Raw genomic sequence first — 72089 nt, forward strand, 5'->3', positions numbered from 1 at the left:
TGAGCTCTTCAAAGATCAAGAGCATCAACTCTTTTCGCAGGAGCAGCATTTCACTTTTCTATATGCCTATATCATACAACCCGAATTTACAATCCCATCTAAGAACTATTCAAACATGAATTAATGAGTAAGCTGAAAATTACGTTTGCAGAGAACCTGCAAAAGCACTATCTGAATCCTCTTCAATATATTTACTCTTCTTTCCTTTGCACTAACCAAAAAACCAAAAAGCATAAAATGAATATGGGCAGCAGATGTAGCTCGTCATTTCAGCGACAGAAATGGGACCAGGATAATGCTGGTAAAAATTGCTTTCCTTGAGATGCAAGAGAAAGAGGTAAAGATGCTTTTTCACTACTCATTTTTCTCCATTTATTTTCCTGTTACAGTGCAGTTCTCAGACCATGTTACTGGCTTTATTTCATAGAGGTAAAATGGCCAAAAAAAAAAAAAAAATCTTTATTATACTTCCCTATCTCTTAAACAAATTTGGTTCAAGGTACTTTGCTGTCAGGTTCCTGTTTCGTCTAGGTGTAATTCATGCGATTGCTACTGAAAGCCCATTAAGAAAGAAGCCGTGCCTGTCACCGGGCAAAGGAGGATGTAAAAGCCCTTCATTGTTCCTGCTCTGAAGAAAAACAATTTGCCACAGCCAGACCCCCCTCCCAGCAGTGCCAAGTGCGCCGTAATTTATTACCTCTGGATGTCTGATTCCAAGTGAAGGAAACTGAAATGTCATACCTTCATTCATAACACCGTCTCATGGAATTATTTTTTCCGGATTCCTGGGAAGTTGAAATATTTGAGAAGAATATCAGGAACTGTTGTTTTAGCCTGTTTGGTGAGTAGATAATTGCCTTCCAACTCTATTCTTTCAGGAAATGATGTGAGTGTTGCATTGTTCCTAGACGGGGGCAGTAATGTTTTTTAACAAGACACATACATACATATTTTTAAAAGAAACAAAACACAACAAAAACATGCAGTCTAAGCCACTGTGCTGAACCAGACTTTTTGAATCTGGTGTAGATAAGAGGCTGGCCCAGACAACGTGTCCACATTTCACATAACTAAGAGCATTCTTTAGAAGGGATGTAAGCAACACTTTTTGTTGAAGAAAAAATAAAAAGAAATCTGAGACAAAACCCTTTATGATGTGGGAGTAAAAAGCTCATTATGTTAAGTGATATCAAACATGACCAGAAAAGACCCTAGGGAGAAATTACACTTTTTTTATTGGATTCTGTGGGACAAACTAGCCTGGGAACTTGAAAGCACAGGGAAGGTGCACGTGGAAATCACATCATATATGAAGAATAATTTCTTACCGTGTGAAAATTATTTGGAAATAGTTTTCAGCTAAAGTTTCTCTTTATGGCAGCCATTTCAAAGGGAGCATACTGAGGCAATGACCTACAGTAGCACTAATACAAAAGCTGCTGGATAACCTCCTTGCAGAGGTATGTGGTCTTAGTCCAGTTCCGTGTCGACAGGCAAAATATAGTCAGCACTGAAACTCCTAACAACAGAGGCTCAGTTTGAGCCTCTTACTTTATTTTGACTGAAGATAATGGCAAAAATTCAACTCAGTTTTTGAATTTAAATTTCATTTTTGACAAAAGTAAAATTGGGCCTGGAAAGAGTGTAAAGAGGGAAGTACTATTTCTTCTCCAGGACAGGCTGCAAAGGACAAAGGGACAGCATACAGAAACTCTGCTATGACTTTTCATGCTCCAGTTTGACCACCACACACTTCTCTAGGACTTGCATCCTCTAAAAACGGACACACTGAAGAAAGATTTTGCATTTTGTGATCCTGTGGTGATGGTGACTGCCACCTCAGTGACAAATACCAACCACCATCATACAACAACACAATGTAGTGGGCTGCATCATCCATTTCCTCCCTACTTCAACATCTGGCTAAGAAACAAAAAGTCAATAATTAAACAGCTTTATTACACAAAATTCTATCTGTTCATGGATGTTTTAAAGGAAATTGCATTTTCTGTACCACCTGCAAGTCACAGCTGCAAGAACATTTCAAAACACAATACATCCTGGTCACCCCACATATACATACGTACACCCCACAAGTATATATATATGGACACACCCCACAAATAGATACGTTTTGGGTTTTTCTACAACCAGAAATGGCAGCCTGTGTTTGGGCCCACTTCTCCTGGATACATGGATATGCAAAAAGCCTTACACAAAATAAGAGAAAGGTACCGTCCTACCCCAGGTATCTCTGCAGCATTTGTATTCTGCACTCGAGGTGTCCCAGACAATGAATTCAACCCATTCGCTTAATACAATGAGCGCGCCTCAACTTGCTCAGGACACAAATATCAAAGTCCTACTACCTCCGAGTGCTTCTTGATTCCAGAAAACTTTTCCACTGTTGCGATGTATTGCGGGCTGCTTATTCTGAAAGAATTTTTGAACCATTTAGACTTTTATAGTTTAAAGGATAATTCCTCCTTAGGATTCCAAACGCTAATTAGTTGTTTGAAACCAAACTGCTAACTAGGTGTACTACTGTAATTCTACTTTACAGTTTTTAACATTGTTTAGTAAATATTTTCTAAATTATGCTCAATTTTCTTTCAAATCAGTACATTGGAGGGATGCACAGTATTTCCTATTTATGTAATTCAGCTTAGAAGCTTTCTAGGTGATACAGTAAATATTGGAACAGATTTAGAGCCATCTGGAGAGGGGATTTTCAGGAACCGGAATTTATTTAATGAGGGCTAAAAACATCTGGAAAGGACAAACTTGGGTCCACTCATAAAGGACTTCCTATGACCTCAAGCAATCCGGAACTAAATTTCCCGAAGCTAAAGCTACTGAAAAGCGCTGTGCATATTCTAGAACACGTTACAGCAAGAGGCATTTTTGCATATCCTAGTTTGGTAGAGCACTGGCTAGGTACCACCCCACAAGCTTTGCAAAGCAAGCTTGCAAATTTATTTTACAATTAACTCAAAGACAACTAAAAATGCTTATCCAGGTCCTGCAGTGTTTGCTGTGGCAAGAACAAAGGTTACTTCTCTCCAGATTACAGAATATAGGGACCATCCGTCATGAAACGCTGGATAAATTTATAGATTATGTCCATCTCAAAATGTTAGTAATGAGTAACAAGCGAAAGCCATAAACAGTGCTTTGGTTCTCACTAAATTCCATTACATCAAGTTAAATGCAATGTCTCTTAAAAAAGCAATGATACTCAGTTGCAGGTCTCCTTGTATCCACCCAGTGAGTCATTAGTGGAGAAGACTGAGGAAATGTAAGGTTTTATTTTAAATTACAGTTTTAAAATACAGTATTATCCATCCTTCAGTGCAATTGTCTGGAAAGTTCATATTGAAAGGGTCAGTTTTTTCTTCACCATCTATAAAATGACGTTAAATGAAAATCTGAACCACCCAGGTTCTGATTTGGCCCAGATAAATCATCTAGGAAGGCAATCTGAAACCTAGGTGGATAGCTCTACTAGATTCCTAGTTAGGAAGCACAAATCTGAGCCTCGGCTTTTCAAAGCTACAGCTTTAAGCCCTAGCAGGACTTCTGCAAGCCCTTCTTCTTTCTAATGCTCACCGTTGTCTTGACTAAATTTGTTCCTGCTTTGCTCATTGCTCTATATAAAACTGCAACGGTACTGCACACAATATTATACACTCTTCAGAACTCAAGGTACATATATGTGGAGTAATGTATTTCTAAAAGATTTTTTCAACCCTTATAAAACTCCCTTTGTTAATTGCTCCAAAACTGATTTAAGCGTTTTTGACTTCTCCCTTCTCTTTTAAATGTCTATGTTATTTGGAATTTCTGAATAATCTTATGACTAAACTATTTATGAAAGTTGTTATTCATTAAAATCCTACTACAGCAGCTGCACTCCCCTCTTCCTGCAGATTCTGCTATATCTTGACACACAGACCGTAAGCTAGACCAAAAGCACGGAGCATACTGCATCTTTACTACTTTGACAAGTTCATGTAATTATAAACAATTATAATAGTTGGCCTGCTTCAAAGTGCGTGGTATGATAATTTTGTTCACAAATTTTTTTGCAGAAGTCCCCATTTCTTTATTATGGCACAGTCTCTATCAATAAGCATAAACTTTTGCCTCCAACCTTCAGAAAACCTGATCCACTAAACTGAACCGCAGTGTAAGACTGCAGCTCTTGAAGGTTTTAATCTCTGACATTGAGTCTAACTTCAGATTACAATAAATCTTAGTTAGAACGCATAGGTATTGCAGACAACATTGTTCAGATCAGCACACCTTACATAAATAATTTTAAGAGTGACCTGGTGTAAGCTTTTTTGAGGACTAATGGGGCAAAATGCTGCTGATAAGTAGTGTCATTTTTTATTTAAAAGCATGTGATTTCATCGACAAAATGTCTTGTACTTACACAAAATACTGTATTATAACTGAACATAAGCATTTACCTTCTATAGCTCATATAAAAACAGGCTTTCTAACTTCTTCACAGGCTTGCACTGACACCTACTGGGCAATTTTTGTAAATCTCAAAATCCAGAGCCTTGAGACAGGAAGCTTTTCAACTCAGGAGTGAACTATATGTGATTCGGGTCATTGGCTGATTACACCATTGTCCTGGTTTCAGCTGGGACAGAGTTAACTTTCTTTTTAGTAGCTGGTACAGTGCTGTGTTTTGGATTTAGTGAGAGAATGATGTTGATAACACGCTGATGTTTTAGTTGTTGCTAAGTAGCACTTATCCTAAGCTAAGGACTTTTCAGTTTCCCATGCTCTGCCAGCAAGCAGGTGTGCAAGAAGCTGGGAGGGAGCATAGCCGGGCAGCTGACCTGAACTAGCCAAAGGGATATTCCACACCATGGAACGTCATGCCCAGTATATAAACTGGGGGGAGTTGGTTGGGAGGGGCGGATTGCTACTCGGGCACTGGTCAGTAGGTGGTGAGCAATTGCATTGTGCATCACTTGTCTCTTCTTGGGTGTTATTTCTCCTTTTTTTTTTTTGTTATATTCCTTTTCATTACAACTATTATTATATTTCATATTTTATCTCAATTATTAAACTGTTCTTATCTCAGCCTACGAGTTTTACTTGTTTTCAATTCTCCTCCCCATCCCATCAGGGCGGGGCAGGGGAAGGAGTGAGTGAGTGGCTGCATGGTGCTAATTGCTGGCTGGGGTTAAACCACTACAGCCATGTATTTGCTATTCAATTTGACTATTGAAAAAAACTCCACAGTTTTTGAGGAAAGATTTAACAAGCCATAACTTAAAATATCAGAGAAGACGCAATGTTCCAGCTGTAATTATGGAATTTTTCTATAAAAAGTATTACCTAGTGTTAGCACAGAAAGAAGCAGAGTAAGAGCAAATAAATCAGCTTTCTCCCTCCTTCCTAACGTTAAAAAAAATGTGATAGGCCTTAGATATAAAACATTCCAAGGAGAACAGCACATAGGTTCATTGTTAAAACAAGGCACTTAAAAAGAAAATAAACTCTTAAGTATTTCTTCAGTTCCTCAGTTTGTTACTACTCCTAAATACAGCAGCAGCAGATTTATATAGCAGTTCCAAGGAAGATACCACTTTCTTGCTACATACTCATTAGAGCAGAAAGACTAAGAAAATATTCCAGTGATTACATGACATCCAAACCCATGTCCAGTTACAAAGAAGAACAGTTAAACCTACAGTTCAGTATAATAAACAGCGCTAATATAGTTAAGCAAAAAGTTATATGCATAGTCTGGTACAAAGATGGATTGCAAGACTCCCCTGCCATACTAGAAGTTAACTTAAGTGTTGAGGACCCTTTCCAGCTCCTATTGGAATTCAATACAAACTTCTACCGATGTCCTGGTTTCAGCTGGGATAGAGTTAATTTTCTGGATTTAACAGTGATTAAATAAATTCTCAAGATTTTTAAAACTATGAAATTCAGTCATGTAAATATTGCAAGTATAAGGTAAAACACTTCCTTCATGCACCAATGACATAAAAACAAGTTTTAAACTATTCATTTTTCTATTTCTCCCAAATGGTAGAGACTATCGAATAACAAGAATTTGAATCTTACAAAGAAAGTCCCACTGTGCAGAACAATTGTGTCCAGACAGACCATAGTCCCACCTTGCTAAAAAACTGCTGAAGATAGGAATCTTTTTTTATCCGTCAGATGTGTTCTGTTTTGAGGTAATATTAGACTCATCAGGTTTGGGGTTTTTTGCCTTGTTTGTTGGGGTTTTTTTTAAGCATTTGGACAGAAAAAATAGGTTTTCCTGTAAATGTTGGCAAGTTGCTTCAAAGACAATTAAGCATTTCCAAGCACCTCAAAACCTACAGCATGTCATATAAAAAAAGTGAAAGTTACTGAATAAAATAATTCAGCAATGGATAGTTTTCAGGTAGTCCCCACAATGAATAAGAGTGGGCCAACAGGCAGATATAGACTATGACGAAAAGTGTTTTCAAATGATCTTCAGCATAAAAATACCTATATCATTCTAAAAGAGGAACACATTTTCAGTGTTAGTATTTAGACACTTTTCAAAGAATCAGGAGGACACATCCCAGAAGATTTTAGAAACACCGCTTTATTTTCCAGTGAATAGTCAACTTGCAACACTTGTATCATTGCTTAAGAGCCCTCAAATTGACAAAATACTAAAATCTACAGCTCCAGTGCACAGTTAATTAGGTATCTAAATCTTAATAAAAATTATCAGTGCAAAAATAAAAATGAATTCAGTATGCAGTTAAATGCATTTTGTTATAAAGGTATTTGGGCACATACACATCAAATAATCTGGTAAGAGAGAAGCCACTTTCAGCCTGTGCTCAAAACAATCAAAACTATTCCACACCCAATTCTAAAGACAGGCAAGAACTAACTTTTTCTTTTTAAATGAAAGTCTGAGCTTAGTTACAACATTCATCATGGGTACATAAGCTGAAAAATATTACAGAGGTCACCTTCTATTCAAACAGGGGTTGTTCTAAAAGAGGCTTTCCTATTTTTCATGCGTGGGATACTTTTGAGGCATCTACGTTTTTTCCATCCACAACAGAGAATTAACAACATTCCAGCGTGCCCCAGTGTCGGCAAGTCCTCTTTTCAGTCCAGATACACGATGATGATTGATGAAGCTGTTGGGCCTACAGTAGCGGGCAGAGCAGCTTGGCAGGAATTCAGTGTTATTGAAAGAAATCTCAAATACTTATTCCATCTCCTCTACTAACTTTAATCACACTATCAACATGCTGCCAGGAACAGAGCCTTGACACCAAGCCATAAACTTACACAAGCAACCATTGTTGGCATATTACTGTTGCAATACAGGTAAAGGGTAAATTCTGTTTATTTTTACCTGTTTCCATTCTATATTGGACACCAGCTAAATTATGGAAAGATATTTCCTGTACTAACAGTTAGCTTGCAGCAAATTTCATTAAGGTACTACGTCTCATTTTGCTTGGTTAATGAACTGATGAAGTTAACTTCTTCAGTTACACTGCTGTTAACTGCAAGTTTTAAATAAAAAAAAGCAATACAGGAGTTTCACATACCCCGTAAGAGTAACAGTTAGTAAGAAACCAGATCAGTACTACAGGTGTTTTACCACTAATCTGCTCATTTGTTATGCTGATAAAGAAACAAAAATCTTTCCTCAATTGCTTTATACAGTTCTGTCAAGCTTATCCTAAGTAAAACAACAGCATGTCAAATATTTAAGGTAAATACTGTACTAGCTACAAAGCTAATACAAAGACCGATATGCTTCTCATGATTACTTCTGAGCTTGTTTTGGCTTTGCTTGGAACAGTAAAGCTTAAAAAGAGAGGCCTGAGACATTTACAGGGAGGGAAAAGAAATTGTTGTCCAAGCTCACTTAGCCATTTTTATGTTAGCAAAACCCATTTAAATCTCAACTCTACTTCATAATACTGAACATACAACCCAAAAGTTGGAATTACAACTGGATTTAAAACTCTGTTGAGATCTTCCATTGCTAAAGCTTCAAAGTAAAATATTCCGTAAAAGAAGTTGGTTTTCCTGAAATCTATGAATGGGATTTACGGTTTTCCCAGTGAATTCTCCGCTAACTATGGCTGGAACCTATTACATCTACTTTTTGGAAAAGGGCTGTGGCTGCACACTGGGATAGTTAATGTTACATTACTCTCTGTTTTCCCAAATGATACAAAACTCACTGCAGATGGGAGAGAAGTCCAGTTTGCAACTCCCTGAGCTGATGCAGTCACACAATGTAATTTCCAGTTCCACCTTCCAACAAATGAAGAAATACTGACATTCCACCTGCCCTGAACAAAACAAGCATAGATAGGCACTTAAGTTGAAAGTATGCAAACCTTTTTTTCCCATACCAAACCTTTAGAGAAAATTCTCCCTTTTTCTTATGCGTTTCAGCTTTCCAAAAGAATCTCAATTTAAGTCAGAAGCAACTGAGTATTGGCACAAACACAGCATTATCAAAAAAGAAAGGTCTTAAAAAGAAACATATTTGGCCAGTTCCTTCTCCATCTCAGAATACTGCTCTTTGAGGCGCTCCACAGCTTTTCTGTGCTCTTCGTCCACCTCTGCTTGTTTGTTTTGTTGTTCTTTCATGAATTCCTCCCAGTGGGCTATGCGCTTCTCTTCACGAGCCATCAGCTTGTCCGCCTGAAGCTGAGAGGAGGAAAATGTGAAGTTTTAACAATCGCTTCCATATTAAAACAGAAGGTTTAATGAGAGCTACATAATGTTAAAGTATCAGAGAAACTGGACTTCTATAAAGTGAAACTAGCAAGAAAACATATGAAAAGGTGAAACAAAAAGAAAACATTTATTTTTATAAAGTATAGTCAATCCAAAACAAATGGTAAAATGTCTACGATACTATTAATGTGATAGTATTAGCGACAATAGCTTTTCTATGCTACAGTCTGGTGAAAAATAATTAAATAAATAAATGGAAAGACACTTCAAAGTTACTAGCTCGCCTAGTTCACTTCTGTTAGTTTCTAAAGATCATACTTGTTGCATTATTTGCTCCTCTGATTACTGAAAATGTTAGAAGTACTGTAAGCAGCTGATATAAATCTGTATTCTCTCACAAAGATTTTCTTTTAAAATGAACTTCTTATTTTGGGAACATAGTATTCAGTGTTTTTAGCCCCTTAGTTATGGGGGGGCAAAACCCCCAACCAGCAAATGGACACTGCTTCCCCCCCCCCCCCCTTCTTCTTTTCTTGTGTTCACACAGAAAGAAGCTGCCTACTGACACAAACAGACTCAGGGAGTCCACTGTTCTGAAAGTAACCAAAAGAGAAATAATTTAAATAAAATGCAGCTAATTTTTGATTAAGTGGTCTTAAAGAACCGACAATCTGCATCTAGTACAGCAAGTACGGGCAGGCCTATGTTACATATGATACAGACTAAAAATGCACTGGAAGCATTATCATGTCTGAGTTATGAGGAAAACACTAGGCCTACTATATTTCATATTTGTGAGTGCTAGATAAAATTTTAGAGAGTTATGGACATCTTATTTAGGCACATATGCATTACTAGAGATTAAAGGATCCACTTCAACACTCAGGACAACATTTGACATTTTATGTCAAATATGTGTAAATAGAATGTTTCTATGTTTCACAACAAATTATGATGGTTAATAAAACTCCTATAAGTTATATGTCAGCCAATCCTTCAACATATTGCTCCTCTTTTCTTGACATTTGTTACTTTCCTGTTGAATGTCTCATTTGTTGAAACAAAGTATTTTCTGCATTCTTGAATACATTTTTAAAACTAGAAACAAACCACATTTCTATTTTACCACAATGCTTTGGTTCAGCATAGACATCAGACACTAGTCCTGATGAAAAGCCTCTAATACAAAAAGGAAAGAGTGAAATAGAATATAGCAACATAGATATTCAATGTTTTGAAACTGGCAGTTAATGTTTCTGCTTTAGCCAGCTAGCTCTCACTGTGATTAATGTCTTCCTTTATAAATAAGTTATTTTTCCCCTCATATTTTCATACTGCTTGGCTTCTGGTAAGTCTTGATTCCTTTCACTCTCTTATCTTGAAAAAAAAGAAAACCCAAATAAAAAGAAAAATCCAGCTATCTAGAGAGATCAGACACACATCCAATTTGCATGTCAAAATGAGATGTACTTCTGTGGATTGCTTGCACACAGTATTAACACTCTGGCCTCCTTATATTATAGATGCTGAAGTCACAATAAATCTAGGCAGTTGTTCTTACATTTGCTCCATCTTCCAGCAAAAGAGAGGATTCATCCTTTTTTTTTTTTCCCCTCCTCTTTACTATATCAGCAATGACTATTTTCTATGTACAGTACTTCTGTGCAGGAATAAATACTATCATACAGCTTTAACAGACATCTGGCATTTTTGTCAACTAAAGGCAACGGGAACCCATTTATGTATTCTTCAACACTCTCTATGCGTTGTTCTTCAAGATCACATATGGTGGGTTAAACACACTATTTTTGCCATGCAGCATTTTATATACATTGTAACAACATTATGCCAAGATCCATTTTGTTTGCCACAGATGCAGTACCGGCTACTAACAAAATACACCAGTGTATACTACTATTTTGACTAGTACACTACCTCATATTCAACAGGTTTTGAAACTGTCCGTGCACCACACACTTTTTGACAGGATTACAAAGCACCGACCCAAACCATGCTTCAGCTAGACTAACCCATGCTCCTCACAACATGAATAGTTTGCAAGGAACACGAAACTCGCGTTGCTATTTTCTGTTTTCATTTTCCACTGCAACATTTCTATCCAAGGATATAAAATGATTTACCTGGTAAAACAACCTAAGACATTTCTAGAACATGAGATAGCGAAATTTAGTTTATCAAAAATCTGTGGTCTAACTCCTTTCTTCTCCCAAAAAACCTCTTGCCTTCCCCTGCTCAATCAGTCTTCAGCTTGTTCTGGCACAAGAGAAGTGAGATTGTGAAATAAAGGGGTATTAGCAGCCAGGCTATGTATACGTATATTGCCTAATCTATGCCTAAATAAAAATTTAAACAGTTGAGTACTGAGAAGCAATTGCTGTAAGTGCTTATTCTTTAAATATATAAATGCAAGCAGCCTTCTACTGAAATAGTAACTAATTTTATAGAGTAAGATTTATGTTGGAAATAAAGTAACTCCATATAATTGCAATTTACAACTTTAACAAAGCAAAAAGTTGCAGATATGAATAAACACTTTAGAAAATAGAAAAATAAAATTAAGATATGCTAGAGCAAGCAAGAAAGAATGACAAGAAATACCAAGACACTAAGGACTTGACTACTGTTTCACTCTCCCACCCTGGTAATGATTTGGAAAACCCCACTGTAGAAGCTCATTGCACACCTTGGGCACTGCAGCTCTCCCTCCTAGAAAACAAATTCAAACCCAACTGTTCTCAGCAGCACCTCTAGATCATTAACACTTACAGCTGCTGAGTGGATACGTTTGTGCATGCGAGACAGTCATAATCTTGAAACCAATATTCCTATTCCTACCAGACGAATAACTGTGTGAACAGCAAAGATACCAAAGTGTGATTCTTAATGGATGCATGCCTTAGGATACAGATCTTTCAACCAAAGCATATCTTGCAGTGTAAATCTGCTTCTTATTAGAAGTTAAATCCACGCAGGAGAGACCTATGAATGCTATAGCTGTGGGATAAGCATCAACGGGCACTTATATCTTGTTAGGCATCACAGAACAATATGAGGGAGAAATACTGACCAAAGACAGGTTCCTCCTATGCCCACATCCAACTGCAAGACCCAAGCTGCAACAGGCACCGTCCCTGGAGCTAAGGTACTAAAAGGCTTCCCTCATCCAAGCCTTCTCCGCTCTCTCATAATAGCTGCTACTGTAGTACAGCCTTTTGCTTAGCAGAACATCATTAACAGTCTCTTGAGGACCCAGGCTCCCAAGCAGGACATTGACAGCTAGTGCTCCAGCCACAAAAAGATTCAGTTTCTCAGCACAGAAAGATGACTTTCACACTGTAGCTCTGCAAGTACCCTTCAGGTGTGCCCTATATTCTGCTTTCTTACCACGATGCTCTCCACTCCTACCACATCCTCTTCATATCCAGTGCTATTAACTTCACTGCTTCATTCAACTGACCCTAACACACAGCAGGAAAAAACTAATGAAATCAAGACACTATGCAAAAAATCTTGTGCCCTAACTGTAGTTGTAGCTGTAGCACAGCAAGAAAGCATAGAGGTCCATATAGGTAGATGAATAATCTCTCTTGTTAAATATGCTGTTGGCAGTCATGAAAAATCTTTAAAATACAAAGTTTTTCAAGATGTATAGACCTCTTGGCATGGATTTGTATTGGTTAAGTCAAAAGTCACTCTCAAAAAGCAAACAGTTTCCAAAAGTCAGCATAATTACGTGTATTAGTGATGTGTAGAGACAATATTGAGTGTATTTTATACTATTAATTCATAATTTCCAAATGTATAGATTTGCAAAAAGTTTGTTTTCCAGAAAACAATACATGTAGAATTTGACAGTGTGCCTGGCAAATTAATTTGCAGGGTGATTTCATAAAGGTGAGGAAAATAACATCTTCATTTTAAGATTACAGAACTTCAGGTTATTTTCCATCAATTTGTTATTTAGGAAGCTTTCCAATGTCGTATTACATTTCTCACTCCTCAAAGTGTGACTACTTAAAACTGAAGAAATAACCTCAATCAATTTAAATATTAATACAAATCGGTGCTGCCATCTTAAGCATCAGGATCCCTATTTATGAAGCATTAATTCATTGCACATTTAAACTCATGCTGAGTAGAAAAGAGCATCTGAACATCATTTAAGAGGAGCAATCTTTGAAATACATACCTTCTCTCGCTAAATATGAAATGAAAATTAAAACAAAAAGTTAAGGCTCTAGGTATCTCCTACAGCTTGCTGACACAAGTATGACAACAGTAAGAAGAATGATCAATCTCCAGAGATCTGTATCACCTCAGTGATGCTGATATACACAAAACTCCAATAATTCTTTTGAAAGTTTTTTAAGTTATCATGACTACAATAACTGTTAGTAATTCACACTCCAGCTTTTGCATGTTCTCAGAAATTTTGGATTCTGGAAATGTTTAACAGCATTCTGAGCAATCTCAAACATGTTACCATGTCCCAGTGGTTTAGGTTTTAAAAAAAAAAAAAAACAACAAAATTCACTCCTAAGAGAATAAATATATTCTAATGAATTATGGGTCCTCCAAAATTGTAATCTGTACATACAAGGTAAAAAAGCTGGCCATATGCAGAGTAGTCCATGTTTTGAGATGTTAGAGATATATGATAAAATATCTTTTTACTTAAAAAATCTAATTCACATATCCCAACTCACAAGACAGTCTTGGTATTACAGAGCTACAGAATATTCTGGGATCAATCTCTACCGTTTCCCTAACCTGATGTATTCCCTGGGCAAGCGAAAAGAGAGAACTGAAAACCTTTTGCTTATTGCATCGACCCTGATGATGGAGACCTATTTCCAGTTCCTTACACATTGAATAATTAAGTTCTAGATAACTAATGCCAATAACTATCTTGAATATTAAAACAGTTTATTATTCTTACATGCTTTTTTAGTTAGCTGTTTCAAAGGAATACAGAACTGATACACACCGTTTATCTGCTTGGTTATTGTGTAGATTGAAAAGAGTAACACTGTCATTTCTATATATACATACATATATTTATAAATCTAAATTCATCAAGTCAATGACTCATGCCAAATATCTTAACTTCCAAATCAAACAATAATCCAAAGACCTTCAGTAACTGGGCCCCCGTAGGTGACGTATGACATATCAAGAGACTAAGAACTTGAAATTGCCTTTGCATATTGATGGTCAGTTAGGAAGCACTTCAGTCTTATCACAGAATATGAAAATATAACATGCATTCTGAATAAATACATATTCATATTTCAGAAAGGTAGAAGACTGTTTTTTTCTGAAGTCCAGAAAGCACTTGCAGTAGTAATAAATAACTTCTGATCTGCTAAAATTAGTATTTTTTACTGTCATGAAGAAGGAAATAATGCCTGCATGTTTGAAAATGCAGGTACAGTTGCATGAGAAAGTAATCACTTTTTCTCCTTTAAAAAAAAAAAATTGGAAGAATAGTAATTCAGTGTTAATTTTCGTTATTTTTAAACTTGTAACTTTGCAAGACCAACCCAACTAAGTAAAAGATAAATTGAAATAAATTCTGGCCCATGCACAGTCAGCAAAACACTTGAAATAAAGATTTACAGAACTCCCAAATTGCTGAAAACTTCTAATTACAAATTTTGGATTGCTGGTAATGATTAAAAAAACAGAAACAAGACACCTTGGTTTTTAGATTTCATTCTCTTGTTTCCAGGGCTGCCAACTGGAGAAACTGTAACTTGTAAACTAACAAAATACCACAAAGAACAGCACATACAAACATGAAAATCAGTATACTTTCATAGAACAACTTTTCAGTGTATAGCCTAATTTTAATTCCTACCTTTTGTCATTTCAAATGACTGCTACAACAAAGAAACAAGTCTGTAAAATAACTATAGTCTAAACTCACAAGTAAAAACCCAAACAAACAGAAAGAACACAAGCCCCTTCAGTCAGACTTAATTATAAATTAGAGAACAGCATGTAATAAACCCAACACAGCCACCTCAGAAAACATGCAAGTTTCCACTGTTCTCCTCATCCAGTCAAGAAGTGTCTACAAAGTTGTTTCGGCATTTAATTGTACAAATATACCAGTGCATGATAACAAGACAGAAGCCAATATTATGATACCACATTCAGGCTTCAGAATAACACATTTTGTTCTTAGGTAAAACCTCATGACCTTTGTGACATGGGAAAATTGCCGTATGAACTAAAGCATGTAGACAGATGTACCTGAGCCAAGAGGAAGCCTTAGGTAATTCATGATATTGTATCATATCAGTACAGTATTTAGCCAGGAACCAAAAAAAAAGTATCTCAAGAATTAGCTATAAATGGTAATGTTTTAAGCATTAGACAATCCAACATTTCCTGCCGTGCTGTAGATTTCTATTTGAACCAAAAGATTGTTTAACTGTCAGCAACAGTACATTACACTTTAGGCTTTTACTATCTGTGTTACTGACTGGCACTTACTATCATCTACTGCACATAAAAAAACATTTTTACCCTACCTGAAAAGATCTACAAGGTAGTACAAACGGTATTTCTCCATGGCTGTTAATTTGGCAAAATTTTTTGTTTGTTTAATCAGAGAATCATCTCCTCACCCCCAAACACTCTTAGAACTCCACCTCTATCCTCCTATAAAGTTTCCAGCTCCAGACCACACCGATACAGATTTTTCCTGTCTTTGATTGCTGGTTATCCATTCTTTCAGCAATTCCTCTTCTCCAAACAGTATTTCAGCTGTTCTGCTAGAAGTTCCTTCAGTCACCCAACAGAACATGAGCCATAGCAAGCTGTTAAACTTCACTTTTCACACGTAACCTGAATACTTGGCCTCAATTTCTGTCTTTCAGTGTAACTTCATAAATACAAGGGTTTGGGAAACTCAGACTGAGCTTAGAATCTGTTCTATGTTTGTAACAACGCCTACTACTTTTATGAGTAATTTTTTTAATAAGATATTCAGACATCACTAAATTGGGAAGATTTTCAGCTTTCATGTTCATATAAAAAGTTGAAAACAGTTTTGAGTTAAAGTTTCATAATTTGGTTTAGATATAAACCAAAGCTTGTCTAAATTACAAACATAGTTGCTGCTTTATTAATTCCTGTTCTGGGAAGTCCCTTTGGTGTGTTTGCAAATTTACATATTTTGGCAGTGATGTCTTTCATATTCCTTTTATATCAACACCTAAGTTCAGACACTAGTTACTTGGAAAAAATCTAATCTGATTATGACCCAATTTTTTCACTCAACAGTGCATACTGCTTGAACTTGAAAGATAGTAAAGCCTTCTTGTATACAGTACTGACTCACATGAGTTGACTATATTTATTTCTATCTTTGTTTTACTGTCATTGGTTATGCAAAAAATTAACATTTGAAAAAACATCAAATCTTTCAGTAAACTTTGCCTTTTTGTTTGCCCAAGTATTACTTGGGCTATTTTTGCTGAAATTAAAAAACACAAACAAAACCCAAAAACATATCAAAAAAACCCAAACCAAAAGCCCCACCATTTGAAGCAGACACAGGCTTTGAGAAATGTTACCATACTAGTTCATGCTACAAGTAATTAAGAGGTACAACCATAATGAGAGGTGTTAGGTAGCTTCCAGTATAAGCCTGTACCCTTCTACATAAAAATATTTAAAATAAAAAGAAAAAAATAAGAATATAGTAACAAAAACAGGTTTACAAAATTTCTTGAAGTCTTCTCTAGTTTCTCCCACAAGCTTAAAGTAATCCACAGCTTGAACTACTAACTAAATATTACTGATCTGAATGGGAAGACTACTCAACGAGACAGATTCCACGAATGCTTCTTTCAATGACACTCCTGTAATCACAAATTACTTTACAGCCTAAGTGAGAATGTGGTAGGGACATCATTATTTCCCTTTTGTTACTTGGCTGATACCAGTAGCTGAAAGGAACTGCAAAAAAAGATAATTAGTAAAGCAAATAATCTTAAAATTCATTCTATTCAGCAGAAATTGAATTAATTTCACTGAGGGCTGCTAACACTAATCACTTGACACTAGATCCTACCAAAACCCCATTATTTTTTCAGAACACATAATTTCAGAAAGAAAAGTAAGGAAAAAGAGTTTCTCCTCAAGTGGCTGCACTACAATGACAACTTTTACCTATAATTTAAAAAAAGTTACCTACCTGTTACTACTCACATTTGCAAAGTTTCAAGCCAAAAAGTTTTACTATACAAGCTTAAAGAAATGCTACAAATCCTGAATAGCTATTAGTATTCCTCCACTGCATATGAAAAAAAAAAAAAAAAAGAGTGGAAACATACAGCTAATATTTTTAAAAAGAATAGTTACCATTCTTATTGAGTGTTCATTTTACAAGTTATAAGGTTTTTTTATTAAAGTTTTACTTCAAACAAACAGTAGCAGAACTGTAAGAATTTCCTACTTAACCTCTCTACCAATACCTACAGTAGTGTTAGACACAAGCGAACTTTGTCAGGGTTCAGCAGCGTGCTGTTCACACAGTACCAGTATTCAACTGCAACTGGACTGCCCATCTTCACTGATTACAAAAAGGAAAGAAAAACATGACTATCAGCTTACATAAATCAATGCACAGCCTGTCTTGCGTGATGGCCACAGAAACGTCTTCAGTTTTTCTGAATTACGTGATTATAAACAACATTTTGCAAGTAAAAAGATAACACAGGAACACAATCATGAAGGATTAACGGGAAAACATGAAACTAATTTCTTGTATAATTTTCCAAATTTTAGATTCAGAGCACATGTATTTCAAATGAGCAAAGTGTAGCCAACTGAAAAGATTCCAATGATTCGCATGTTCCTATAATATAGCCCTTCATTAAATAACCAATCCACAAGTGAAAAACACACTTCCTTTTCAACAAGCAATACATATAATATGGTCAATGTTCTCAGCTAACTAGGAAAGATTTACATTTCCATTCTGGTAGGTTAGTATGTGGTTTTTGTTCCACAGAAAATAATTTTTTTTTATATTTAAGCTTTCCCTGTATGTGACAAATATTATAGTCTGAGCTAGGAGGGAAAATAAAGCAAAGGAAATAAAAAAAAAAAAATAGTTTCCATACATCAGGAGATTGTATGAAGAGTTAGTGATCCATTAACTTTGCAGTCAAGAACATATATGCCGCTGCAGTATGTGTTTTATAAGTGCAGAAATCACCCCAAAAGAAGTTTTATTCCAAGTATATAAAGTATAGAAAAATATGTTTTTAAGTTCTGCTATACTGAAGGCAGATAAACTTGCTGTAGAAGCACAAGACTTTTACTTAGATCACACTATAAAAATCTATCCATCCATCCTTTACCTTCCTCTCTTCATGCTCCCTCTCTTGAAGTCTATGGATCATATCATTGGCAGCTTGCACTGAAATAACAAATTGCAGTGGATCAATCTGCTGTTCTAAATCAAAGAAACTCGCCTGAAAGGGATTTAAAAGACATGAGGTTGTTGCAAGTCAAAGATTATATTCCACTGTGTCACTTAACTCTGCATGAAAAAGATTTGTCAGTACTTGCAGAAAATGCTTTACATTGGTAACCATACGTAGGCATATCACCGAGTTCAACCCTTGTGCATTCTAGAAGCCAAAAAGAGAAAGGCAGCTAGGTCCTCTTGTGCCCATACTCCTTAGTGTTGCTGACGAGCTAGAGTGCACTACTCAGCACCTCAGAAGACACCAAAAAACCTCTCAAGTCAGTAAGTAGAAACGGGTGACCAAGCTCTGTTTCAGTTGGGTTTTTTTTCCTATTTTTTCCCCATCAAATGTAAAAAGTGATTTAGTATAAACAATCTAAATGGAGAACATCTTTATGCGGGAGCCAGCCTCTTCTCTCGTGAGACTAAGCCTAGGAAAACTTCTCAATGGAAACAGAAACTGTATTTCTATGCAGGTTTTTTTTTTCCTAACTTATTTAACACTTAATTAATGCAGAATTAAACTAATTTCCCCAAAGCAGTCATTTCTCCCACTAACACATCCTAGTATTGAGAAATACCTTACTTATTTATCATCATCTTAAAGCTGGGGACTTCTCACACCAGGAGGCAGGCTCCTGCCCCCCTGAGGACTTCCAGTTACAGAACAAGTTCACTGCCCTCATAGCTGATGAGGAGCTGGGAGCACCATGAGTTGGAGCATCTGGTGGCTGAGCCTGAGCCACTCAGGACCGTTAGAACACAGTGGCAAGTGACAGTTGTAGCAGACTCCCTATGGCAGGGGATGGAGGCTCCCCACCTGTCGATATGTTTTGTCATCTAGGGAGGTTTGCTGCTTGCCAGGAGCTCTCATTCGGGATGTTGTAGAGAGGCTACTGAGGCTCGGACTATTACCCCTGCTGCTCCTCCATGTAGACACCAGCGGTACTCCAGGGGTGACCTGAGAAATATCAGGAATGACTACAGGGATCTGGGGACAGTAGTCAAAGGCATGGGGGTCTGGGTAATGTTCTCCTCAACCTTCCTGGTGAGGGGGACTCGATGGATTTTTGGGGTTAACAGCTGGTTGCACAGTTGGTGTTGGCAGCAGAGTTTCTGTTTCTACCTCCATGAGACCCATTCTGAGCATCAACAGCTGCTTGGGAGAGATGGGATCCACCTGACTAAACAGGGCAAAAGTACCTTTGCGAACAGACTGGCGAAGCTGGTAGGGACAGCTTTAAACTAGAAATGACAGGTGAGGGAGTGATTCCTCAAAAAAAAAAAGTAAAGAAGTTGGGGATAGGGTAGGCAAACCAAGGGTCTGGGATGACGGACAGAAGGGACATAGCACCCTTTTCAAGGATCACACCCTCCAAGCTCAAGAAAGGTCCATCCCAACAAGCAGGAAATCAAGCAAAGGCAGCAGGAGGCCTGCATGGATGAGGAAAGAGCTCCTAACTGAATTCAGACTTAAAAAGGAAGTGTACAGGAGGTGAAAGCAGGGGCAGGTGACCCAGGAGGAGTATAGAGTTGCTGTCTGATTGTGCAGAGACAGGGTTAGGAAAGTCAAAGCTGATCAGGAGTTGAATCTGGCAAGGGGTGTGAAGGGCAACAAGAAAGGATTCTACGGGTACTTAAACAGCAGAAGGAAAACTAGGGAAAATGCAGGCCCTCTGCTGAATGGGGCAGGGGAGCTGGTGACAAAGAATATGGAAAAGGCCAAGGTACTCAATGCCTTCTTTGCCTTAGTCTTTACCATAAACACCAGCCTTCAGGAATATCAGGCCCCTGAGACCAAAGGGAAAGCCTGGAGCAAAGAAGACTTACCCTCAGTGGAGGAGGACCAGGTTAGGGAGCACTTAAACAAACTGGAAATATGTTAAGTCCACAGGGCCTGACAGGTTGTGTCCACAAGTGCTGAGGGAGCTGGCTGATGTCACTGTGAGGCCACTCTCTCTCTTTGAAAGGTCGCTGTGACTGGGAGAGGTTCCTGAAGACTGGACTCCTACCTTCAAGGGCAAGAAGGAAGATCTGGAGAACTACTGACCAGTCAGCCCCACCTCAATCTCGGGAAAGGTGATGGAAAAAAATCCTCCTGGAAGCATTTCCAAACACATGAAGAACAAGTAAGTGATTGGGAGTAGTCAGCATGGATTTAGGAATGGGAAATCATCCTTAACCGACCTGACAGACTTCTATAATGCAGCGACTAGCTTGGCAGATGGGGGGGAAAGCAGGCGATGTTGTTTACCTCAGCTTCAGTAAGGCTTTTGATGCTGTCTCCCATAACATCCTCATAGACAAGCAAACAAAGTACAGGTTAGGCAAGTGGACAGTGAGGTGGATTGAAAACTGGCTGAACAGCCAAGTCTAGAGTCTGTGACGAGCAGCACAAAGTCAAGTTGGAGGTAAGTCACTAGTGGTTTACCCCAGGGGCCAGCGCTGCGGCCAATACTGTTTAACATCTTCATCAGTGACCCAGATGCTTGAGCAGAGCACACCCTCAGCAAGTTTGCAGATGATACAAAACCAGGAGGAGTGGCTGAAAGACTATATGGTTGTGCTGCCATTCAGAGGGACCTTGAACAACTGAAGAATTGGGCTGAGAGGAATCTTATGAAGTTCAACATGGGGAAATGACAAGTCCTGCATCTAAGCAGGAATTATCCCAGGCAGCAATACACACTGAGGGCCAACAACACAGCCTTGCAGCAAAAAAAGGTGGCCAACAGCATCCTGAGCTGCGTTAGGAAGAGCACTGCCAACAGGTCAAGGGACGTGATCCCTCCTCTCTGCTCAGCACTGGTGAGGCTACACCTGTGGTAGTGTGTCCACTTCTAGGCTCCCCAGTCAATGAAATAGATGGACTTACTGGAGCAAGTCCAGCACGTGACCACTAAGATGATGAAGGGACTGGAGCATCTTTTGTATGAGGAGAGGCTGAGAGAGCTGGGACTGTTCAGCCTGGAGAAAAGAAGGCCCAGGGGGGAACTCACCAATGCGAATAAATATCTCATTGGAGTGAATGAAGATGAGGGAGCCAGACTCTTCTCTATAGTGCTCACTGCCAGGACAAGAGGCAGTAGGCACAAATTGAAACACATGAGATTCCATCTGAACGCAAGAAAACACTTTTTTCCTGTGAGGGTGGTCAAACACTGGCACAGGTTGCCGAGAGAGGTTGTGGAGTCTCCATCTGTAGAGATAATCAAAACCCAACTGGACACAGCCCTGGACAACTGGCTCTAGCTGCCCCTGCTTGAGCAGGGAGGTTGGACAAAATGACCTCCAGAGGTCCCTTCCCACCTCGGCCATTCTGTGATTCTATTACTAATGATGTATTGCACAGCTGACCATTAGAAAGTCAGGGAGTAATATCAAAGGTTCACTCCATTTAGAAGGTACTAGAACATATGCCTTATTTGCACGACTAAATTTTAAGTTTCAAATATTTTCCTGCAATCGTTTTGTGTGTATAACATCATCTACCATTTGTTATTCTGCATATGCCAGATGCCATATAAATAAGTTATATGAAATTAAATGCTTATACAACTTGCTATACATAAAATATAACAAAACCCACACTAGCATGTTTCAACTGCATAAATTTGGCAGCTAAAGCTATATAGCCACACTCCCTTGAAATATCTTTTTGAGAAGCTATCCTGCTGAATGAGTAAGAAAAAAAAAGATACCGAAAAATTAGTACAAATTTTAAACTCTTTTAAAATCTGAGCAATAAAAAGTACATTAGATGGTTATAACGATGAAACTAGGATTAGCATACAACAATTATTACTACTACCCTATTTGTGACTAAAGATAATAAAAATAATAGCACATTTCATAGCTATACAGCAGCAAGTTTTGTTTTAAATCACGAGGAGCAGTATTATGCTCTCCTGTGGGAAAATTAAGAAATTTGAAGGTCACACCACAGCATGCTTGCAACAAACCAGAAAACTGACATTTTATCCATGGCTTTAGCCACCATGGAACACTATCCTGTTTCTAAGTCAGTAGCAAAAGACTGAGCCGAAATAGCTTCTACTTAAATCAACAAAAAGCTTTAATATAACCTTAGCAAGAGCTGTGCTGGCTGGACCAATAAATATCAAAAACCGTCCCTGTTGTTTCCCTTTTAAAATTTCACAGAAATGAGAACAAAGCACATAAATGGTAGAAAATTTATCCAAGGATGGTAATTTTTTCCACAAATCATATTTTGAATCCAAACTATTTAAATTATTCCTCAAAATGATGCAACAAGGGAAATAAGAAGCTACGTGCTTACATCTCTTGAATGCTTCATTCAAATTGTCATGCATTGCCTGCTCACACTTAGGAAGAACGTGTTCATTCGTTTCAAAGATTGTGTTCTTTAGATTTTCAAGTACTCGTAGTTCTCGGAGGCCACGTTTTTCCTGCCAGAAGAATTGAAAGAAAATGAGTGGCTAACAAGGAATTCCACTTTCCAAAATAAGATGGTTTCCCAGTTGATAAACTAATAGCTTTATCTCAAAGACAATACCATTGTCTATCAAAGTGTTACTCTACTTATTTAGCACAATTGACAAAATTAGTCTTGTGGGGGAAAAAAAAAAAGGGAGTAATGCTCCATTCTTCATGCTAAAATACAGGAATACTTTGAATAACACTTCTGGCCCTTGTAAGAAAAGTTACTATTGACCAATGAAAACATTGTGTGGAAAAACATGTTGTTTTGTACAGATAATTTACAGCATATCAAAAACGACAAAGAGAAACAGAGCTTCAAAGCATTGCATTTTTATAACTCAATTGTTACGGAGAAATAACATAGCAGTGATTCTGCTTGCTCGATGTCTGACCTTCCAGACTTAGCACGGTACGAGGTTAAAACAATGCAAATAAAATTGTTTTTAGTGAAGTAAAGCAATGAAGTCAAGACTAAAAAAATGACATAACACAGCTGACTAAAGAGGCACTCCTTCTTCTGGCTCACTGCTAATCGTGATTAATTACAAGAAGAACAAGCTCTTGCTTTATTGTTTACATTAAAAAACAACAACAACAAAAAAACCTATTTTTCTGAAGCCACAGCACTACTTCCACTCTGAATTTCACCTGCACTTCCCTTTAGACAATGAAAAAGATTCTGAAATCTGCTCCAGGCTGCTGCCTGCCTCCTTCCTACTTTTCCCCCTCTTCATAGTTATGAGTAGAGTTGCACACAAGCATTCCTGTACTGAGAGTTGCGAGTCATAAAGCAATTCTAGATAATCAAAAAATACTGCATCACATGAAGTGGGCAATTGGATCACCACACCCGCTTTAAAACTTCAGAAACAGAGGCACAGACAAGTCAAGCCACTTAATTAAACAGGCTCCAGACTTCTTGAATGAAAATCTACATTCTTTACACACTAGATGCTAATCATTGAAAGAAAAAGCATATGCCCTACTACAACCAAAAAATATCTCATATCTCAAAGTTAGAAACAAGTGTAATTTTTGGAAGAAATTCTAAGTTGCAAAAATGTAAATAATCCTCTGCTTTGCTATTTTCCCCCTAAAGTCTAAACCAGAAATTAAATTTCAAGAAAAGATCTAAGAATATATGAAATTTGTCTAAGAAACAGAACAAGACTTTGGGTGCAATGAGAGAAATATATGAATCAAAGATATGAGTTCTAATTTTGTAACTGAGTTTAAAGTTTTCCTTCCTATGAAAAGCCACATAAAACTATTTACTGTATCCTATAACTTATTTAGGGAAGGCAAAGAAAAGAAATCATTCCTTATGACTCTCAAGCCTGTACAATACACATGTGATAAGAGTTTAGTTCACGTACGTATTTTGCTAAACCAGTATAGAGACAAATTAGACCTGCTTGAAATATTAGCTACAGCCGGGGGGGAAGACATTTTAATGTCATTTTTTTAAAAATCAGCTCTGCATACTGGAAGTTTGAGGTATAACTGTATTTTCAGGATTAATTTTAAGAGTTTACATTCCACATTCTGTAAGAATGAAAATCTACTCAGAAATAGCCTTTTGTTGACACAAGATTCTACTTTTCTAAACGTTTGCTGCCATCTTGTGGAAACCATATTACACTTTCCAAGCAAAGTTGTATACAAACACTTTTACTCCTTCAGTACTTTAGCCTTATTTGCAATCAATCAGATAACATTCATTTCATTTTTAATGATTTTCTTACTTTGCATAAAGTGTTGCTCTTCTCTTCCAGTAATATTACTTTCTTTCATGGAACAAAAATTAAAGCAAAATTAAATTACAACTGTGCTAGCTGAATCCAGCTGAGGCACAAAGCAGTTTCTTAATCAGATGTAAACCTGTATTGGCCACCAATATTTTCCTTGAACCAACTAGACTTCTCTAAGACGTTAGGACTATAGGACTACATCATTCTCCTACATCAATATTCCTGCCAGTCTTTTGCAGGAAAAATATTTATGCCCCTTTCAAAACTTTTTAAATAAAAAGACCTAAATTACTGCCTTGTTTACTAAAGATGCAGACATATACTATAGGTGTGTTAAGTTATATGGGCAAGAAATACATATTACGTCTTTCTGAAGAAAATTACATACATATTATAATCTCCAAAAAGATGCTAAAACAGTTTAAAGTCTCAGACTCTGAAGATTATAGCACCTAATAAGATACAAATACTTACTTCAAATTCTTTAACAAAGTAACGAATTTCTCCCTGAATTACTGGTCTGTGATCCAGTAGTCTTGAATAGATTTCCCCAACATCTAGAAGATTAATGAAAGTCAGATTTTTAATTTTTCTCTCACACTCCATACTAGGCTACACAACACAAGGTGGCACACCATACTTCAATGCAAGAAGGACTACTGCTCACCAAATACATACAAAATCAAGAGCACCAGAATAATATTTGTTGGCTATCCTATCTATTCAGCACACCACCAACTTAAATAAAATGCAATGAATCAGTATTCCAGGTGCCACAGACACCTTTCTGTGAAGGCGAACATTCTCCTCTGTCTCTCAGCACCCTCTGTTTCAATCCTCCTCAGTACAGCTTCCATATCTGACTGTTAACAGTGGTAAAAGAGCAGAACTAAACGCTGCAGCTCAACAGAGATTCACAGCTTAAGATGTGGGAGTTTTCTGCAGCAAGAGACAAGAGGAAAGCTCACTACAAAGGAAAACTGTTAGCATTTTCTTGTATTCTGGGGCCAAAGACTTGAAACTTAGTCTTGAAGAAGAGTATTTATGACATAAATATGTCTGAAAATAAGCTTGGCTGTCATACAGAAAAAAAAAAGCCCATTAAATTTAAAAGCACTCTGATAGCATAGCAAATAAAGACTATTTCAAGAAATATACAGTGTAGTTCCAACAAGCACTTTAAACTGATACTGAACTGGCACTGCCATCTAAAGGAAGAGTCCTACTTTTTCTGCTGCCCCAGCTGTTTGAGCTACCTTGTGGCTGTCCCCCTCTACTGTATGCACGTGTGTTTGTTAAACACCCTGAATCCCACCCTATTAAAAAAAAGTGCAGAACGATTATTTCAAATTTGGGGAATGACACGATTGCAGTAAATAAAGCACAGGCTAAACCACTTCCAAGTGCAAACGCTTCTGTGCACAGATTAACTAGGACAAAACACGGGTGCTTCGGTGAACAAGACAAAAGTAAGAGCTTCCCAGGAAACTGAATGCCAGTGGCAAGGACTCGGTGGCAGACTCAGCTTCCCAAAGTAAAGCCACACGGCTATCCGAGTTTCAAACTCCAGGAGATGAAAGCCAGCTGAGCCTCCCCAGGTGCCCACCTTCAAACCTCAGAACACATCGTGGAACCGCAGAGGGCGGGAAGGCGGCTGAAGGGATTGTTAACGCACTCCTCCGCAGTGACACTCCGCCCCGCTCAAGGGACGAGCTTCCCCCCAGGCCCCGCAGCCCGGGCAGGGCCGCGCGCCCCCGCTAACGGCCCGCAGCCCCTCAACGGCCCAGGCACGTGCCCCCCCCGCCGCCCCTCTGCGCTGCACACAGCCGGCTCGGCCACCACAGAGACCCAGCAGCGAGCCGGGCCGGTCCCGCTCCTTACCCTTTATGATGGGCTGAATGGGGGAGCCGGCGGCTAGCGCCTCCCGCTTCCTGTCGCTGGGCAGCGGAGCCGCCCCGCTCCGGCTGGGGGACGCGGAGCCACCCCCGCTCATGGCGCTCGGCGCCCCGCTCCGGCGGCGGTGGCCTGCGGGCAGCCCGGCCCTTCCCCGCCCGCTGAACTTCCGCCTCGCCCCGGTGCCTCGGTGTGAGCTCATCGCCGCGCGCCGGCCGCCTCGGCGCCCCGACAGCGGCGGCAGTGGCCGCCGTTGCTGCGGTAACCGCGGCCGGGCCTGCCCCGGCCTCTCGCCGCCCCCGGGCCGGTGCGGGGACCGGCCTCCGCCAGCGGCGCCCGCTGATCCCCCCTCGGCTCCGCTGAGGAGAAAGATTTTTACACGGTAGAAAGCTGCTGCCGCCTCGGGGGCCCTGTGCGGCGCGGCCCAGCCCGGCAGCGGCTGCCCCCTCCTGGCATGTGCATCAGGGACGTCTTCAGTGCGGAAGCCAGCGCACGGCTTTCTCTGGGCCCAGCGCCGTGCATTTCTGAAAACAAACAATCAAACCAAACCAACCAAAACCCACAAAAAAAACCGCCCAGTACTTGTTTGCTTCATTTTTGTTTTAGGAGAAGAGACCTGCATTCAGATAAATCAGTTTGCTCCTGGGTGTAGCAAGCATGAATAACAACTGTTGGAGATGTGGGCTACAAAAATGAAGAGCAGCAGTCCTTTTTACAACTATGCAAAAAAGCAAAAATGACATAAAATCCCTATACATTTCTTTTAAAACCATTTGAGAGTGTTAGGATATTTTCAATATACTTCCCCCCCTTATAAATTACAGTATATTAACTTTCTTCTGGGACTTTTCTTTCATGCTACATAAAAATCAGTAACTTTTAGAACAGCTTGATCTTATTTAGGTCATTGCATCTACAGTTTGGGTTTTTTACACTTTTTTTTTTTTTTTTTTTTAATTTGCCATACATACCACACTGCTCAGTGTCTTTGTACGGTCAACGAAGGAAGAACTGGACCACAAATTCTGCTACAGCTGCTGCAACCTTCAGTGTCCTGACCTGGAATACCTGAAAGGAGCCAGTTTAGCCAGAACAATTACTATTTTATTAGTAGAAAACAGGAGTAGTATATATTTCTTTGTTAGAAATTAGTTCTGCCCATGTTCTACTCTGCATAGCTTTTATAAGTAGGAGCAATTGCCCGGCCGACAGAAAAAAAAAAGGGGGGAGGACTTTTTTCTTTTTTTTATTGTGTGAAGCTCTTACAACAGACAGAAAAAATGATCCTATTATTAAATTCTGCGTCCCATCATCAAAGCTCAGAAACTGCTCACTGAAATCACTATGGGGGTTTTTTGACAATACATATAATCTTCTAAACTCAGCCTTAAAAATGAGTGAATTGGTTTTCTTGAAACAATGTCCCCCAAAATAAGTCAAAATATGGTTAGAATTTGTTTAAATAATAAAATGAATCTTACATTGGGAAGTGTTCAATACTTCAACTAACATAAAATCCAGCATAAATATATAATCTAAAATAGTTTTTCACTCCTTCACTGTTACATCGTCTGTAAATATGACATTAAATAGGCAATTAGCAGAGATAAGAATTGTTATAAAACAATACCGTTCCCTTTCACGTATCTTTTTTTCCCCCAAAGTAACCATCTCTTGCAACCTATAAATTAGTATTTATATTTTTCCACTTGGATCCAAAGCACATAAGCACTTGACAATCACTAGTAAATTATACTAGTGCTCATACACTAATAGTATCTGTAGGATATTCCAGCTGTCTTGATGATCACTAATAATTAGGGGTAGAATTGTTCCAATGTTAATTTTATCCCTTTCTGGTCTAGCTGCCATCCTTTCCTAGTCTCTCTCTCAGACAAGTTATTTCCCCCTCTAAGCCCTATGCTCCAGCTATCTTTTTATTTGCTAAGGAGGAAATCCTGTAGTTAAGGGGGTTTATAACTACTGCATTTCTAGGAAAGAGTTTTTACATCATGACTAATGTCAGGTTTGGAATTACGGGACTGTAACAAGGGCAAATCCTGTGACAGATAAGTGCATTGGTTTCTAGGACTACTGTCCTGAAACCATTTCTCCTGTTTGTTTGAATACTGTTCTTTTTTTTTAAAGAATATGCTTTATTTGCTGCATTTATGCCTGTTCCCCCCCCGCCCTTACCCTCACTGCCCTGCCAAGCTTATTCTCAAAACATATTTAAAAAAATTAAGGAGGACTTAAAGAGGTGATGGCTATAAAAAGACAATACTTGTGGAGCCCCTAACCTGTCAGTTTGTAGGAAGTAGTCATCAAGTCACAAAAACATGGAAACAGCTATGGCCTGGAGCATGAAAATCAACATATGTAGTCATCATGTATTTTTTTGGAAGATAGGCTAAACAACCTCTGTCACTTTTGCCGTGCAATGGAACCCGCTTTCTCTTTTAGGGATCACCCTGCCACTTCCCATTAGCATTAGCAGCACTCCGAATTGCAAAATCTTCAGATGAACGCGCCGAGTCCTGTCATTTCCCCCACAGGCTGTCTGGCGATGATAATCCACTGAAGGATTGTTTCATCCAAGTGGCGGTGTCCGAGTCAAATGCCGGCAACAGGCAGGGAAACCCAAACCTGTTGAGGCAGACGTCTGCCGAGACAGGAGGAATCGGAGCGACGGCCCTTAAGAGGGCGAGGCGGGGGACATACTTTGCGCCAGCAGAATAAGTCCATGGGCTGCACCCGTGATGGGAGACAGAGACCGTGATCGTGATGGCTGGAAGTTTGCGGGCCGCGATGCTGATGCTGGCCAAAGCAGGCCTGGGGCTGCGCTGTTTGGAGGAGTGCCTTGTCAGATTAGCCGTGCGGCTACTGTATTTGATGCTCAACCTGGATGGACAGGCCTGCCAGGCAGAAACTGCTCAGGCAGATGATGCTAGGGAGGACAAAAATTATCCACTGCAAGGCTAAGAAGACAGATGACACCCAGCAGGAACAGCAAGCCAAATCTGCAGAATCCACAATGCAGCTGGCTAGCCCGAGGCTACCTGCCTCTTTGAAGTGGAATAGACATCACCGACGAGCTGTCAAATTAGATCACCAGCCTGGAAATGCTGAAAGAGATTTAGTTCTTCCAACAGAGAAGGGAAAGTTTAATAGATGAAAATCTTCCTAAAGGGGCCAAGGTAGCGTGGGAGGGGAAAGGGGAATCCTTCAGATGCAGCAACAATGAAAAATTACTCACCTCCCGCCTGCCTGCCGAGTGAGAGACGGGATGCGCGGCGTTCTGCAGCAGCCGCGGTGGCTGAAGTCACTACCAGCACGGAAGATAAAGGCCACGCCTGCAGGAACGTGCACAGAGCAGCAACAAGTAACCCTTGTTACAAAATCAATTCCTCCCCCCAAATCTGTGATATCTTTATATATCACCCTGGAGCTGGGCTCTGAAGTACTATAAATCTCATCTTCGAGACATGGAGCAGTGGGATGCAAAGACCCAGCCTGAATCTGAACGCTCGGCGCAGCAGAGGTGCATGATGGCATCTCCCCTCACACGTCTTTTGCAATAAAATTCAAGCACAAAAAAATCTGTGGAATACAATTCAATTTCGATAAATCCAGAACAAAAATTAAGATTACCAACTGAGTAAGCATGTGCTCAGGTGTATGGTGAATATGAAACCTGGCATTCCCATTAGGGACAGCAGCATCACGATCCAATTATAGATGCAAAGAAGAAATACCGCTCTTAGGGGGAAAATATTAAATGTATTAATCCATTAAGCAGCTGCATCACTGCAATTACACTTTGAAGTTAAAGACCGTGAAACACACCAAAGATTAAAATAAGTGATAAGATTGAAAACCAAAAGGAGGAAAAAAATATCAAATAGGCCTACAGATCCCTCTTCCTAGCAAAAAATAAAAAAGAGAGGTACAAAAAATTACATACTAGGTTCTGTATACACATACAATTATAAAATCAATTTATGGCCATACTAAGGCAAATTTACTTAGAGAAAAATCATAATAATGTCTCTACTTCCAACTTCAGCATTCATGTAGCAGACAAACTATAAATCACCTGCAGAGATGCAAGCAGGAGATGCTAGCAGATCAGAAAGAATATGAACCAGACGTCTGAATAGAAGAGCTTACACTGGATTTCTTGATAATTATAGTGTATCTATTCCTTTATTTTCATCTCTCTCAGCTAATCTCTTTTTAAGTACTTTGTCCTCATCTCTTCCAAATCCACAGCAGTGAGGAGCAGAGTTTTGATCATCTATTGCTTTTTAACCAAGAGGAGAATAAAGATGCCCAAGTTCTACAGCTCTCTTCATCTGTAATGTTACTTGGGTGTATTTTATTTCATGGACAAAACCATGTTAACACTTCTAAGTCACATTTTCATATAAAATAGTTAATATAAATGAGTGTCTTATTTGAATCGCAAAGTACTCATGTCTGTCTTAAACCTTAGAGTCTCAGCTCCCTGCTAATAACCCAGGATCCACGCCCATGCTGAAGAGTCTAGATTGCTCTTCCATCAGCTATAATTGAAATAAACGTGTGTGTGAGACAGAGAAAGAAAGCGAAGTTGAAGAATTATTTTATCAAGATACTCCAATGAGCTAACACCTACTGAGAAGTTGAAGATGTACCTTACAAAAAATAAGTTCCCCATTTCTAGGCCTATCTTCTTCCAAAGATTCAGATAGTAGTAAGAAATTCCTAGGAGAAGGGCTACTTCAGTTTAAAAATATTTTGAAGAGGGTGGGGTTGGCTATAGAGAAGGATTACGAGATTAAAAAAAAGATTAAAAGGATGTGAAGATATCACCTCTTACAGGCAAACAGCTAAGATGCTAGCTAGGAGACTTCACTGTCCAAATGTTATGCATTCTACCCAAAGAATCTCTGGCAATTCAATAGATGCAAACCTCTTGAAAGCAAGTACTTACTGTGGGTGGGCAGTGAAGAAAGGTAACAAAACTTGCTTGACCGGACTGCTTCAATTGTTAACCAGAAGTGCTATCTCAAAACTTGTTTTCTGTGTGGAAAACTGGGATGCCAACCTGGTAGGTAAATCACTGATGACACAAGAGGAACTTGACAAAAAGCATGTTATACATTTAAGCTATCATGAAAAAATTACTTACAGTTTTGCTGCTGAAAAGCCTACACTTCAGTTCCATCTGAATGGTCAGATTTTCTTAGTACCCAGGTCTAAACTGGAACTAGTTTTTTTTTTTAAGTGTAACACAGATCTCAAATTTCTCATTCCTACTCACTCTTCTCTAATCCCATATTAAACCTGGATTTTTATAGAAATCACTGTTGCTCAGTTATAAGTCTCAGTGCAAGAACTGCCCCTAGAGACTTCTGAAGTCAAACTTCACTTGAAAATGAAGTTACACATACAAAGACGACTAAAAATCATCAGCACATTTCTAACGTGTCCGATGCAATACTTGAACACCTGTTTCAACCTGGCTTGTGCAAGCAGTGGTCAGTCATCTTGGCATCAAGGGGAAAAAGACAAGTCAAAGTGGTAAGCGTAAGATTTCACTGAACACTTACAATTATCATATTTATTTCACTGTTGAATTCTTCAGTTGCTGAAAGGTTGTCATGCAGCACTATCTCACCATATGGCAACAACCTCAAGTCCTAGAGGCACACACTTAAAAGACCATAACATGTCAGGCCCCTTGAATAAATTAGATAGAACAATTATGCAAAATAATAATACTGCAATGATGAGATACATTAACAAATGAGAGTATCACTGTTCATGAAATGCTGTGAAAATAAATTCCACACATCACTGTGGTCATCATCATCATCAAACTGTGAAGCAACAAAGTAAAACAACATCACAGTATTTACTGTGCCCTTCAGCAACTGGAATTTTAAGAAAAAGGGGGTTGCAAGGGAGGAAAGTCACTTTTACTAATGTTCAGTGAAAGTATAATAAAATATTACAGAAACAGAAAGAAAAGTGGTAGTAGCTTTAAAAACAGCAGAACACTTACCCATGCACGCTCTTTATACATACCATCAATGTTAATTTGAGAGCTCACGTACACTACACCTCATCTGTACATAATATGAAGCAGCATCGTAACAAGCGTACCTCATACAATCTCAGATAGACCAAGCTACATTTTTATGATTTTTCAGAAGTTTTTTTACAGATTTAGTTGTCCTTGATGATCAAAAGGCATTAGACAGAAAGTGGGAGAGGGGAGGAAATCAATACCATCTGGTTTTCCCAGTCATCTCTCTAAAGGCAAAGTCTCAATTCATCCTTCTTTGCTTTTAACCCTCTACCCCCTTAAGTTTCTCCGTGCAGGGGAGAGAAAATTGAAATGCTCAAGTTAGCGCATGATAATGACCAAATGCCTTTTAGATAATATAGAGTTAAATTTTACTAATCCAATTCTAAACATTTAATCTTCCTGTTAGCTGAACATTTTTCTTTTTTTTTTAACATTTCAGCAGCAAGTAACACTTCTGTTCTACACCAGAGAAAATAAAACTGGCACAAGAGGCTAGGGGATACTGCAGCAGTAGCATGCAGCCACCTTGAGAAATCCCGACAGTTGGAACAGTGGCTGTTTGGGATTAAAAAAAAAAAAAAAGACACTTTGTAGCATCATCCCTACAAAATTTGTCTGAAAAGACAGTACTGTTTTCAGCAATACTGTTAGCTCTTGTTCCATTTCAGTGTTCTTAGCTGTAACGTAAGCTGCTACTCCCACAGATGAAGGCTTGCACACACTGTACAAAACTTAAATCATTCTCATTTGCAACAGCATATATAAAACCAAACAATCTGTAAGATGAATGTGAAACTTCCCCAAACCCTGACCAAATGCACTGATGATTCCCACTCAGGCTCCCATTCGAGAAACAGAAAATGGTTCATTATAGTAGAATTTAGAAAAATACCTACACTTCTACTAAGTCTCATCATCACTTGCTCCCAGCCATAAGAGGGGCGGGGGAGCAAACTCACTTATATACATACTACTAGGTAACAAATGTTTGAGTAAATTGGGAATTAAGAGTGCAAGTACTGACAGTAAAAACCTGAAGCCCTCAGGTAGCCAAATATGAAGTTTGGAGTATGAAGTTTCTAATGTACATTTGCATTAAAGCCCAGTCCACGATTCTTGAACAGATCTCAAGATTTCAGTGAGATCTTCATAATTAAGTACACAAGGCCTGCTTCTAAATAGCAAGGAACAAGACTACCTAACAGGAGAAATCGTAGAAGCTGAGAGATAAGCCCCCTGGGAAGTGATGAGAACTTTTTCAAACCAAACAATATTTTCTTTTCTAACAATATAAGACATTCTTCAAAGTAACAGTGTGCCTGTAAACCCTCTAAACAAATTATGTATATACAGAAAACACCTATTAGAGAGCCTGGAACTGTCCGAGTTAAGCTTACTCATGCAATTTTCTTCTGTCCTTTTATGTGTTAGGATGTATTTGAATGACCTCATCTCATTATCTACCTCCTTTTTTCTTAAGGCCTTGTAACATTCAAAACACTCCAACAGCTATCCAAGATATCTATCTACCTTACTGGGTGGGAGGCTCCTAAGGTAGCACACAAGTCAAGACAAAAGAACGTACAACTGAGAAGTTGTTTGCTGAACACTGTTGTAGAAACCAACATAGAAGTTTACCGATTAAAATATCAAAATATTTTTGTATTTCTTTCAGTGTTTTAAAAGATATGTTAACTGAATTGTGCAAAAGGTAATTACCCAAGTCAGATGTATTCTTAGGGCATTATGTTAGCAGTTTCAAATTTGTTAAAAATAAAAAAAATGGAGTGACCACATTCTACAGTGAAATGACCTGTCCAAATATCTGATTCAACAATAGTGTCTTTGGTTTAAAATCAAACTTTGAAACATTAAGAGTGAACTTGACAGACTAGCTTATCATTATCTTAAGATGAAGGGGTTTTTTTGTTGTTGTTGTTTGGGTTTTTTTTGGTTTTGTTGGGTTTTTGGTGTTTTTTTTTTTTTTTTAAGGGTCTTGAAACTTGCATTTGCACTTGTGTGAAAATACCATATGAAGTGAGACATATGCAAAATCTTGAAAAACTCCAGCTTTGTTACCCAGTTTGAAAGAAAATGCTTCTAGAGTCCATATACCACAAAATGAAGTAGCAAGTTGTCCTCGTTTCGGCTGGGACAGAGTTAACTTTCTTTTTAGTAGCTGGTACAGTGCTGTGTTTTGGATTTAGTGTGAGAATGATGTTGATAACACGCTGATGTTTTAGTTGTTGCTAAGTAGCACTTATCTTAAGCCAAGGACTTTTCAGTTTCCCATGCTCTGCCAGCAAGCAGGTGTGGAAGAAGCTGGGAGGGAGCACAGCCGGGGCAGCTGACCAGAACTAGCCAAAGGGGTATTCCATACCATGGAACGTCATGCCCAGTATATAAACGGGGGAGTTGGCTGGGTGGCACGGATCATGGCTCGGGAACTAACTGGGCATCGGTCAGCAGGTGGTGAGCAATTGCATTGTGCATCACTGGTGGGTTTTTTTTTTGTTTGTTTGTTTTCCCTTCCTCCCCCTCCTTTTTTGTTATATTCCTTTTCATTACTATTATTATTATATTTCATTATTACTATTGGTAGTATTATATTTTACTTTAGTTATTAAACTGTTCTTATCTCAACCCACAAGTTTTACTTTTTTTCCCCCTCTTTCTTCCTCCTCACCCCACTGAGAGGGGGAAGCGGCTGCGTGGTGCTTAGTTGCTGGCTGGGGTTAAACCACGACACAAGTGAACTAACCTTTTAAAATCTTCATTTTCTTTACTGAAGAAAAACTGAAAAGTTTCACAGCCAAATTAAGACTACAGTTTTAAAATAATTTATTCAGTCACATAAATACTTTGTAACATTCGCATGTTCCCTTTTTCACATCCTTGGCACACAATATAGCTCTTAACTTTTACAAAACTAGTGTAAACATCCATGGAAAATAAAATTAAGAGAAAGCGGGACATAGGTAAAAATTCAATAAATAGCAAAAGGAGTGAATAATTGAAGGAAAATAAGTAATTCTTTCCTACAAAGACCATGTAATTACACTTGAATGTTTAATTGAAAGAACTTTTCATTTTTAAAAAATAGTGAATTAAAACTCAATTTCCATCTTTCTACCATTGTTGCATTTAATCAGATACATGATACAATTCTTTAACTAGTTCAAATTCTTGAACGAACAATAGCAATTCAATGCAATTGTATTATTTGAGGCATCAACAGTTTTGGTTCACATACAGAAGGTTACAAACCAGTATTTGCAAGTTAGTGGTTTTGGACAGCATAACTTCTAAACTCCCAAACACCCTTCCAACATGACATTAAAGTTTTCCTTAATGAGCATTAGTATATAATCTGTTCTTGATAAAGATGACATTAGACAGATGTTGTCGGACACCTGGATAGTGTTGAATGTGGTTGAACCAACGAGACACATTAAGGTATTTCTCCTTTTCTTGCACTGTGAGGTCCACCTGCATTGGGAAGAAATACAAGGCAGCAATAATACAAGGCACTGCATCATTAGCGTCATAACATGTGGTAAGGTAAAATAGAAGTGGATAGTTTTACAGCTGATTTCAACTCACATAAAAAGTTGTTACAGTCCAGCAGTATTCTATCTTAATTTCACATATTAAAATTCACAGCCCAAAATATGGATTTACTTTTAATTTACTCAAATGAAGAGACCTGGAGGGTGGAATATACATTTGTATGACAGAGAGAGGGAAAAATGGTATTAGCTTGCTTGAATTCAATGCATCTATCTATTCATGGGGTTAGCATACATTATTGGGGGGTGCAGGGAAGAGTTCCACAACCCATCTTTCACATTAATCTAGCAGGCGGTCTTGCCTCACAGGCAAAGTGACTACTTTGTATTTCAAGGTGTATTATAACTACAGGAATAAGTTTTTTTCAGGCAGACTGGACAGAAAAATTGAAAGTTGTTTTCCGTTTTGAGCAATTGTCATACAATAGTTACTAAGAAACAGCATAGCTTAACACTTAACTGTTCAGATGTGCGAGCTCACATTATTAAGAAAGCAATGGCATGATTCAAGTTACCACAGTAAAACAAACTGGAAACCTGTCCATACTTCATGAACGTATTTAAACTACTATCACTTACTCCGACAGTTTGAGGTCCTGTTGTTCACCAGAGTTCTCAAGTCAACAGCACAGTCACTTGCTTACTTTAACCCAGATCTAAACAGCTGCAAGATCAGTCAGGAAGAAGCCTCCAACTATCATACAGCTATTGCAACAGCTCCTTGCCACAGGAGTTGTGGCTAAGATTAATGAAGAGCTTCAAGCCTACCTTTACTTTTATCAGAGGACTGGCTCAGCTAAAGTAATGTACAGTTACAGATCTCAGCTATACCTTTCAGAGTCTTCTAAGTTCAAGTCAGCAACATCCTCAAAGCTCCGCTACAAAGTCTTATTACTTCTGAGTCTTTCAAGCCAGCTGTGAAAGAACAATTCCCATCCTCTATCACCTGTATTACTGTTCCGTGATTAGCAATTTCAGGCCTCCTCATTCCTCTGTAATGAAGTTAGCTCATCAGTTAAGACAATAATCTGTTTCCTCACATTAACCTACTACAACTGAACTACAAATGGGGTAGTCCTCAAAACAGACTACAAAAACTGCATCAGGAACAAAATGATCTTCACATCAACTACCCCATCTTATCTCACCAATATTTAAACCCATCAGTGCAGGATTCACCTCCCTTCATTTTCAGTTAGCTAAGGTAGCCATCAAGCTTAACTTAGTCATCTTGACAACACCTGCAGTCAATAAAAAGGGCACACCTGTAGAGGATAGTTTTAACAGACAAATCATTAGCTAGACATGCCTAATATTTTTCATGTTTAGACTTCTAAAGCTAATCAAGGTTAAGCCCCTCCTCAAAAGCTAAACAGATGGCATATTCCTTATGCCTTGTTCTACAAAGACCAGATTTCATGGATAATGCAGGTTCATTGCAAATTTGATCTTGGGCACAGGACAGCTGGAAACAACTATGTTCCAACAAACTTTAAATCACAGTGAGAGCTATACATACTCATTTACTCAGCTGTATGAGTGAAAAGCTGGTGTTTAAAACTAAGTCTCATGTTAAATTTCACCTTGTGACACACCAGCGCTTTTGATTTCAAGAGTTGCTGATAACATTTGCTGCTTCTCTTTACTGTTCTCTCACACAGCCCAGCACTTGGCTTAGAATTGGAAAGCTTTAAACATGTAGAGGCAAAAAGAAAATAAGGATATAAACTAGAAGATGAACCACTGCAAAAATACTGAGGAAGAAGAATTTCAAGGAGTTGCAGGAAGGAATTCTACACCAATGCCACAGAGCTCTATCAACAGGAAGTTAAGAGGAACTGCGGCAACAACCGAAAAGCAGGGATCCTGCAGCTGCTCCTAAGCCCAAGTAGCTCTTCTTCCTACGGGACTCACCTGCCAGAATACGAGCACAGCACTGTACGTGTATTTCCACAACAGCTTCTGCAGTTTTGAAGTGTTATGAACCCCAGTTCAGGCAGTATAAGAAAATCTGCTTTTTCTTGACATGGAAATGTAAACACTATTCCTACAGCTGTGTAGTCTGATGTAAGTGCACAGACAAATCAATTAAAACACAGCCAAATATTATTTTTGCTGAGATAGAAACATAAGATAGTTAATCAGCATTAGCCAAGTGGAAGAGAATAACTGATAAGGGGAAAAACTCCAGAATTTTTAAAGGCATTATAAAGAAAAAAGTGGAAGCTATTAAAATGTAACACTGAGTGCTTCACAAATTGCCTGAACTTCTGCAAGTATAGTATATTCAGGACAAAAAACCCATGCAGTACCATTTAGGGGAAGATGCTTTTGATCACCTGCAGTTTGTTATAATTCATGGTAGCTGGAAGCTGGTGTTTGGTACGAAGCTGTAGAACCATTTACAAAGCAACACAGAGCATGAAAAGAGCAACATGTGTACTCTAAGGCCGCCTAAAATTACTGAAAGCGAAGAAAAGTATTTAAGTATGAGCAGATACTAAAAATACTGTCACTTTAAGTTCCATGAGTGTTGTAAATGTAAAGTTATAATTACAACACCCTTTTTCAAAGTCTTTAACAGGTAAGCACTTGGTTATGAAAATGCTGAACTAAACTTCTGATTTTGCAGCAGATACAGTATTTCCTCCCCATAATTTTATACTGATAACTCTCAATCTTCACATTTCTCTGATGTAAATCAAAAAATAAAGTCTGGAAAACTAGTCCTCCTCCATTCTGTTAGCATAGTGAAAAAATATCTGAAGGGCAAAACAGACAGCCACTCTAATAATAAAACCCCTTTTTGTACTCTAGGCACAACAAGCAAGATATTTTTACTTATTTACATAATGTACTCTATCAGTGAAATATATTAAAAAGCACTTTGTGGCATGCTCTACTTTTTACTCGGAACATAACTCTTAGGTTAATTGTTTAGAGATCACTTCCATGGCATTTTTTACAACATTTTGTTAGATGGGTATTTTCTGTTCTTCCTCATTAAATTAGATAATTCCCCCAAGTTAAGAAAGGCTGCTGTTCTGCTGTTAAAATAATTATTTGCTATTAAAGCAATTATTTTAATAGCGAAGAAGCAGACACTCAATTTGACAGGGTTTTTTTTTTTTATGACATTAAAAAAAAAAAAAAGTCTTATTCTTCCACCACAAAGCTCACAAAGGGTAACCAAGGTGGTCATCATACAATGCAACTACAAGAGTTTCTAGAAGGGCTATAAATACACAAGCTTTAATTATATTTGCTTTTAGTAGTATTGGGGATGCAGGCATAAACTCCCATTCCCACACCCTGCATGTGCATGGAAAGTCTAAAAATACCTGCCTACATGGGAAGTTCTTCAGCATCAAGAAAAGGATAAGATACTATCTCACTTGTTAAATTTAGCCTTTAGATATGAGGGAAAGAGAAAAAACAAAAACAGCTGAATGGTGTATTTCATGAAATACATGTAATTTCACACAGTTTTGACTAATTTTCTGCTGTTAAAGCAACATGCTTAAATCTTTTCTTTAAAGTAAAAATGTTTTTTGTAATTCAGTTTAAGTATCATTTTTAGCATCATTCTTTAGAATTAGTTACCCACTACTAAGATAAGCAGCATATCAGTGAATATTAACAAAAGTTCATGGCAATCTGTTTATTACAGGAAATGTTCATTATGGAAAAAATTAACTGGAAAATAAACTACTATCGCAGTCTCATTATAGTTCAGTATTAGTAGTTCTGACCCGAGGAGAACAACTTTGTTTTGTACTTGATTGTACTTGATTTGACCCCAAAATTTTGACTGAGGCTTCTTCCATTTGCAGATATAAATTTCACCCATAAGTTATCTTCTAGACCTTATTAAAGAAATTCTCAAGTCAGACATATAGATTTGAGACTATTTCTTTGGTTCTGACAAAATTTATGAAGTATAAAACCAGATCAATCTTCATATTGATTATTCTCTTAAATAGAACTGGACTTGTGCTGTCTGAAAATACCTAAGAATAAAAACATATGGAAACTTTTTTTATTTTAAATTAAAAAAAAATGATATGAAAACAAGTTCATTACCACAGGGGGAATTTAATGCTTACTGATTGCCCAAGCTATCCTCAAGCAATGCTTCCAAATTCATGTTTTCTCTGCAATCTATGCTTTAACCTAGTAGAACTTCATTGTTCATCATATTTATCCGCATATGTATTTAAGTAATCAAGGCATCTAAAGACAACAATGTTTATATTAGATACATAGAGACATGGAATTACATATGACACTGTGAATCACATTGATTAAAAAAAAGCTCATTTAGACAGTATCAAGTATTACACTTTCTGAGTGTTTGTGACCTATATTATGATGCAGAACAATAATGCATACAATTTAGTTCCTGTCTTATTATTACAAGTGTATATTTCTAATCAATAGACTCAAAATACACAGTCTGCAAGAAGCCTGAAACACTACCTGTGAATCTGACTCTCATTAAAATACTAATTCCTTTCCCACAATATGGATTTTTAAACACATAGTACTATTGTGCTTATTAAGGTAACTAGAAGGGAGAAGAATGACAGACAGACATACAACTGCAAAATTAATAGTTGCTGCTGTTCAGTAGACAAAGTGATTAGTAAGTTCAAATGGACGAGCCTGGACAGTGAAGAATCAGGTTCCAGAACCCCTCTGGATAAAAGGAAGGGCAAAATGAAGGTGGGAGGAGGGGAGGAATACAAAGACGTATGATCTATATTCAGAAACACTAAGAAAGGAAGACGAAACCACAGCTGAAGAAGTGAGCAATAGGACTGGGTAGTCTTAAAAAGATTTCCAATGAAATGTGCATCAGAAGGTTTTTAAAGTTTTAATAATACTTGGCTCATTCAGGACGATCATGGTATGTCACTAATATTTACAGTATTCTGTTACTAATGTCTGTGTTAGCATGTAGTTGTTAGTCTATCAAAAGCCAAGAGATTAATCCTAAAGGTCATTATCAGTAACATTTTCACATCAATTTTCTAGACAGCTTGATGGACAGCAAGAACTGTGGGTCTCCTCCCCCATGCCTCCCATTTCTACCTCCTCTTGAAGGATTATAGGAAACATTTATTGATATTTTGCACAAGGCTTAGCTGAAACAGTGGTGGATGACAAACTGCTTCCCTGGACCACATCACATTAAGAGACAGAGCAGCTTTCCCCGCCTCCCCCTGCCCCTGCTTAAAGCTTAGGGCAGAGAAGCAGCTCTGGACATGCTCTCTTCTCATTACAGGAAAAATAAAAATAATAAAAAAAAAAATCACAGGATTCTACAGTTCAAGACCTTACCTCTATAGTTAAGTACTAGTATTAATCAATTCTGAAACCTTCAAAATACATGTAATTCCTAGCTAGTAGCTTCTAGATTTTCCTCTTTATTTAGGATAGCCACCCCATTACTTGCCCTTTATACCCTTCCGATTCAGAAAACTATCTTCCATGAAATCAAACATTTCAGACACAGATGCTGTACTATAAACTTGTCCCAAGTAGTGTCTGGATGGTTGCAGGCACCCAGGAGCACCAAGTCATTTGTTTTTACCATCTGTTCTATTTCCCAAAGCAATAACTTGTATCTTTTCTTCTTGATTAGGTGGTCTACTCTAGAGCAAACTCTAAATTTAAAATATGCTTGCTTTTCCCCTGCCTAAGTTTAAAAAAAAAAAGTCTCATTTGAACTCGTACTCTCTTACAGCACATACAGTCATATTTTCAGAAAGTACTTACATGTTTTTTTTCTATGTCTACATATCATATGTGAAAGGTAACCCATTCTGACACTCTAGTCAACACATCTATCCTACTACTTAAGATATTTTACAAGGCAAATATGATTTAACAGAATTAATTCTAAGTGACTTACTCTAACATGTTTTCAAAAGCCTTCTGAAATGAAGCTTCCCTTCCCTCTCCTCTGCTCGACACTCTCTCATTTGAACTTTTACTCCTGAACAGTCAAGGTACATATACATAAGTTCTCTCTCATTTTTGGTAGTATTTAATTACTTGATCTTCAACAGCCAGCCACGCCCCCCCCCCCGCCGAAGTGTAGCGTTCTTGCACTCTTTTCCCAAAGCCCTGCTTTTAATTGTATAAAGTAACCATTCACCCAGTTGATTGAATTCACTAATTCTCAGACACACGTGCATTTGTCAGAGGCATCTTTTTCTGATTATCCCCTCCGCCCCAGTTTTCTAATGTAAAACTGACTGATTTTATCTTCTCCCAAGAATTTGGCAGACCTTTTTGTATAAGTCCTTTGGTTTGTCTAGTAGTACCCACTCCAGAGAAGGATGGCTCATTTACAATCACACTGCAGCCACCAAAGTACAAATAACTTCTACTGCTTCATCTTTAAATGACCACTTGGAGTTCAGAACTGAGGTGCAATGATTTATAAGCACGTCATAGTAAACCCTGAGCTGACTACAAAGAATCTCAACATCATCTTTACTCAGTACAAACTTTTATTTTATTTTTTTTTTCTTCTAAGCACCAGCTCTCCATGTTATTTTCATATTCTGTATGATATCAAGTCTTATCATTAAGTCTTGAAACACAAATGACGTTTCGTTATGGCTCACACTTTTATATGCATTCATCCTTCAGGACCTTAATTTACATGCATCTTTCATAGCACCAGCAACATTTCTCCAATACTAACAAGGTTAGTACTTTCAGTTCTGACATGTCCTTTCAGTTTCACTGATCTATTTCCCCATGCGGTTCTGTTTCAGACTTGAACAGATAAGAGTCCTCACACCTAGAAACACAGGGATAGGTATCGTCCTTGTTACATTACATAGAGGAAACAAAAGCATTCTGGACACTACAGATAATACACTTCTTTTGACAGATCCATAGCTAAACATTAAAAAAGAAAAAATTAACAACTTAAAAACAAGTTTGATTTGAAGTTCTCATAAGAATTCTCTCCATTTTTGTTCTGTAATTGTCATTGATCAACTCAGTAGGTCAACTTCTACAACAATAAACTGCCCTTTAGATAAACAACAATTATGATAGTTGTACATATAAAAATAATGCGAATAACACTTACCATGACATGATGTAATCCATAGTACATCAAAATGTCTGCTAAGGTAAAAATGTTTCCTGCAAGGTAGACTTTATCTTCAAGGTGTATGTTAAGCTCCTAAAAAGGAAAAAGTCATTATATTGCTGTAGTATTGAGTTTGTAAGACAAAATATTAATGCAATTGTTAAAAATAATAGAAAGCTTCCTCTGGAGACTATGCATACAAAAGTCAGCTCTAATTTATCTCAACTCAGCAAAGGAGAAAAACATTAAAAGAAGAAAAAATTCTAAAATGTCTCAAGATAATAAACTAAAATACCATCATTCTTTGACAGCGAGAATTCAATAAAATTTAAATGTTGGTCTCTAAACAAAGTGCTAGCCAGCTCGCTGCTGGCACATAATTTTTCATAATTCTCTCACATCCACTCAAATTTTTTAAATACAAGCGTGATTTATTTTACATATTAAGCTGACTCCACAGAAATACTTTCAAATCTGTCTTTTCTTGGCTTCAAATTACTGGAACTAAAAAATGCAAGAGTTGTGTATTTTTTATTAGCGCATATGACTGAGACGCACTGCTGTTATACGCTTAACATTTGGTAAGTGGAAAATGCAGTCCTATGATCAAAGGAGAGCATACTGCTCTTCCAGCAGCAGCTTCTCCTGTCCTCCAGGACTCACTTAATGCAGCTGGTCAGCAAGGTTCTGGAACTGCAAATGTGTAAGAACCAGGGAAATACAAAGGGATGGTGGGGTGGGAGACAAAAAACATGTTTCAAGCTCAATGAGAAACTTGATACCCATCAGCTGGTATCATTTGACACCTACTTTAATTAATGCTGAAATCACTGCTAGCAATTCTTAATGACTGATACTGTCAATTCAATGGCTAAGTCCATACGAAGAGAGCACTGCTTCAGCATTTTAAGATGATTTTTCTCTCAACAATTCCATATCAGAGGCTATAAGGGTAGGTAGTAGAAGGCTTCCATTTAGGTTCAGTGAATAAATATTTCAAATCTGTATTACTGAAAGACCCTTTTTCACGACTTTTTGTATGCAGTCATTCTCTGCCAGAAAACATAAGCATGACAAACTCATTGTTGCCCAAGTGTATCACTTCTGAGAACGCAGGCATCACACATTAGCTCTACCTCTTTACCTGTCCTTCCTTTTCTCCGCATCTTACCTACTTCTCATCCCATTTATGCACCTTTCTGCCCCCTACTTCCCTCTAAAGAAAGAAATGTAACAGCAAACAAAGTTACCTACTTTAACCCTGATCCCAGCATAAGCAAGCTTTAGTTTTATAATATTCTTTTCAGAAATGTAGGAAAACTGTTTCCCAGCTTTTCCTTGGATTTGGAAACTCTTCCTGTTAGTATTCCTCTGCTGCTTGAAAAAACTTGTGGTAAATGCACTCCTTTTTCCTCAGAGATCTCCTTAAGCCACCCCTTCTCCCTGTCCCAGAAACAGAGGTAAGCAGCTTAAACATAACTAACATTTTTCAAAATCACCCTGAAATAATTTTTCAATCTCAATTACAGCATGTTCCATTTTAAGACAATCTTTTATTTAAAAAAGAAAGTCTAGGGCAAGGAGAAGGGGGCTAATAATTAGTGAACAATTTAAAAATTACATTTAGCCTTAAGCATATTGCAGTTTTTGTGGTTCCATAATTTTACTGATATGGAGATATCCTACAGTGCATACATAAAAAAACCAAAACACAAAACTAAAATGCTGAGACTAAGACATCTGACCTTGCATTTGCATTTGACAAGTTTGACTCCATTATGCCACCTTACTGTTTCTTTGATAACCTCTTCATGACAAGATGCCTGCACTTCTGTAATATTTAAACATCCTCATGTCTGCTTTGATTTCTTTTATTAGAGCAAATCAGGGAAAACTATTAACCCCTGCATAGTTAAAATTCTGTAAGGTCATCTGCCCCTGGCTATGTAGCTTCTTTTCTTTAGACTGGTTTACTGCTTTGTTCATGTTAGTCAGCTCTCGAATTACGTTAAACATGTAACTACAGTTCTGTGGAATCTCATACATGCAACACAAAAGGCAAATGCAATGTTAAGAAGAAAAAGCTTGCAGGAAGAAAAAATATCTAGAGATCTGTTTACTAGGAAAAAAAAAAATCATGAACTTGTCTATTCTGACAGAGATTCTCTGACCAGCTTTTTTCATTTTGATTAACCAGAAATTCAACATGCATTGTAATGAGAAGTAACACCACTGAAATTATATCCCCTCCTCTCCCACCCCCTTTCTTCTTAGTCTAGGCAACAGAATCAGAATTTTGTAAAGTAAAAAGCTCATTATCTCTGAAAGTACAATCAATACAGTTAATTCCCTGCTGAAAATTTTGGATTTCTGCATCAAAGAAGTTATTGCATGCTAATTCTTATTTTTAGATATCTTCAAGAGGTAGGCTAGTTTCTATGCAGAAATACTGTTTGCCCAGTTGTTCAGGATGGGTTAATATCATACAAAGAATAAATTTGTTCTTTGAATATACTGCACATGTATACTCAAAATATTCATCAATAAAAATATCTTAAAACTTTAAAGGCAAGGTAAGCCATTACAGCATGAACAATTATTTATTGTGGTCATCAAATTTTATGAAGTCAGTCAACTGAGCAAATGGAATTTGACAAAACCAGTTTAGTCTTGGATAAATTAGCATTAGTTTACAATTCTGTTTTTCAACATGTACTTTCCTCCCATAAAATATAGACAGATATTCCGATTTCATTCTGTAAGTCAAGCTAATTCAGAAACACCACAGTACAGGGTTTTTTTTTCATATGCACTAGGCACATTTAGTTAGTCTTGCCTCATGGGTTATGCTTCCCATAGATGATTACATTATTGGCTAATAGCCAACTGTGTTAAAATTTCTAAGAGTCAAGCTTTCTTAAGTGACCACGGTATTAAACTGAAATAGTGTTCCTGTCCTGGAGAAATTAGTGAAAATATGAATACAAAACTGTATTTGAATTTCTATTACATCTAGGAAATTCAGGTCTGTTAGCTGTCATTTGTATCATTGCCTTTCATGTACTGAACATCACTACTTAAATTGATTACGTATATACAATCCCAGTATTAAATGACTAAGTCTTGGAAGCTGCTTGTAACTATATGAACTTACTGTTGCAATCCCTCAGGAAACGCTTTCTCAAATTTCAGACAGGTATTTAAGGCATAACTGCAGTTTGATGCACTAATATGCACTGAACAACTGCAGCAATTCAAATTCCATTTTTGGGTATGAGGGGGAAAAAGCAACGGAAAGAAGAGATGTTGCATTATTTATGGACTAACCGATGGATTTCCATTTGCTTGTTCTATGGAAAAAAATCCAATTTACAGCCCATATCTATAGTAACAGCTCAACACATCCCATCCACAGCACACTTATGGCTACCCCACAGTATTGCTTACTATCTTTTAAGTATGCAATCTAATTGTCTGTAATCCAATTTATCCATTAAGGCGACCAAATCCCTTCCAGTCACTGCAAGCTGAGACAGCAGCTCGGATAAGTAACAGTTACTTCTTACGACGACTCAATAGCTTACAATGGATGTAATCATACTCTGATTTTGTTTTGGATATTTTGTCCCCAACAACTCACTGCTGGTGTTATGTACTTCCCTTACACACAGAAGCACATCCTTTCAGTCAGCAATATTCTCGAGGTCATTTATGCCCTAAATGCCTTTATATCACACCATGCAAAGACAAAGAGCTGAGCACTCTCAAATGCCTCAGGAAAGCCTCTGACAACGCAGAACCCAAGAAAAGGATTCTGCAGCCATATCCAAGAAAAGCAGAACTGCATTGTTGGGGCATAGCCATGTTTTTAATTTTAATGCAAGACTTTTCTGTCTAACTGGCAAACTATGAGCTAAACCTGGTCTGGAAGAATATTACATTCAACATACTCAGTTTTCTGTAAAAGACAGAAGAAAAATAACCAATAAATGTTGCTCAAATAATCAAAATTCAATCTTTTACACCTGTAAATGCACAAAAATATCCTGTTGCTAACACAAAATGGAGAGAAGTGAATATGGAAAGTTGAAAAAATGCTTGCTGGACAAGCTTGCCGAAGCGGGTAGGCATCCCATTTAGTGGTCTGTCAAAATACAGCGCACAAGAACTGTGGATTAACGGCATGGACAGAGCATGGATTAACCTGCTTATATATTTGTGGAAACCGTAATTTTTCAAACAAGCATATTAAATAAGAATTGAAGCTCTCTTATTCAGATTTCTAATTGGACTTCATGATTACAGCCAGACAGCACAGGAAATTGGGACAAAACTAGTTGAAATCATGGAACATTTTTTGTATGAGACACTGAAAGTAGTATACAAAAACTCTTGGTTATAGTTATCCTTCAGAGACTAGAGATTTCTGCATTTCTGTGGAAGCTTTACTGTGAATTCAAGTACAAGCTCCCAGTTATTTAGAATATGCCTCTGAGGATGGGGTGGGGGGGGAAGAACCCTTAAGTTTTGAATACCTAAAATTGACAAAGCAGACATTCAAATCTCCTGAATGGAATTCATTAACATCTAAGTAGACATTTGATGGCACAAGTGTTTCACAAAGGTTTTCAATTCCTTCCCAGAAGAGTAGAAAAACTACTAGTTATCAAGCACAACTTCTCAGTAATTTTCAGATTTTTTTCCTATGCAGCTTAATTTACCACTAAACAAACATCAAAGCAGCAAAGGAAAATACTCTCTCATCCTGTGGAAAAGAAAGTTAACATAATGCCTTATGTTATCACCGCTATTGACAATCATCATTCCTACACTCCTACTGAAGAACAGTCCAGAGGTACTGCTCCCATTTAGTTTGTCCAGTACAGGAGCGCAAATCAAAGTTAGACAAAACTCCAAGAGCACTTTCATTGGCTGGTTCTGAACAGTATGGCACTTGCTCTGAATGAATATAAAAAACCTGGCTGAGATGGCCTGACTACTTCACGATTGTTTTCATGCCAAGTAACAGCTTTAGTCGACACGTTAATAAGAACAATTTAAGAACCTATTTTCCTAAGGCCAACAGAAAACCCTTCCTGTTCAAATTAACAAACATTAAACCAGTTATTTACTGACATTTTTCAGGACCACATCACCTCAGTTAAGGGTTAAATAGAGGCAGCCTGAAGTTTATAGCAGAAGTGACTGAACTGTTTTGGCGCAGATTATTATAAATTGTGGCTCTAGGCTGCAACCGTCCCAAGACTGCCATTGTGTATTCCAGACACGTTGTAAAACTACAACCTCAGACTTGCCTCCCTATTTTAGTTTTTCTTTTTTTTCACCCGTACTCCCTTTTGGCATAGTATATTTTAATGGTAGGCTGCCTCTTTTTCTGATTAATCATGGTGGCAAGAGAACAAATTAAAAAAATCTTAATTGCTATACTATGAAATTATCAGTGCTGGAAAAATTCCACAGCAGCCCTGTGTCAAAATAAATTCTGGCCATTCAACATCTGCTAAGAAAAAAAAAACATAGGAAAATTTTAAAGTGATAGTATCTATTAAAATATACTTAAAGGCAGAGATTCTCCCTCAAATGACACTGACCATTTCTCAGTAAGGAAATTTTTGCTTTGTTTGGAAACACTTATCTACATATTTGTATTTCAGTATATTGTCTTTTCTACACTGCCAGTGTTGCTAAGGCTAAAACTGAAGAGATACCAGCTTCAGCACGAAACCATCATATCTCTGCATCTGGTTTTAATACTCAAATGCAGTTCTGCAAATACTCACGTGTGTGTGCTGGCAAAGCAGGTATGTCACTTAAGCCATCCAGAGCAGATGTATTTTGTTATAACAAGACAGAAAACTTGCTTTTGGTCTTTATATGATAGAAGGGCAAGAAAGGTAAATAAAAGTTATTTATTTATTCTCATATGGTCTTCTCAGTTTGGGAGAGAACAAAAGGCATCACGAGTTTGTTTGAAAAATGACTGAAATTATATAATACTTGTCAAAAAGGTTTTTTAAAAAAATTAATTAGATAACAGGAACCTCTGAGGGCCACCTAGTCATACCACCTGTTCAAAGTACAGCTAAACCTGAAGTTAAACCCTGATCAGACAATGTCTCCTTCAATGAAGTTCTGAAAATCTCAAAGGGTAGACAGTTTTCACGTGGTATCTGTAGAGTAACCATGACTGCAAAGGTTTTGATAGCATTTGCACATAGAAAATAAGACCAGAGATGTTACAAAAAGAGAAGCAATGTAAACAAACTCATGCTTAACCAATGGAAGATATTCCACAGGTACAATGAGATCAAGATAACTCAGATTATCTGGGGTGTGAGACAAATGGTTCTTTAGGGCTTTCACCAAGTTGATCCTTGTAAAGCAGGCATGAGATTCCGAGTCCTCAAGGCCAAGGAGGCTGCCAGTTTGAAAAGGACAACTGATTACTAACAAGGTTTTGCTTTGTACCATTTTAAGATGCAAGATTTTCCTGGATTTTAAGTAACACAATGTGTTAACTCTTGAATGCAGCTTCAGTTTATCTTTGGTTTCTGCAGTAGTTCTAGTTGACTCAGACTCGCCACACCTAACAAAAGTCAGAAGTATTAATTAAGACTCTGCTAGCCTCAAGTCAACCTTCCTAATGGCTTTGTGAGCTGCAAGGTATTTCTAAACCCAGACTCACTAGTAGCACTGAGCACTGTGTACTTTCTCTCTAAAACATGCTTTTAAAATTAGAAAAAAAATAAACTTTAAAAATTGATTGAATTTCACTGCTGTTTCATACACACTGAGTAAACAGAGCCCCCAGCACTTAACAGTGTAAAGCAAATTTTCTCTTCAAGCTCTGTTCCCACAAGACTGCACAAACGCTAATTACCAGTCACAAGCAGTAAGAAGGAAAATAGACTAAGTTTTGCTATCTACTCCCTGCCATCTGGCTACTCAAATAACAGGGTGACCCTTGAGATTCTCTTTTCTGCTTCCACCTGTTTAAGAGGAAGTAAGCTTCTGACTACAAGAAAAGCTTAACACAGTAGACCAAAGCCCCCATACAAAGTAGCTCAATGTGAAGGGCAGTTTTGCAAAGGTTCCTTTATGATTTCACTTTTCACACACAATTCTGTCCAGTAATCCCTTTCGGTATCAATACCAAATATCACAACAAGAAGTATGGCCTGTATTCCATAATTACCAAATCAATAAGAATAGCTCTTAAAACAATCAGAGCAGTGTTATCTTGAAATACAACACAACTTGTTTATAACTGAGGTTTTATGAAGATAGTAAGAAACTGGCGTCTTACATGGCTAATAAGGGACTAGACAACTGAACAATCTCCAAACTAATCTGGAACGCTCCAGGTAGTTTACAGCATTACAGCCATAAAACACTGTGAGAGCTCTGCTTCATCTATTTTACATCTATTTAAGCTGTCTTCCTTCCTGTTTCAGGTTGTTGGGGTATTTTTGTCAATAAAAGTGAAAAGCAGCAAGCAGAACAAAAGCCAGTACTTAAAGATACTGTCCAGTCTTCAACGTTTTCTCAGTTTTATTAATTGGTTGTTCATACACACATTAGCAATGTAATCTTCTCCAATGTCTTGTCAGTGGCAAGGTAATCAAGTACTCCTTACCTTCAGAATTATTCTAGTATCTTCCTTACTAGAGCGTCCATCTACTCGAGTCACTCTATATTCCAACCACTGCTGAACAACAGCTTTCTCCTCTGCAGTACTTCCAAGCAGTTGGTCTTTCTTAGCCTGTTTAACTAGGTAGGCAGCTATGGTAATTAATCCTGTCAGACCAGGACCATTGTTTGTTTGAAGAACAGGAACCTAGAAGAGGAAACAAAAGTGTAATACTAAACAACTAATTCAAAAAGTAGTCTCTATAAGAATAGTTATTGGGCTTTTTATAGCCCCTCAAAAGGATCTTTAAAGCAATATATTAGAATTTAGAAGTATTCATACTAAAGGTAGTAACATAAAAAAACCCATGGATGTTCTCTTTTTACTCTTTGGGGTGGTTTATTTTCAGTTTTTACAGAAAAAGTGTATTAACACATGCATGTGGACAAACCATGACACTTTTAGCTCCAATTAATCAAATTCTGCCAATATTAGCAAGAAATAGCATTGCTTGTTCTAAGACTGGCAGAAATCTTAACTAACTTTTAACTCATTTTCAAATTAAAGACTCTGACTCAAGATTGTAAAGTCAGTAGCATCCAATTTCTCTCCGAGCAGACTGCAGTCGCCAGACTTACTGAAATGCTTATTCATACTTACTGTTCTATTGCCAAACGCTCTGACAGAAGTTAGTAGTTCACTGGTATCAGGGGAGGACAACACAACACACCTCTAGTTTTAACCATGTCTTTGTTAGTGACATTAGCACACGGAAACTGAACCTCTAAGAATCAGAAATGAAGTGAATGAATTGAAACTCACTGCAACAGACTAAAGCCCATTCAGTCATTTATGACATCAAATGAGAGAAGAGAAACTGATTAAAATGCAATACTTTGGAGTTGTTTTTTTTTTAAAGCATCTGACCACACAAAGGAGCCTGTCTGTGTTCAGATTTAATTAACATAAGGTGCAAACTGAAAGCATAATAGTCATCTTACAGTTGTACCAAGAGTTCTTGACTACTATTCAATTTTTCCACTGACCATGCAGTCAGAAAAACTATGGACAGATATAGTTACTTGATTTTTCAGACTTACACTTCAAAGTAGTAGCATTAAAATACCATTTGGGTTGTTAAATAATTAAGGAAGCTTTTGCAGCCAAAGAATGCATATATTGATATTCAGGACTGAAATCATAAACAGTAAATAAAGTCAAGGAAAAAAACATATAAAAACATAAGGCAACTGCACAGCTTTTTTCCTCTGTTGTTTTTCTCAGAGAGTCATGTAAATGCCCTCACACATTTGTGACACCCTCAGCCCCACATTACATTTTTCATGCCTCAGGTGCCTCTTAAACTAGAGAACTTATATGTTTCCATACGAACTTCAAAATGTCAAGACATCTACTTTAAAAGAGCAAAATATTTAAGAGCAACAGTTCTTCGCTACAGATGCACTTCTGATATTAACAACGTATCTTTTTCACACAATTTAACCACACCAGCACAAATATAACAGCACCGGCACCAGGGAAACGCCGGGCGGAGAGTGGTGTAAGAACAAGTACATTTTAAGCCGACATCCCTCCCACGCCGCACGATAACCCTTCCACAGGCAAAGGGAAGAGACTTCCAGAACCTGCGAGTAGGTAGCGAGGCCCTACAGCCACAAATTAAGGCGGGTGGTGAAGAAAAGGGTTGAGGGAGAAAAGGTGAAAGCCCCGCTCAAGGGGCAGAGCTGGCCGTGCGGGGATGCACAGCTCAGGCCGACACAGGGCGGGCCCGCACGCCCCGGAGAGGTGAGGCGGGAGGCCTCAGCCACCGCGGCACCGGTGGCGGGGGGCATCGCCGTGCGGGGACGGCGCAGGGCCGGGCCCGGGAGGCGGGAGGGGAAGCGGCGAAGTAAGAAGCCGTTGGGGAAGGGGGTCAGTGGACGCCCGCCAGCGCGCGCCGCTGCCCGCTCCCGGCCCCTCCTCGCTCCCTTCACCTTCCGCTCCCCCTGGGCGCCGTACTTGCTCCCTTTCGGCAGGCCCAGCAACTTCTCCAGCAAAGCCAGGTCCTCCGCGCCCGTCCCCGGCCGCCCGGCAGCTGCCATCTTTAGCGGAGGACCACCTGGGAAAGGAAGGGCAGCGACGGCCGCCACCTGCCAACAACCGCCAATCCCATTGGAAGACGTGACCACCACACCGCCAAAGGAACCGTCACTGCTATTGGCCTGAAGGAGCCGGCCAGCCAATCAGACGCTCGCCGTAGCCGACGCATGCGCTGAGCCGGGCTTTGCAGTGGAACCTCGTGGGGGCGGGGGAAGTGCTGCCGTTCACTAAGGGCGCATGCGCAGCCGCGGTCTCACCTTTCCCCGCCTACATGATGGTTTGCGCATGTGCACGCCGAGGGCCAAGCACGAGGGGGCTAAACCACGCCTTCAGGGCGTGGCCTCAGCCGGAGGGCGGGGCGGGCTCTGAGGGGCCGCGGGGGCGGGGGCTGCTAAGGGAGCGGTTTCCCGGCCCCAGCCCGGCAGGGAGCGGGGGGGAGATGTGGAGGCGGCGGCGGCCTCCTCGCTGCTCCACGGCCAGGCCACCGGCGGCGGGGGCCGAGCAGCCCCGCGGCCTCCCAGAGCACGGTGCTCCCCGGCCCGCGCCTGCCGGCCCTGCCAGAGTCGGTTCATAAGTCGGGATGGAGGCAGCCTCTCTTTCCAACGGAAATAACGGCTGCCTTCTTCCCGGAAAGGGGCAAGAGCTGTTGACGGGTTTGTCGCTGTGCCTCTGACAGAGGCAGCCGGTGGCTTTCCTGATCCCGGTGCAAGCCCCACGCAGTCCTCGGTTCGCAGCGCTGCCGCCCGGCCCTGGGGTTTCTCGGTTGCTGGAGGCGTGCAGGGACGACCCGACAGTCGGGGGTCTCCCCGCTCTCGGTGTCCTGGCCTGCCTGGTCCCCCGCTGCCGCTTCTTGATGCGATGGATCGCTTAATGCACTTGCAGCGTGCTGTCTTGCGGTGCGTCTGGGGGATACCGTCAGGTGAACAAGACAAACGCGTCTCTCCCTTCGCTCGGGTTTCTCGGGAACCAAGGCTAATGAGATTACGCTGCTTATCCATCCGTTTACCAGTCCTGCCTTCCTCCACCCCGTAAATTTTGAACTTGGTGTGCAAGTATAGCCGAATTTAGCAGAGAAGCTGAAGTTTCAGAGAGGGTTACGTTACTAGAGATTTTGTGAAATGAAGGAAGATCACGCAGAACCGAGCCATTACACGCGCCAATCGAGGGCATCAAAGGAGCATGAGGGATAGTAGTAGGGTTAAGAAAAGCATGTTAATGAACCATGGTTAATGATAGTAGTGAAGTTAAGAGATAAAAGACACAAAATCGGAGCTGGCCATGAAATAGCCTGATTTAACTGCATGTTAGTGTATTTGAGATTTGTTAAAGACATGATTTAATCACCTTTCTAATTGAAGATATTCTGCTGTGGATGTCATACCTCTGCATCTGATCATAAATGTTAGAAATTAAAACAATTTTAGATTGGCAGGTCTATTTGTGCAGAATATCAAAGTGCAATTCTTGATAGAAGACTATTAAATACCAAACAAGCATTTTTCTACTGAAAACAACGAGCTAGTCTTGTCCTACCACTGACAATTTCAAAATACAGACTCAGGGCTATCACTGCATTAGTCATCTTAAATAAGATGATCCTGACAAATGTCCTGGTTCTTCAGTGAAACACTTTATCTTGATACAAGGTGACATTTAGATTTGTACCTTCTGTTGCAGAAAAAGTCTGAAAGTGGCCACAGAGCCTTCGTCTGAGTGGGGAGCAATTCTGAAATCGCGAGTGGATTTTTAAGCTTTTGCAGGAATTTGTCCGATCTTTTATATTAACATCTGCAAAGCACTTCATTTAAAAAAAAAAAAAATTGCTCTGCCTTGAAAATGGCACTGCTCTTCGCAAAGTTTTTTTTAATTCTTCAGCCCCTTTCCTGCAGCAATATTTTGAAATGATAGTGTTCCAGTGTGATATCAATGAATGATCTAAAGTTGTACAGAAAGCCTTCATTTTCAGTGGGTAAATCGATAGAAGTGTTTTGCCAATTTTTTAAAAAGCTAGTTGATTGTTTCATTATTGAAAGATTTCACTTTCAATGATGAAACATCTATCAGTAAATACACACCTACATTTACAGGCTATTTTATATATTTATAATTTTTAAATTCTTTGGAACCTAGAAAGTGAGACTTATCAGTGTGAAATACTAGTATTGATGGATTGAAATATCTATCAGTTACAATAAAAAGGTTACAATTTCAGTCAGATGAAAAGCTAAAGCTTTTTTTTATTTTTTTTTTTGGCTTTCCTCCCACCTGAAAGTTTTAAAGTCCTTGGAAGGGGAGACTTTATAAATTAGGTGGAGGAGATTAACTGCTTACGGTTGTGTAGCAGTTTTCCCTCGGTAACAGTGCTTAGCAGTGTCTCTCTCCCTCTTTTTTTGTGCACAGTTCTCTCCTCATTCCATTAGGTGGAGCTTTGTGATTAAAACTGCAGAAGAAACTTGCTTCGAAGTGCAAAATAATTCACCACGGAATGGCTGGGGGAGGAGGTGAATGAAGCCCACTTTGCTTAGAGGTATCAGTGTCCTGTATGCAAACTTGATACACAAAAATCTGAATCAAGACCCTCACACACAAGGAAAATAACTTGAAAAATCGATTCTGTCAAATGGAGCGCTGCTTTAATCTGCTGTTATCATAGTCAAGTTCCAAATCTAAAATACCTTAGGTTATGAATTAAATGTCAAATATAATTAATTTGGCACTTGAAACATGAAGTGGATGACTGTCCTTTAGAGAAAGCCTGACAGCTTTATGTATGTCACATTGGTATCTGTTAAAACGAGCTTTACATGCCAGACGATCCTTGTGTGAATCATATTGCTGTTAGCTGTACCAGAATTTTGTCAATGTAATAAGTCTCAGAACAGTTTTCCCCTTAATTGTCTGAAGCTTTTGCACGACAATATAAATCAAGTGTCATCTGCCTCATCTGTGCAAAATAATCGTTTTATCATACATCAAATAAGCAATTTATTTCTTATTCATTACTAGAGAAGTTATTGTTGAATATTTACATACAAATCTATATTTTATACAAATGGAGAATGTTTTCTGCCCTGTGCCTTGGATCCATTGCAGTTACAATTTGAATCCAGTTTTCCTTCCACCTTCTTAAATTCAGCAGCAGCGGCTGTAGTCCCGCACTACCCTTCCGTGGAGAGGTCCAGGTTATAGCTGCGTGTGCCACTCCTTCCTCAGCCCGCTGCCCCAATGCATGGAGACCCCCTCTTGCACGCCCTCCTCCTCTTGCCCCAAACCAGAAGCAAAGAGGTCTTTCTTCACTTTTTGCATTTTGTGTCCCTGCTTTGCACAATGAACTACACCAGCCTTAACACTTACTTATTCACAGGTACCCCTGGGGAAGTGGAGAAGGTGGGTTTGCCCAATGGACACTTTTACATAGTTGTTGAAGTAAAAATATCAATAAACCACATTATTTCCCACTAAGAGGACCAGTAGGACCTTCCTAATCCAAACCTTGTAAAAATTCCCCAAGCAAAGATTTAATAGCAGAGTGCTGTAGCACGGTTTCATTGCTGTAGTTTCACGATTAATTTTTAAATGCATGTAACAAACTGGCTAAATGTTTGTGACTGATGCCCTTTATACTGCCTGATCTATGGCCGGTGTGAGCGGCGCTATTCCTTTAGCTTAAGAGCAAAAAAAAAAAGAGGCTGAGACCTTGCTGGTGTTACTCCGCTTGTTGAAACGAGGGGAACGTGTGCACTCAAACTAAAAGATCCAGACTTGTTCCTGGTTCCTGCGGTGGCTGAATGAAACAAAGGTGAAATTGGCTTTTTTTCTTTCAAGTTCTCTTGGAAAATCGAACACACAGAAAGAATGATTCTTGTAACAGCCACCTCTCCTCTGCTTCAGCTTCCCTTTTCTTCTGCTCCACCCTGTGCTGTACAACAGAAACACAAGCCCCAGGTCCGTGTTAAAATTTAGCCATTCTTGTATGTGTCAGGCAGAAAACAACAACTCAAAAGCAGTATTTTAAACCTAAGAGGCACGATAATTTTATCTTTTTGTCTCATTTCCACTAGGTTACACCGATAAAAGGACTTCTAGTTAGAACCTTTCTGCAGACAATGACTCGGAGATGTTACTGTCCCAGCAGCCAGCAGCTGATTTTAGCCTAAGTGCATATTGAAGGAAACAGGGAAAGGAAAGTTGCCGTGGTATTACTGCTGTGATAGTGCAACACCAAAAGCAGGGCAAGGGAGACTTGTCGTACTCCTGAGAAGACTGATCTCACGCACATGTATGTCTTAATTTAGCACAATATGCTTATGTTTGTATTCATTGAAGTCGGAGCGACAACAGGATTTGTCACTGACCATTACAAAATTGATTTAATTCTTTTTGTCTTCTGTTCCATGGGAGATGACTGCAAGTCACGGCGCTGCCCAGGCGTTACAGTGATTTAAGGTCATCATCTTAGTTGCAAGGCAGTGCCAGATCCACAGGCAGGATAGCTGCATTACTGCACTGCTGCATAAAACCTAGTTGGCCCAGGTAGGAGGCAATTAGCTCTGCACTGCTGTGCCTGTTTTTATTGTGTTCCCAGAGCTGACTCGCTTGTTCGTAGCTCAGAGTTCCCTGAACGTTGTCTGTTATAGGCGTGTTGGCATTTGGATTGCAAAAGCATCGTGATTCGGTTTTGAGATTAAACAACAGTTGAACATGAGTGTGAGTTTGGGTTTGATAATTCCAAAATAATTTTGACTGTTTTCCATGGATTTGGAGACCAATCAACAAAGAGTGTGTATGTATTCATAGATATCTCTCTCTCTCTCTAAAAAATGTCTCATTGATGTTCCTTTGAAGTGTTTTTTGTCAGAAAGCCCAGGTAACTTTATTGTTGAATAAGGAAAGAGTCAACTCTTAGGCACTGATTGTCACAAATTTGATTTCCCTGAGACAAGAAAATATGGACCTGCGTGGAAAATGTACTGAGAGATCTGTAGAGGCATGTTCTACTCTCAGTTCCATCCTTGTTTCTTAAGTCAAATTTACTATCCTTTATTACTCACTCTCCTTCTAAATTAGAAGACGTCATTAAAGAAAAACACTCGAAAGTGATGGGTGTATGGAAATGAAGAATTATGGGAAACGGCTGATTGTTTGGCACAGGAGGGAACAAACTGATGTCTGGTATACTAATCTGAATGCTAGGGTTCGGTGTGGCAGAGGACCACCGGTTTGTTCAGCGGTTGTGCATATCTAGCACAAGCAGTTCTGTTCCTGAGAGACAGCTAAATAGATGAAGCAGGTAACTAATTTTAAAAGTAGTACACCTCGAACACTACACCTAGTTTATCATGTGTAAATGTGGTACATTTGCGTGTTGAAAATGCGAGCTGCTTCTTCTTTTACAGCTAAGTAAGTGCTGGGTTTTGTCTGCTGTGTTTCTGAGAACAAAAATGATCATTGTAACTGAACGGCCGCTGGCAAGCTGTTTTGGGGGGATATGCCCTATTTACATAATGCAGAGTCCTGGGATGAAAAGGCTAAGCTATTTCAGCATACGCTATCAGTAACGTGCCACGTTAGTCCAGACTAATTCCGTTCTTTGTTCTCCAGCTCTGGCTGTGCTGAGCTGGAAATATGTCCTGAACATACACTAGATGGCAGGCGGGTCAGGTGGCTGGAAACGAGCCTTGCCCGTCCATCACACAGCCTTCTCTCCTGCCTCCAAAAGATCGATTGGTCTTCCTCAGGCCTATACTAAAGCACATTTGGCTCGCTGTACTGGATATGAGTATGCAGGCAGCAGACTAGAAGCTGATCTCGCCCTCTGCCCACAGGATGCTAGGCCATGTTGTTTCCGACAGATTTGCTTTTGCCTTTTAGCCGACAAGGAGAAGATGCCTGATCAGTAACAGCTCGATCAGTAGCAGCTGTTGTTGAGAATAAGGCTTGTGTTAGAGAAGTGGATGTGTTAAAGAAGCGCTGTCAGCACCTGAGGCAGGCTCTGATGGCTTGTCTTCAACAGTAGACTCCTGTATTTGCCCTGCAGGAGATGATGGCAGCTTGTCGCAAAATTTTTGTAGCAGAACATCTTTCCAATGCTCTGTGGTTGCCCCAGGATGAAAGATGCCCTCAACGTTGCCCTTAAAGTGGAGATCTCGTTGCGATGCCAGCATGTACAGCCTTGAATACATCAGTGCTTACTGTAGGATCCTTTGGGAGCTGTCGTGACACAAGGTCAAATTCAGCCCTCATGTAAACTGGTGTGGTGCTTGCTTGACCCACATCTCTGTCAGTGTAACAGAAATGCTGTCAGCTTTCACCTCCTGATGTCCTTGAGGAAAGGATGGATTTGAAAGGAGATGTCACATCACTATCAGATTATGCTAATGTTGTAGATGAGTCTCACAGGGGCTCTAAGAGTAAACCACATTTTAAAAATAGTCTTTCCAATAGTTTTTTTTCCATTAGTGATGTTCGTAGGACTGCCATGAGTGGTCATCGCTTGCGTTTTTTTCTCAAACAAAAAGTTTCTTCAGTGTTGAGTTGCAATCAGATGCACTGAGAATTCCTGCTACGGTATGTGAATTCCTGAACTGGTGCACCTCTTCTGATTTTAATTATCAATTAATCTCCAGATTTTAAGGACACAACTACTCTACAGTCAGACTCATGCTAACGTAGTTATTAGCACAAATAAAACAAGTCTGTACTGAGGATTTTAGGGAGTTTGCTTTATCTGTTGCACAGCTAGAGCACTTCCACAGAAGCAAGATAGTTTTTGTTGCCAGTTCATCTAAACGTACTCAGCACATCTCTAGACAACAAATGGTGGAAAACCTGCTTTTTTTCTAGACTTTTCTCTAGAGTAAAATACTACTGCTTGTGGCTCTGTATCAGTTGCGAATTATGGAGAAGTAGATGCTCGTGTAGCTTCAATGGCCTTATTCACCCAGTCAGCTAGTAAAATAGTTGGGACCCTTGAGAAGAGCAATGGGAAAATCTCAGTTAGAATAAACAGACATAATTAGAAACCAGGAAGTTTAAACTTCAGTTTATAAGTGGCTCTAAATACAGTGGTCTTTTGAGTTCCAGACAGATTCATACTGAGGTGGGTTAAAGCCACACCTGGATGCTGTACTATTGCACTGTGCGCAGTTTTGAATAACTAATTGCCAATCCCAGCAGCTCCTCTGCCCCCCCTTTTATTCCGTCCGTCTGCGTGGACTACACGGTTACACGAAGTCGTTCAGAGAAGCACCTTGTTTTGGAGGCATGTCTCATGAAATAGCAACCCTGACGGCTCTCCGGGGCGGGTATTGCCTATATCGCTGCGTATCGGATGCATTGTGGTTATTAATTGTTGTGAGAAGGTTCTGCCTCTACCTTTATACCCTCCCAGATGAAAAGCCTTTATGGCCTTCAGTATTGCATCTTGTAGCATTAAAAGAATGCAGTAGTTAAATCAGTAACAAAAAAAGAGGAATCAGGCTTCAGTTGTTGCTAATCTAACCATCTGACACTTCCTAGAGTATCTGTACATTTTCTCTAATAGGACAGGAATGATCAAATACTACACGCAAGCACATTTTTCTTCTGATCTTTTTGAGTCAATGAGGAACCACTCAATAAAACTGGGAAATGTTGCAGAACAGAAAAATGAGAAAAAAGTAATACGGACTTGACACAGTGAATAGGCAGGTGTATTTATACAGACATGAACACCGAGAGGGTCCTTCACTGAGTGGCAGCCAGCCTCAAAGGAAAGCTTACAAACCCTTTCTCCTGCAAACGTAGTTTGAGACAAGTTGCATGAAGACAACAGGAGCAAACATCAGGACACAACCAGACAAATGAAAATATGGAGCAAATGGCTCACCGTAGTTTGAGTTCTCTTTCGTAGACCTGCAATCACAAGGTTTATCTGCAGCAAAGCCTCTTGAAGCCGGTATTGCTAGTGAAAATTGTTATGTTCTCTCATTTGCTCTTTGCTTCTCTTTACTCAGTCTCTTTCAGCTTTTAATTGCTGGAGACATAAATCTACAAAGTAAGCAAACACATTCAAAGTATAAAATTGTAATTAAAGCAGTACCTTATATAACTTTTGAAATGCATTTTTTTCCATTAAGGCAACTTTCTTAAAGATAAAATATGTTTGGAATATATGTTATAGACCCAGGCCAACACAAACTCTGTCTGTGGAGGCTGCCTTTGTGAGAAGAAATTTACATTTAGCTTTTGGCAAGTGTGTTTGTTTGACATTAGCGCATACATCACCCAAAGGAAAATCTGTATTAGTGTGGAGATTTCACACGATGCTCTGCTACTAAGACACATGATGCTTGACCCAGGACTGCAGGAAGAATTACGCACAAAGCTTATGAGTTTAAGAACTTCAGGTTTTATTGCACCATAACCCATGAGTTTGATAATGGATCTACCAGAAAAAACAGGGCCTCAAACAGAAGATCATCCTGTCCTCCAGCACCTCTGCAAAATCACACAGTTCCTCCTTTTCCTAGCTGTTTTTTGTTTTGGTTTGGTTTTTTTTAGTTTAGGTTTTTGTAATGAACTCTTCTCCTTTTCCCTGTTGCTCCCTGCAGTGATACTCAGTCTCGCTTCCTGTCTCTGTCCAAAACTTGTCAAAACCATACCCAGCCATGCAGCCTTTTTTTTTTTTATCAACTGTTTGTTTGCTGCTGTGTTTTGGAAAGCATTTTGTGGACGTGAGGAGCGAGGCTTATGTGATGATGAGTATTTGAATTGATTACAGCAAGGAAGTATAATGCAAAAGAAGAAGGTTATGATTATAAGCTGCTGGGTGTTATTCAACACATCAGTGACATTGTGAAAAATCTGGTTTAGAATTATTTAAGCCCACAATTTGGGGGACTGTAATGTATTGGACCTCACAGAGGTTCAGACAATAGTTTATAAAATATACACAGAGATCAAAGTGTTTTGAAATTCAGACTGATTTTCTATCTTTTTTTTTGGTGTGGGAAAAATGAATAAACCCTCAAAACACTTTCATTTAAGGCCAGTTCCTGCCAGCAAGGGAAATTTAATCTACTCAAGCCACCAAATCATTGAGTACATTTATTCATTAAAGTAATCAATCAGTGGAAATAGGTTTTTCTTTTTATATATTAAATGGCAAAAATGATGAGTTCATAAAAATGTCAAGAAATTTTCATCTCTGCTATCTCTTTTCTTAGGTCAGCTGTCTTCAAATGTATTATCCCATTTGTGGGAATCTTACTTATTCTGTCTTTCTTGTAGAAAGCTGAGTATTGAGTATTACACAGAGATTAAAATTGAGTAGAAACTATAGAAAATGTCAAACATAGCAGAAATCATGACACTTGCTCTTTTGACTAGTCACAAAAGCATCAACAGTTGTTAATTTTTGAAGCTAGTACTCTGGCAGTGTTACATTAATACATCAGTCACAGCAACTTCTTGTTTACATTTTTGCTAGCATCTACAAGTTTGTCAAGATCTATCGCCTCTTTCCCTTACGCAGTTGGCTTCTTTTATTTTGACAAATGGATCCTTGCCAAGAAGTTATGTATGTGCCTTGCACATCATCATTTGGAAGCAGGAGACGACATCGCGATTATCATTTTTCTCTACTACTTATAACGCAGGCTGCTTCTTTGAGATCTTTTAGTGGAAAAGACCTGGTGAAGAAAAACATCAGCTGTCCATTTGGCACGGTAAATAAAATTACATGCATTGTTTGTCTGACATACTCTAAACCTAGAACTGAAGCTCCTTTTAGTTTGGGAAAGATGAGGTGCCTTCCAGGTTCTTCTTGAGCTCATGTTCATTTAGGAAAGTAGGAATGTAAAGGGACCAACTGTGTGTCATGAAATTCAGTGTCTTACATCTGCAGGCAGTCCTGTAATGCAGACTAACCAAAATTTATAAAGCACCCCCTAAGACCTTTGAATGAAAGACCTTACAATTGTTATAAAGATTCTAAACCTTAAAATTGGTGTCACAGGTAAGGAAGAGGTGAAATAAAGGGCATTGCCAATATTTTGGATGAAGCAGGAGTTTCTTAGGTGATGTTTCCAGATCTTCCCAGGAAGCCATGGGACCATGGGCCAGGCCCCCAGCTCCAGAGGAGGAAGGCTATTCCCAGCTGATTTCCTGAAGTAAAATTCCTCCCTGAAATGTGTTGTTACCAAACCATCAGTTTGTTACTATTGAGTCTGGTGACAGGTTTAACCCTGAGAGTGTGAAAAAGACATGCTAAAGAAATACCTGATCTTCCTCAACAGTGCCAGGAACATCCACCGCCTCCCCCAGCACCGCAGCTTCATCTGTGGCCAATCTTCAGAGGAAATTGATTGACAGCAGCCCTGAAGTATGGACTAATTAAATATATCATAAGTAGGTTGCAGTGAACACAAATCAGCTTGACCCAAAAAATTTTGGTTCCCAGATGTCAGCAAGATTTTCTGTTTAGCTTTTTAATATGGTCAGGGTCCAGAAGCAGTCTCTGTAAATAACAGGGGCGTCTCTGATGCAAATTCTTACTCCTCACAGTTTTAAAGTTGACTAACAAATATCTTTGGAGCAAGCAGACTCTAAAGGGCAGCCAAAGGCCTGCTTACGTGGGGAAATCAGCATGTGGCAAGGTGAGATGAAACCTGATGGTACAGTAGCTGTCTGCACTCATTCTTCATAGGGAGAGTGGTGAGCCCTCAGGGCACGCTCGGATGGCCTCTGCCAGCGCTCACTGAGGTAGTTTGAGGGGTCACTCTCCCTGATATCTGCCTTGTCCTTTTGCTGGAGATTGTGGCCCTTATTCCAGCGGTGTTGGAAAGGAGCCCACGGCCACACTTCCACCATCCTCCTTCACAGCCTGCCGCGTTCATTGAAATTACCAGTGAAGGCTGATTTGTGTTGATGAGCTGAGCTGCTGTTGATGGAGGCTGAAGAACTGAACCACATTTGGGCTTGCTGCCCCAGCTAAGGGAAGAAAACTGCTGTCAGAAGAGTGGGGCAGGTGCCATAATGACATAAAAGTCTTAAGAACATCTCTTTGTGAATGGAGCGGAATAAGATATCATGTATTCAATGATTAAAAGCATCTACATGGGGAAGTAGGGCAGAGTAGCGAGTGGCTTGCATATTTGCAGTTTACATAGCTGTGTATGTACAGTCTTGCACTAACTTCTTGGCACATCAGCAGAAAAAACTCTGCAATTTTCAGTTATTCAAAAACATAGTAAAGCTGTTCCTTTTTGGACAGAGCAACACCATATTGTTTAGTTGTTTCATTAGAACTCAGCAGTCCTTATATTCTTGATGACATTAAACAGAGCAGATCTTTGCCTGAATAAGGGTGTGCTGCTACAATGCAGCTATCATTGACTTATCTCCCTAAACGTGATAACAAAACCCTTTCAGATCCTGCTGAGCATTTCCTTACGTGCCTACTGCATGCAATGCAAAACCCTTTTTTCCTTGAGATTTTGTTGTGGGTCTACGAGTTTTAATGCATATCCTTTTGAGGCCTTAGGATTGTGCTGCATCATCTTTCCACAAAGATGCAGTGTTCAGGTAAAGAGAGCAAAGAGGCTGAGACGCAATCTCAAAGACTATCTGTGCAACTTGGAGATCATGTTGTCAGTGTGTAATAATTTGTTGAACACTCAACAGAGAGCTAGCAGAATATCTTCAATTGCTTTGCGTTTTTGAAGGAATTCAGGTATCTTAAAAGTATCCAGAAAACACAGTTAAGTTTCAAGTTATTGTAGGTTGGGCTCACAGCCTTAGCATCTTAGCTCACAGGCTCAAAATGACTAGTCTTTACTACTCATCAGGAATCTCTGCAGATGAATGATAATTAACAATATTCGTACTTCCAAACTAAGCTTATCTTCTGGTCATTGGCAAACCCAATTTTGGAATAAATGGGGTATACACAGACAAGATTGCTATATATCTGGCTGTTACAAGTTCATCTCTCTCCTCCGTATCCAAATCTTCGACTGTGTCAATGAATATAGCCACTAGCAGGAACAATTCATGAGGTTGAATCCAACAACAGACCATGCAACGTTGTCTGCTGTAGCAGCCTCACCAGCGCTGAAACTTTCCTGACAAAGTTTCATCTGCACTTGGCTAGGTCTAGTCAAGGTGGAAGATTTCAGGAACTCCAGGCAGATCTTTTGCAACCAGTTTCCTTATGTCAAAAAAATACCTTGCCCTAATACAAATTGTTTTATGGACACCATGAATTCCTACCTTGAAAGGCAGTTAGGTCAATATTAATAATAAAGAGGAGAAACCTAAAGACCTGCATCTTCCCTCAGGTTCTTTCATGCACCATTGCTGATACTGAAGAGCAGCTGTTTGCCATTTAGCATGTACAACGACTTTGCTGTAATGGAGGCACCCAGCTCTGCTGGCCTCGACAGAGTTGTTTTACATCCTCCGCTGATATTGATGCCAAAAGCTCAGTTCCAACACATCAGATTGGTGTTTGTTTAATGTGCAAATACATGGAAAAGTCCTTGGGGAGAAAGTAACTCTGGATTTTCAGAATGTTTTGTCTATTTCTATTCCACAGCTTGTCTTGCTTCTGCTGATTTTATAGCATCTGGACTCTCTATGGGCAATGGAGCGCATGTTGGTTCTGTCCTATGCTCTCTGCCCTGGAGCAACAATAAGTGCTGCTGGTCAAAAGACTCTTATTTTGTAGGTCTACCAAAGAGGGAATGTAAGTGGAAAACAGGTGGAAAAAAATCACAGTGCTGCTCAAAAACATTCCTTTCCTATTCCAATACTTGGACTTGAGTTTTCTTCTTAAAATTACCCTATCAGCTGGAAATGCTTAGTGCTTCACACAGAATCCCAGGGAACAGGAAATCCTCCGAAAGCGCACCATTCCAGGCACAGACCTACTTCCACTCTTGACAAGGAGAGTTTTGCCACCAGTTCAAATCAGAGCTCTTGGAGTATGATCCAAAGCCTTCTGCAATCACTGATTCTTCTTCTCTTCTAGTGTTCATTAATACAGTAACAAAACCACACTAAAACAGAAGAGAAGTAGTACTTAGAGCTGTTTGAGGAAACACAGGGTAGGTCCTTGAGTAATTAAATTAGCACAGTTCTACTGTAGGCAATGGTATATACTGTATTCACTGAAGATTTATGCCAATTTTTCCTAGTCAAGGCTCAGGCTGACAGTGTTTGAACACATCACTGTTCCATAGGCTGCTGCTCTATCTGTACGTCTGGGTGGGATAGAAATCAGAGGCCAAATGCAGTCCTCAGGTAACACTTCAGAAGTGTTACAGAAGACTGCATTGCATTTTGTATAAAAAAAAGTAAATTATTTTCAGAGTGAATTTAGTTTGTTTTTCATCACTTTTAGTTTTACAGTGATGTGTAACTGCAGCTGGGGACTGCTTGTACTTGCTAACCTATACGGCCATGGTGAGGGTCCAGTCGCTTGGAGGGCTTGCAAGTTCAGCTGGTAGGTCCCCACGGTCAGACCTAAGACATATTGGCTTTCATCCGCCTACTTAACCTCACAGATGAAAAGCAGAACCTTTTCTGATATCTGGTCTGATATCTCACATATGCACAAATACGCACATGCATTTATAGGCTGCAAATAATTTACATATTTAAAAACAAACAAAATGAAAGCAAACACAAAATTGGGACGTACGGTGTGAAGCGTGTAAGCATGTTGGAGGTAAAGCCCAGTTTCCAGAGGCTACTGACAATTGCCTCATGCCATAGGGAGAGGCGCTACTTTCCATAATGCACAGAGCCAATTATACCAGTGCCTTGACAGAGACAGGGGGGAGAAATCTTTTTGCTGACCCTGACAGACAACAAACTTGCACCCTGAAGCCCGATGTCTGATTAGTTGTTCAGGTTTTTCACATTGCATGGCTGTTAAGTAATAAAATATTTTCTTCCTAAGACCAATAGCATTTCATTTACCAATATACTGTTTGGTGCATTCCTCTTAGTTCGTTTCTGACATCGACTTAAAGATCTGTAGCTCCCCTCCTGAAGATGTGGAATTGCAAACTGACAAGCCCGGTTAGTGGGAGCTGAGTCAGTAATACCTCCAGGGATTAAGGGGACAGAATATTTATAGGCAATCTAATGTTTTAGAGTACTTTTCATTTAAAAAAAAATCTAGCAATTAGGTACTAATATAAAAAGCACTAAATATTAAATTACTGAAAGGTCATGTTTACATAATATGTTTTGTCCACTAGCCACACAGAGAAAAAAGTTAAGCATTTGATTTCACTCTGAACTTTACGCCTTTGATAAATTTAAGATTACTGTTGTATTAAAGCCATTTTATGTCCTCAGTGGGAGTTAAGGCACTCAGCATTTGCAGGATTGAGTCTGAAGTAAGGATGGGAGCAGTAACGTGACCACTCTTGAATCTTACTGCCTAACATCTGAGAACGATCAGGAAGACAATCCTTAGCCCTGAGCATTATATACAAATGAAATAGGGGTTATCTGGGGGCAGCATAATTCATTAAATGTTCCTTCTAAATGTAAAACACCAAATTCCCTCGACACAGTCAGCCTTTCGATCTGCAGTCTAGTTGTGACATAAAAACCCGATATTACAGTAAGAGTAAACTTAAATTCAGAAAAGCTGAGAAGTTTGCTGTTAAAGCTCATTCTATTTTCTCATTACATCTCGTAACAAACAGCCAGGAAAAATGTTATAGATATCATAGTCCTTTGAAAAAGCGTCCGATTTTAGAAGACGGGACTAGATTCTCAGCTGGTGTCAATCAGGAGATTTACATTAACTGTAATCCAATTACCCTGTAGCTCTATCAGCTGAGAATCTGATCCGGGAGCTGTAACAGTCAGTTAGAAATGCATCTGTGTATAGCTTCATCTTCCCCTGTATATCTTTCTCTTTTACTTCAGACCAGCGCTGGGAAAAATTTCGAACAAATATTGTGATCAGATTTTTATGAAGACTGGATAAAATTACATTGTGACTGAAAAGCAGTTTGTTTCAAGGGAGGGTGTAAGGTGATCAGACCATGCAAAGTTCAAAAAACGCTCACAACTGTAATTGTACTGTAAGACGTGTACATCACCCCTGTTACACAGGCTGCATGCTCTTCTCATCTTTGGTATATTTATCCTTACATCAAACCCTCTCATGAAACAAGGCAGGATTGTTTGTCCAGTTTGGTCAAACAGGACACAACAGGGTAAGTGGTTTGCTTAAGGCTACGCAGCAAACGTATATCAGAAGAGCGTGTCTTCCTCATGCTGGGCTAGTGCTCCAGTCCCCGGACCACTTCTGCCTGCCTAGTTCACCTCCTGTTATTTAATTAATACACGCTCCATCGATAATCTTTGGAAAGTCAGTTATTTGTACTCCAGCTTAACCAACACCGAAAAGTTGAAATGTCTGCCCTGTGAGCTGACAAATGGAAGGTGCTATATAAAGGCAATGGTTATTGATTTTAAATATACTATCTGTTACCGTGCCATTAACAGGAGACCAGACCAATGACTAGGATGATTCGAAGATGCTCCCCTCGGCTCCACCAGCACTCCCTGATGCCCTGCTCATATTCTGTGTCACCCGAGACAGAGGCAGTCAAGTAGCAACGCTGCTCCCCCTCCATCGTACGGCTCCATCTGTCCTCGCAAAGCTGGGACCAAGTCTCAGGGTCTGAACGAAGGCTACTGCTGAACCCGGTGGATATTCAGTTACGCCGAATGACACTCGCTTTTAATTAATGTTGGTAATTATAAAGTACCGACAAAATGTGAAAGAAAATTAAAGAAGTTAATGCTAAGGTCTTGGATAAAAGCTTTGTAGGAATTGTCCCAAATAAGAATATAAAAAAACTTGTGGAGAAAAGGGAAAGGAAAAACATTAGTTAAAGAGGAGCATTTGTTTCCCTTTTTTCCATAATTATGTTTTAAGACTTCCTCATGGAAACGCTGCTGATTCATGTATTTCAAAAATACACTCTCTTCCGGTCCAGTCTCTCCCAGAGTAGGGCAGTCCTGATTCACTGTCCGCTGAAGTAGACAGTTGGACTTCCTGGTGTTTGTGTTAAACTTAACCTAGAGATTTTGAAACTGTAATGGAAATACACATCTAGGGTCCCTCCAAAACTCAAGGTTACATTTTAACTACAGATATTGTTTAAGTCCTTTAAGATATAGTGTATACTAAGAATGATATTACAAGTGGTTACTAGAAAGATTTGGTTCCTTTTCAAGCTGTCTGTGACCATGCAGCATTGCAAAGGGGCCAGTGGAAGAAATAGGTGAATCTGGCCACTTACTGGCTTTTTTATTACCTTAATATAGTGAGATAAGGAACAGAAAAAGTATACCTTTTTCTGAGTGATTCCTTTTTTATTCAAAATCTGTGAGGGCTTACCTTAAAAATATATGATGCTATCAAGTTCAGCAAGCTGCATGATTTATTAAACCAGGGTCACCATTTCTTCCTGTCAGTTATATGTGATCAGTTATTGTAAGTGCCTATCATTCATTATATATTTATTTATTGGAGGTCAGAGGCAGTCTTTTAAAAGACTTTCACACGCCGGTATCAGGGCACAATACCCAAGAACTGACTTTCAGCTAGCCAGTGAAATAAATGTTTCAGGCCACATTGTCAGTTGATAGAAATCCTTGTAGCCTCGTGCTTCCGACTTACCTCAGCCCTGAGAATCTGGCCTGTTATCAGTGACCTTGTACCTGACCATCTTTGGCGCAGTTTTGCTCTGGCACGGTGTAGCAACGCTGAGACATTTTCCCAGAAAAATACAAAATGTTAGACACCATCTCGTGTCAGGTATTCTGTACCTCAAATTGGTGGAACAAAGCATGTTATTTCCACTTAGTGGGAAGAAACCAACATTGTTATTTCTACTGCTCTAGTGTCAGGGCTTTTTATTTCCACTGCAATGCTTGTACAGGCTCTCAGAACCAGTAAGCCAACATCCACCCTGCTGAAAAAAACAACAAAAAAAACCTTGGCTGGTCTGAAGCACATTAGAGCACACAAAAGAAAACTGACTCCAGGCTGCAGCTAGAATGGAAATGTCTGTTCTCCTGATAGCAGTGGTGGGATTTGACTAAAAAATGACATTTTTCTGACACATCAGCAACCTCGGGATTGTTTCCAGTTCTCCAGATGCTGCAGAAATGCAAGCAGAAAAAACAAAACAAGGGTGCATATAGATTCCATGCTAACTTCAAAGGGGGAAAGGAAACATGTACTACTTGCTTATGGTTGTGTAAAATAAACGCAGTTCAGGTTTAAAGCTTCTGAACGCAAGTGGTCAGATATAAAGGAGACAGATACACCATATCAGACAAAAAAAAAAAGTCATATCTCTCTACAGCAGCGTAAGTTTTAAGAGAATTTCCTCTGAATAAGGGACACAGCATCACTTCTTCTCAAAATTTCCTGCAAAGAGAAGCAGCTCGAGGCTGAAGTCGGGGCTCCCTGGGAACTTCTCCATCACAGAGCTGACGTGAACCAGTGCACTGTGAACGCTGGCTGTGCCCTATTCCCAGCCCGCTCTTCCCACTTGTTAACCTGAACTGCCCTCGGTCCCCAGCCCTCCGAGCGACCTTTTCTTACAGCACAGCTTGGTGCTGTTACCTCCTCCAGCTCCCAACAACGGGCTTTCTGTTTCGCGGCATGTGAACCTGGGCCAGGAAAAGACGGGTTAGGTTTTATGAGGATTGTGGACTATGGAGTCATTGCCCCTGAACACACAGAAAGTTGGACTCTTGGTTCCGTGCAAATCTACATCACTTCATGGATGCAAATGGAACAAAATGAATTTGTTTTAGCTGAATGTACGATCTGTAGATTCTGGGGTTACACAGGATTTATTTGCTGTGGTGAGAAATAAGAGATCTTGGTTTTATTGCTTATCAGTCAAAAAAATAGGTCTCTATTATCCATGAAACTAAGACTCACTCATTCATGTTTATATGGCTTTGTTAACACCTGATGTATTTTAAAGTGAGGAAAACTTCAAGAGGGAAACTAAAAGATGCTGTTTTCTGGTGAAAATGACAATTCTGTTATTTGTAAATGTAACGATCTTCTCAGCTTGATAAATTAGCACAAAATGTGGGCAGAAATATGAAAATGAGCTCTTTGACAGGGATTATCACCTTGGAACATGTATGTAAATGCTCTTTACAGCACTGTTTTTTGATGAAGCTGTACTTACTCTGGAATGTGACTTGAGAATTCACTACATAAGAATATGATACAGAAAATTTTTTATAGCATAGCAATTTTTATAAAATGAATTTACTTCATAGATGTTTTTGCTCAGAATTATTTATTTCAAGTCACCACAACCCTTAAATTTGAGGCTGACATCAGCATAAGATGTATGCTGCTTATATTACTAAATGTTGGGGACATTGTTTCAAAACGTCTCCTACAAATGCCTGCAAAAAACCTAAAATTAATTTTAACCCATAATAAACCCTTCTCACCAGTACCAGCTAACATCTGCCTGGTTGCTGTCATACATCCTTGCCCAGTGGCAATGGAGACATGGCCGCCCTGAACCCCATTTCTCAGAGGGGATGAGAAAGGGGAGCTGGAGGAGATCTTAGTCCAGTATGGGCTATAGCACCTGGATTGTACCAGTGAGCAGAAGCAGTTCCACAGGGCAGGAAAATGCTCAGCACCCTCAAGCTGGAAGCACGGCAAGGCGGAGCTGTGGACGCGGTCCCCGCCGGGGCGCTGGCGCCGCACGGTCTCTCCGGCACCGGCTGAGGTCACTGTGGCTCCGCACCTCCTGCCGCTTTTGGAGCAGCTTTTTGCTGCTGGAAGAAAGGAAACGGCAACAGATTTTTCTATTTTTTTTTTTTTTTTCCCCCTCAGCACATATAGTTTCTAAAAATGGGGACTAACTGATGGTTGTAATTTTGATGGAGATTTACCTGTAGGCAAGACGGCAATCAAACCCACACTATTAACGGAAGGCTGATTGAGTTAATGAATATAATTGTCAACTCTACAAACTGATTCAGTCTGTCTAACAATCTATCAGTTTGTCTTTCCTCTTGCAGTTTGTCCCCATTTATATCTTGCTGTATGATGACTGTAGGTGAATACCTAAAATCCCCATAAATATAAAATTGTTTGAGGGAGGACTGATGGATGCTTGGGAAAGAAGAGGGGATCTGCTATAC

At 39.2% G+C, this 72089-nt stretch overlaps 2 protein-coding genes across 2 annotated transcripts; both read right to left on the minus strand.

Moving 5' to 3' along the window:
- Positions 1 to 6598: 6598 nt before the first annotated feature.
- Positions 6599 to 26462, minus strand: BLOC1S5 (biogenesis of lysosomal organelles complex 1 subunit 5). Its single transcript, XM_050891154.1, has 5 exons — positions 26350 to 26462; positions 24943 to 25025; positions 22554 to 22683; positions 18144 to 18202; positions 6599 to 8712 (listed from the first exon to the last, which is right to left on the minus strand). The coding sequence occupies exons 1-5, from the start codon at positions 26459 to 26461 to the stop codon at positions 8533 to 8535; spliced, it is 564 nt and encodes a 187-aa protein (XP_050747111.1). The 5' UTR covers position 26462; the 3' UTR covers positions 6599 to 8532.
- An 8799-nt stretch (positions 26463 to 35261) lies between these two features.
- Positions 35262 to 52876, minus strand: EEF1E1 (eukaryotic translation elongation factor 1 epsilon 1). Its single transcript, XM_050891467.1, has 4 exons — positions 52769 to 52876; positions 50781 to 50981; positions 43121 to 43216; positions 35262 to 35926 (listed from the first exon to the last, which is right to left on the minus strand). The coding sequence occupies exons 1-4, from the start codon at positions 52874 to 52876 to the stop codon at positions 35786 to 35788; spliced, it is 546 nt and encodes a 181-aa protein (XP_050747424.1). The 3' UTR covers positions 35262 to 35785.
- Positions 52877 to 72089: the final 19213 nt, after the last annotated feature.

The sequence above is a fragment of the Gymnogyps californianus genome, chromosome 2, assembly GCF_018139145.2.
Source record: "Gymnogyps californianus isolate 813 chromosome 2, ASM1813914v2, whole genome shotgun sequence".
In the NCBI taxonomy this organism is placed as follows: domain Eukaryota; kingdom Metazoa; phylum Chordata; class Aves; order Accipitriformes; family Cathartidae; genus Gymnogyps; species Gymnogyps californianus.

Coding starts and splice junctions, on each gene's coding strand:
- BLOC1S5 (XM_050891154.1), bottom strand. CDS start 26,461: ATGAGCGGGGGTGGCTCCGCGTCCCCCAGCCGGAGCGGGGCGGCTCCG. Junction 18,203..22,553: donor GAATGAAGCATTCAAGAGAT/GTAAGCACGTAG, acceptor TTGTTATTTCAG/TGCAAGCTGCCAATGATATG. Junction 8,713..18,143: donor GGGAGCATGAAGAGAGGAAG/GTAAAGGATGGA, acceptor TCCTCCTCTCAG/CTTCAGGCGGACAAGCTGAT.
- EEF1E1 (XM_050891467.1), bottom strand. CDS start 52,876: ATGGCAGCTGCCGGGCGGCCGGGGACGGGCGCGGAGGACCTGGCTTTG. Junction 43,217..50,780: donor ATACTAGAATAATTCTGAAG/GTAAGGAGTACT, acceptor TTTCCTTTTTAG/GAGCTTAACATACACCTTGA. Junction 35,927..43,120: donor ATGGATTACATCATGTCATG/GTAAGTGTTATT, acceptor TTCCCAATGCAG/GTGGACCTCACAGTGCAAGA.